The sequence below is a fragment of the Zingiber officinale genome, chromosome 1A (assembly GCF_018446385.1).
Source record: "Zingiber officinale cultivar Zhangliang chromosome 1A, Zo_v1.1, whole genome shotgun sequence".
In the NCBI taxonomy this organism is placed as follows: Eukaryota; Viridiplantae; Streptophyta; class Magnoliopsida; order Zingiberales; family Zingiberaceae; genus Zingiber; species Zingiber officinale.
Genome location: NC_055987.1, coordinates 129,757,856 through 129,824,031, shown reverse-complemented (window position 1 = coordinate 129,824,031; position 66,176 = coordinate 129,757,856). Strand labels below are relative to the sequence as shown.

At 38.2% G+C, this 66,176-nt stretch overlaps 6 protein-coding genes and 1 long non-coding RNA gene across 8 annotated transcripts; 2 read left to right on the top strand and 5 right to left on the bottom strand.

Moving 5' to 3' along the window:
- Positions 1-7,571: 7,571 nt before the first annotated feature.
- Positions 7,572-9,173, top strand: LOC122033143. Its single transcript, XR_006126398.1, has 3 exons — positions 7,572-8,256; positions 8,382-8,477; positions 8,751-9,173. It is a non-coding gene; the product is annotated as an uncharacterized LOC122033143 (long non-coding RNA).
- A 13,728-nt stretch (positions 9,174-22,901) lies between these two features.
- LOC122033127 (uncharacterized vacuolar membrane protein YML018C-like) lies at positions 22,902-28,311 on the bottom strand. Its single transcript, XM_042592298.1, has 8 exons — positions 27,900-28,311; positions 26,052-26,432; positions 25,080-25,297; positions 24,847-24,917; positions 24,653-24,754; positions 23,882-23,999; positions 23,676-23,811; positions 22,902-23,371 (listed from the first exon to the last, which is right to left on the bottom strand). Exons 1-8 carry the CDS (start codon positions 27,981-27,983, stop codon positions 23,309-23,311), a joined length of 1,173 nt encoding a protein of 390 aa, XP_042448232.1. The 5' UTR covers positions 27,984-28,311; the 3' UTR covers positions 22,902-23,308.
- Positions 28,312-29,167: 856 nt separating this feature from the next.
- LOC122033111 (F-box protein At5g67140-like) lies at positions 29,168-32,931 on the bottom strand. Its single transcript, XM_042592297.1, has 5 exons — positions 32,730-32,931; positions 32,497-32,643; positions 31,917-32,052; positions 31,532-31,630; positions 29,168-29,499 (listed from the first exon to the last, which is right to left on the bottom strand). The coding sequence occupies exons 1-5, from the start codon at positions 32,828-32,830 to the stop codon at positions 29,302-29,304; spliced, it is 681 nt and encodes a 226-aa protein (XP_042448231.1). The 5' UTR covers positions 32,831-32,931; the 3' UTR covers positions 29,168-29,301.
- A 288-nt stretch (positions 32,932-33,219) lies between these two features.
- On the top strand, positions 33,220-35,618 carry LOC122009873 (ras-related protein RHN1-like). Its single transcript, XM_042566185.1, has 7 exons — positions 33,220-33,389; positions 33,788-33,865; positions 33,955-34,122; positions 34,725-34,773; positions 34,894-34,967; positions 35,216-35,309; positions 35,416-35,618. Exons 1-7 carry the CDS (start codon positions 33,348-33,350, stop codon positions 35,514-35,516), a joined length of 606 nt encoding a protein of 201 aa, XP_042422119.1. The 5' UTR covers positions 33,220-33,347; the 3' UTR covers positions 35,517-35,618.
- A 2,221-nt stretch (positions 35,619-37,839) lies between these two features.
- LOC122033095 (NADP-dependent D-sorbitol-6-phosphate dehydrogenase-like) lies at positions 37,840-39,828 on the bottom strand. Its single transcript, XM_042592296.1, has 6 exons — positions 39,323-39,828; positions 39,072-39,166; positions 38,859-38,976; positions 38,651-38,783; positions 38,332-38,551; positions 37,840-38,148 (listed from the first exon to the last, which is right to left on the bottom strand). Exons 1-6 carry the CDS (start codon positions 39,459-39,461, stop codon positions 37,918-37,920), a joined length of 936 nt encoding a protein of 311 aa, XP_042448230.1. The 5' UTR covers positions 39,462-39,828; the 3' UTR covers positions 37,840-37,917.
- Positions 39,829-40,109: 281 nt separating this feature from the next.
- On the bottom strand, positions 40,110-46,169 carry LOC122033068 (putative clathrin assembly protein At5g35200). 2 transcript variants are annotated; one of them, XM_042592294.1, is made up of 16 exons: positions 45,889-46,169; positions 45,306-45,427; positions 45,133-45,202; positions 44,569-44,666; positions 43,942-44,083; positions 43,757-43,857; positions 42,763-42,846; positions 42,633-42,683; positions 42,481-42,546; positions 42,339-42,404; positions 42,121-42,201; positions 41,932-42,009; positions 41,360-41,521; positions 41,209-41,284; positions 40,986-41,113; positions 40,110-40,673 (listed from the first exon to the last, which is right to left on the bottom strand). In XM_042592294.1, exons 2-16 carry the CDS (start codon positions 45,399-45,401, stop codon positions 40,311-40,313), a joined length of 1,662 nt encoding a protein of 553 aa, XP_042448228.1. In that variant the 5' UTR covers positions 45,402-45,427; positions 45,889-46,169; the 3' UTR covers positions 40,110-40,310. The 2 variants fall into 2 exon arrangements, with proteins under 2 accessions (XP_042448228.1, XP_042448229.1); XM_042592295.1 differs by having other exon boundaries at positions 45,306-45,423.
- A 2,610-nt stretch (positions 46,170-48,779) lies between these two features.
- On the bottom strand, positions 48,780-52,190 carry LOC122009863 (glycosyltransferase BC10-like). The gene is made up of 2 exons (XM_042566175.1): positions 50,873-52,190; positions 48,780-48,988 (listed from the first exon to the last, which is right to left on the bottom strand). Exon 1 carries the CDS (start codon positions 51,988-51,990, stop codon positions 50,938-50,940), a length of 1,053 nt encoding a protein of 350 aa, XP_042422109.1. The 5' UTR covers positions 51,991-52,190; the 3' UTR covers positions 48,780-48,988; positions 50,873-50,937.
- Positions 52,191-66,176: the final 13,986 nt, after the last annotated feature.

The following is a 66,176-nucleotide window of genomic DNA, read 5'->3' as shown; positions in this document are numbered from 1 at the left end:
GAAGCTATCTCATACCTGACTACTGTATTGTAATCCAAATCAGCCCCATTTTGATTTTGTCCCATTTGTAGTAATGTTGATTTTGTCCCATTTAGAAGCTATCTCATACCACATCAGTAAGTTTTTGTTTTTAAAAAATTATTGTTTCTTTGATCTGTTAGTGAGGACTCAAATTTTGGAGTGCATTTCCATTCACTTTTTATCTAAAGCCTATATAAGGATGCTGTCTCATTACTGCATTTCCACCTTGTTAACTTGAGCAGATTAATGTGAGCATAGTGGAATTTACCATAGTTGTCATGGAAGTTGTGAGTGGGAGCAGGGCCATCTTTAGTGCACAGTGCATTTACTTGAATATATAAGACATGTGAATGATATGTGTGACAATCTAATCTCTACGTTGTTTTCCACCAAATCACCATTCATATACTGCAAGCATGGTTTATAGTTTGCATATTTGTCCGGGTGTATTAGCAAATAAACTTGAACAATATAAAACTACCAACTCAGCAAGCTTACAGCCCTACACAATTTTATCTTGAATTGTTATCCTTACTATGAATTTTTTCTTAGATTGTTACTGCTCATGGTTGTATTTTTCCTTGTTGCTTATCTTTTAATTCTCAGGAGAAGAGCGCCAAATTTAGAGAAATGAGGGTAAAACAAGATCATAATCATACAATGAGCCGGAGAGGTTATGCCCGTTTGGCCAACATGATGGTAAATATTATTATCTATACAACTTTATGGATAGTTTGTTTTAAAGTTTTCTTATTTAAGCAATGATACATCTTTTCAATTTCTTTTCTAATGAGTTTTTATATATTCTATATGTTCCATACTTAAGGAAAAAAAAGTCCTGCAGATATACCAATTACAAGATCAAAAGTTTGGATTGAGGCTCACAAGAAAAAAAATGGGCAACCTAGTAGTGAAGCTGTTGGAGAGAAAATGGTAATAAAACTATCTCTTTGAATTTTGTAAAACGTTAGAAAAAATTGTTATTTACTAAAAAATTATCTGTTTGTTCTATTTGATAGAGAAAAATAGAAGAATGTCCACCTGAATCTTTAAATACAACTAGCATTGCCGATGACGCAATTAGCATTGTATTTGGCAAGGAAGCTCGAGGTAGAGTGCGTGGGTTGGGCTTTGGAATTACACCATCAAAAACTGGAGCTTGCATTCAACAAAATGAAACTATTAAGCAACTTCAAAGTATGATGAATAACTTTCAACAAGAAATGCAAGAAATGAGGTCCATGTTTCTCCAAAGTATGAGGCAACGAAATGATGAAGAACAGGTTAGTAAATTAACCATCATTAGATAAAATAAGTTAAGTATGTATAGTTAAATTATTGGATTTAATTACATGATGACATTATTTGACATAATTTGTGTGTCAAATTAGGTTGCTAGTGGTGGCATTAGTAGCGGTATTGGGAATGATATTGATATCAATGGTACAAAACAATTTCAGGTAATTATATTCAAATTGTATGCCTTATAATCCAAAAGTTCATTGTTTAAGCATCATGTCATATTAATAATTTTATATTGTTTAAATATATGCAGGCAAAGCTGAAGAATGTGAATAGTGAAGTTGTCCATGATAATCATAAATGTAAGTTACTTCATTGGTGTGGTGAGGGAGTTGTTGCAGAAGGTCGAGTTGCATCCACAGATCCAAAAGCAAAAGTGCATCACATTCCTCTTGGAGGATCTTGTTGGAAGGTTTGGGTTGATAAAATTCTGGTGGAGAAGGTAGACTTGATACGACCAAATGATGAAATGTTTTATCTCGACGATGCATTAGGAAGCACAGTAGCATGGCTATCTAAACTTGTAGTTTTGTGTGAGTGAGATAGATTCTACTTATTTGAAAGTCATACATTTTTGTTGGATCTAAATCATGTTACTAAGTGAACTCTTGCTATGTTATGTTAAGTGTGGTGCATTTTATGTTTCTGCAAGTTGTGTTTGTTTTTGCATTTTGTGTGTCGACATTTTATGTTTTTTGCACATTATGTTTCTGCGTTTTGTGTATATTATTGCATGTTGTTGATAACTCTAACGGCAGCATGCATTGCATGCCGTGAATACTATCTATTGCGGCGTGCATTGCATGTCGTTGATAATCCTAACAACAGCTTGCATTGCATGCCGTGAATACTTCAATTGCAAATTGATAACACTAATGACAGCATGAATTGCACGTCGCGAATAATTAAATTGCAGCGTTTATTGCACGCCATTGATTACCCTAACAACAGCATGCATTGTCCGCCGCGAATTCTTCAATTGCAGCGTTTATTGTACGCCATTGATGACACTAACAACGACATACATTGCACGCCGCGATTACGTCAATTGCAGCGTGTATTGCACGTCGTGGATATCTTTAGACTTTCAACAGCTTATCATTGTACAGGACGCAATGCACGCCGTGGATAGCATATTTGCGCGCCGCAAAAAGCTATATTTGTTGTAGTGATATATATATATAAAATTGCGTGGTTGTGTATATTCCAACCGTGTGGACTGATATATTTTGTTGTTGATGTATATATGCTTCAGATTGTTACCGATACAAGAGAGATGATTTCGGATTTTCCTCTGGCATTGACTCCTTTGGGGTATAACAATTTATTGGTATCAGAGCCACAGGTTTACGATGCCTATTTTCTTGTATTTTGGATTTCATGTTTTGGTTTTCTTGATGTGACTTTTTGGATTTTGGGATCAGGCAGCACCAGGACATCTCCAAACTATAGGAGGTATGTTTATTATTGTTATCATGTACTTCTTTTAGTACATATATAGTTGTCTATGATAGTTAGTTATGACATGTGTTAGTACTCTTTTAGTACCTATCTAATTGGTTGTAGCATATATTACATGTGATGGGTCAACCACTGATCACAGTCGACCCTACTGAAAATTAAGGATAACAGTCTTAGGGGATTCATCATATCATACTACCAGTAATAATCATGTTAACTCAGTCTGAAGATGATTAATTTATATTCTCTTTGGTTCTGTCTATAGAGGACTGATTTACCTTAGTTGCTTTTGTCGATGATTGATGTACTCTTATTGGATCAGTTAGTAGATGACTGATCTATTTTTGTTTGTTTGATTAGTAGGGGACCGACTTACTCTATTTTTATAGAGATTTTGAATTTTTGGGTTACTCGTGCTTGGTTAGAGATTTTTATGCACATTTGGGTACATGACTTGTATCAATGTAGAGAGGACTGAATTAGTCATATACCATTGTCGGCTTGGTCAATCTGTAGAGGATTGACGTATCCTATTCCATGTGGACTTTGACCTTGGACCGTTTGTACATGGTAGGATGACTTATAAGGTACATTCGGATAGGATACCCCCCACTGATGTGGAAAGGTGTAAAACTACTTGCTTAATACTTAGGAGGTACAACCATTTCATGGGCATATGAATTGGTGAGTACATTCGGATATATAATTTGTACTGGCGTAAGAAAAGTTGAAGTTAGCTGCTTATCTTTACATGACAAGGCATCACGTGAAGGAAGAAGCAGATGATGATTTTTTTTAGATCAAGGCATCATTTGGTGATTACGTTGAGATGGTTTGAGAGCAAGTACTTTACTACCTCTTTCGGTAACATGATGAATTATAAGGTGATGGGCAGTTGACTCGCCTAACGCTATTCCATAGGGGGTCCTGACTCATGTACCGATCACGGATATCCTTGATGGTATCTAGGGATTTATGACCCGCAGTGATACAAAGGTAGTGTTAGTTGATTAACACCTAGGAGGTTTCACCTTCACTGAATGAAAATATTTTATGATGATTTACGAGGAGCAGAGCGTCGATCGACAGTTATGTTGGTTAGCTATTTGTTGATAGTACTTCTCTACCCTTGAGGGCATTGCTTGTCACTAGAGGTTACTGAAACTTAGGTGGGGTAATCGTAGTAGGATGTGTTACAAGACAACGGTTACTAGCATTGTCTCCATCGAGTAGCTCGAGACCTTGACCACATGATCATTTTACTAAGGTCTCGAAGTTTATAATTCAGATTGGAGTATTCGATCATTTATCGATATTTGTTGGGGGCTCGACATTTTGACGACAGTTGCTGGAGGACATTTTACGGGTATGATTATGAAATTTGTGGTGATATTCTTTGATGGGTAGACTCTTAGTCAGAAGGTTGAGTGACCTTTTGAAATTTGGATTGTGATTCTTTTATTGTAGGTATCTGAGTATCTAAAGGATGAGATTGATATACTCATTAGACATTTTGGATAGGATTAGTAGAATTTTTATACTCATCTTTTGGATTGATTGTATCTCTACTACTTAGAGAGTTGTTGATTATCGATCCGGAAGTTAAGGAATATCCCTTAGATTTTAGTAGTCATACATCTTAGGTGGAATGGTGATATAATTATATATCTTGATAGTACACCAAGATGAGAATTTGTTACTGGAAAGTTATTAGGTTTAATTATTGTTGAGGATGGTTTGAGGTTGAGGGATATTGTGAGATTAGATATTGTGATATGTTGATTTCTAATAATTTATTGGATTAAATGTCTGAGTTATGTGATTCTCTGATGATCTATTAGTGGATAATTGTTTGATGATCTATTTGTGGATATTTGCTTTGGTGATCTATTATTTGGGTTTATCGTTAATGGTGATATAGTGAGTGTCATGTATAATATTTATGAATTTGGTGATATGTAGTTGGTGATCGGATTACAGATTCGTTGCTAGCAATCTTATGGTTGAGTATGCCTTATATACAGATATTATGAGTTTTTGATAATATCATTTGGGTTTACCAATGCTCCAGCGGTATTTATGAATTTGATGAACTGTAACTTCCTGGAATATCTAGATCGGTTTGTTATCGTCTTCATTGACGACATTTTGATCTACTCGCATTCCGAGGAGGAATATGCACATCTTCGCATAGTCTCGAAGACTCTCCAACGACATTGTCTATATGCGAAGTTCAGTAAGTGTACTTTTTGGCTATCCTCAGTAGGTTTTCTGGGACACGTGGTTTCTAGGCGAGGTATTTCGGTAGACCCTCAGAAGATTGAGGTTATCACCAGTTGGGAGCAGCCGAAATCAGTTCAAGAAATCCGCAGTTTCTTGCATTTGGCTAGATATTATAGATGGTTCGTTGAGGGAATTTCTCGCATTGCTATGCCGCTGACACGCCTGACTAGGAAAGACGTGAAGTTCACGTGGTCAGAAGCTTGCGAGACCAGCTTCCAGGAGCTGAAGAGGAGATTAGTGTCGACACCAGTTCTAGTTTTGCCTTCTAAAGAGGACGAATTCGTGCTTTACACCGACGTTTCTCTACAGGATTTGGGCGCTGTTTTGATGCAACATGACAGAGTAGTCTCCTATGCTTCTCGTCAGTTGAAGGAGCATGAGAAGAACTACCCAGTACATGATTTAGAGCTAGCCACTATTATCTTTACTTTGAAGATTTGACGGCATCATTTATATAGTATTACATTTGAGATTCTCACTGATCCTAAGAGTCTCAAATATCTTTTCACTCAGAAAAAACTCAATCTCCGACAGAGGAGATGGATGGAGTTCCTGGAGGATTATGACTGTATCATTAGCTACCACCCAGGAAAAGATAATGTGGTTCACTATGCACTTAGCTAGAAGTCCAGAGGGATTTTAGCGTGCCACCGAGTTTTGGTCATGGACTTGATTAAGGGATTCTCCGAGTTGGGCCTTGAGGAGCAGGGACAGACAGAGCAGGGTATTCTAGTTACCTTGGTTGCTCAGTTGTCGATCAGGATGAGGATCCGAGAGACCCAGGTCGGTGATCAGCATTTACAGTCCATTGGCAGCCAGATAGCTTCCGGGCAGCAGACCGAATTCACCCGAGATGACGAGGGCATTATTTATTCCTAGGCAGATTATGCCTACCTCAATTTCACTCGGTCTTGGAGGAGCTACTTCAGGAGGCACATCACTCTCGATTTGCGATCCATCTAGGAGGAACACGTATGTATCGAGATTTAAGGTGTTCCTAATGATGGAACGTGGAACGGCGTGAAGAAAGACATCGCGGAATTTGTAGCTAGATATCTAGTCTGTCAGCAGGTGAAGGATGAGCACCTGAGACCTGCCGGATTACTTCAGAGGATTCCTATTTCAGAGTAGAAATGGGAGCGCATCACTATGGATTTTGTGGTGGGATTGTCTAGGATATGTCGAGGCCATGACACGATTTGGGTAATCGTTGGCCGATTAACCAAATCTGCACATTTCCTAATGACTCGGGAAACCGATTCTCTGGATCGATGGGTAGAGTTGTATTGTCGGGAGATCATCAGATCGATGGTGCTCGTTTGAGCGTGATGTTCTTTTGAGTATTATATCGGATAGAGAACCACGGTTCACGTTCCGGTTCTGACAGAGTCTGCAGCAGGCCTTGGGCACACAGTTTCATTTTAGTACAGCATTCAATCCGCAGACATATGGACAGTCAGAGCGGACCATCTAGACATTAGAGGATTTGTTGAGGTCTTGCGTTATGAATTTTAAAGGCAGCTGGGAGGATCACTTGCCATTGGTAGAGTTCGCCACAACAACAGTAATCATTCTGATATCCAGATGACACCGTTTGAAGTATTGTATGGTAGGCCTTGTCGGACACCCACCCTTTGGAAGGAGGTTGGGGAGGCCAAACTGCTAGGACTGCAGGGAGCTCAGCAGGAGGCAGAGTTGGTCTCCACTATTAGACGGAGGATGTCCGAGGCGCAGGACCATTAGAAGAGTTATGCTGATCGGAGACGGAGACCCTGGAGTTCTTTATGTCTCACCCACGGAAGGGGTGAAGAGATTTGACCTTCGAGGTAAACTAGCTCCACGTTACATAGGGCCTTTCTAGATCTTGGGGAGGATTAGAGCGGTAGTTTACCGTCTGGCGCTACCACCATCTCTGGCAGGCATTCACGATGTATTCCATGTGTCCATGTTGAGGAGATACGTATCCGACCCAGCACATGTTCTGTCAGATATATCAATTCTCATTCGGCCTGACGCTACCTACGAGGAGGTTCCGGTACGGATTTTGGATCATAGAGAGCGTCAACTGCGGAACAAGACTATCCGGCTAGTTAAAGTTGGACGACAATATCATTCTGACGAGAAGGCTACCTGGGAACTGAAGGATATGATCTGAGCTCGATGCCCCCATTTATGTTGTCTATCTATGGTTAGTACTTGCTGATGGTGAATAACAAAATTTGGGGACCAAATTTTTATTAGTGGAGGAGAATGTAAAATAAGGTACCCAAATAATAATTAAATAATAAGGTCTATTAGACAAATAATCTTATTAGATTTTTTAGAAATTTTTAGAAATTTTTTTAAAAAATTTCGGAGCTCGTATGACGAGTTTAAGGGGATGAATTTATAGGCTAAGTGGAAGCCTCTTTGGATATCCCAATTAAGTGGGAGTTGATTGGTTAATTAACATAAAGTTTAATATATAAACCTAAGTATATATACATAAACCTAAGAATTACCCCTCTTCCTCACCACGCCGATTTCCCTTCCTCTTCCCCGAACCCGATCCCCTTCTCTTCTTCCTCACTCCGCCCGATCTCCCTCCTGACTCTTGTCTTCATCACCTGAGGCCACCGCCGATGTCGCACCACCTGTTGTCATCACTGATGAAGTCTTGATGTCACAGCTACCTGGTGGGCGCCTTCCTCTTCTCTGACTTGTTGCCGACGCCAAATGTCGGTTGGCGACGTGCCTTAATACCGACATGGATTCTTCATCTTCGACCTCGAGTGATGTCCTAACACTGATTGCCGAGCGCTGAGCATCCTTTTTCCTCCATCGGTTGCCGAGTTCATCCAGCCACACTCGATCTCCCCACTCCTGGTCGCGGACACGCTGGCAGCGAGCTTTCTTCCGTGCCCTAGATTGTTGGATCGCAGATCCACCATCGACCGAGCGACCTCCTTCTTCTCCAATCGTCAAGTCCCGAGGTCACCACCCCTTGGCTGTGTTCTAGCTCTTGATCCACCGACGCTAGGCTGAGCACCTCCTGATACAGCCTCTGTTCGATTGCCTCAATGTTTTTTTCTTCTCCGATTACCCTCTGGTCAGTGCCCTAGTGCCGATGTCGTACTATCCTCTGCCCCAGCTCACTACTATCGCAGCATCTCAATGCCCTCCGAGAGAGATCTCAGATCTAGTTCAAGGGTAAATCTTACTCAGTGTTGGATTAATATGGTTTTGGATTCATATTTAGTTTGGGATTTTTGTTTTGATTGTAATTGATATGGATTAGTTTGGAATGTGTGTAATTGTTGGATCAACCCTTGTAGCTCCACCCTTGGTTCTAATAACAGCTCCACCAGGTCATCCTTTCTGGCAACAAGGTCCACTGGCAATGAATCAATCAGCAATCATCTAAGATTCAGGTGAGTTGGGATTGATGCAAATTAGCTTAACCTAATGTGAATTTGGAATACTTTATCTAGTGTGGTTGTGATTCTTTATGGATGGTTGATTGATTGGATGATTATCGAATTAGGATGTATTGTGATGATGCTGGATAGAATTGGATTATTGATTAAGGGGATTAATCAAAGTTTTATGGATGATTTGATTAGGATTTTCCCTAATTAGTTTGGGTTGAGATTTAGCTAGTTGTTGCGTATGTAATTAGCTAAATTGTACGTTATGATTTGCAGGACTTTGATTCGAGACGAGCGTTTTGACGTGGGATCTATCTGATACGATCTTCATTTTGAGGCGGGTACCTTTGACTTATCTCTTTAGACATTGTCATTCTGATATGCTTAGTAGGTTATAACTAGTAGTAATAATTATGTTTATATATGCTTAGTATGCCACTACTTGATACTTGTAGTTTGCCCTTATTATTATCTATTGTGCATTCATGCTTATGTTCTCTTATTTCTTGCCATGTGTACTTATGTAGTGACATTCAATGTATTACCAGATATAGGTCTAGTTACTAGTTTATTTCCTGGCATGTGTACCTAGGTTTATTTCCTTGCATGTGTACCTAGGTTTATTTTCTAGCATATGTACCTAGATCATTGTTATAGACTTGGTTTTCTTTTGGTACACATTATGGGAAGGTTGATATTTTCAGGGTTTACATGCTTAGTGTCATGCACCATTTTTCATGATTGCATGCTGAGCGTGTAACGACCCGACCCTCTTGGCCCATTTGGCGACCTCTCATGTCGTCGACCGTCGGCCCTTATGTCGTCGGCCCATTTGGCGACCTCTCATGTCGTCGACTGACGACCCTTGGCCGTGCCGTGACTCACTAGGACTTTCCACCCCTGGTCAGTGGATTTTTGCCTCCCCCAGGATTCGAACTCTAAACCTCCAGGCTTAAGTATTAGAGTTTATGAATCCTGGTAACCAAGTGAGATTCTCACTTGGTTGCGATCGTAAACTCTAGGCAATCCACCCAGTGAAAGTCGACGTCGCCAAACGGGCCGACGGCCGACGACGATGAGAGGTCGCCAAACGGGCCTACGACATAAGGGTCGGGTCGTTACAATAAAAAGCGCCTTTTATTGTAACGACCCGGCCTCTTGGGTGGCCCTTATGACGACCCACCGGCCCTTATGTCGTCGGCCCGTTTGGCGACCTCTCATGTCGCCGACCGACGACCTTTCGTGCCGCTACTCACTAGGACTTTCCACCCGCGGATTGCCTCCCCGATTCGAACTCTAAACCTCCGCTTAAGTATTAGAGTTTATGAATCATGGTAACTAATGTCATCGACCGACGACCCTTTGGCCTCTTGGGTGGTCCTTGCCCAACTGGCGGCCTTATGTCGTCGGCCCATTTGGCGACCTCTCGTGTCGTCGACCACCTGGCTGCACTCACCAGGACTTTCCACCTGGATTTTCGCCTCCAGATTGAACTCTAGACCTCCAGCCTTAAGTACTAGAGTTTATGACCTGGCAACCAAGTGAGATCATCTCACTGGTTACCGTGATTCATAAACTCTAGTAAGCCCCGAGGTCTGAGTTCAAAAATCCAGTGGACGACGACGCCAAACAGGCGCCTTTTATTGAACGACCCCCTCTTGGCCCATTCGCGGCCCCTCGTCGCCGACCGGCCCTTATGTCGTCGGCCCATTTGGCGACCTCAATGTCGTCGACCGATGACCCTCGGGCGTGTCGTTACTCACTAGGACTTTCCACCCCGGCAGTGGATTTTCCCCCATGATTCGAACTCTAAACCTCCAAGTTTAAGTATTAAGATTCCTGGTAACCAAGTGAGATTCATCTCACTCGGTTACCGTGAATCATAAACTCTAGTACTTAAGCCTTTACGTCCGGCCCGTTTGGCGACCCTCGGGTCGTCGGCCGTCGACCTATCGTCGGCCGTTTGGCGACCTCGTGTCGTCGACGACCTTTGGCGTGTCGTTACTCACAGACTTTCCACGGCGTTTTTCGCCTCCCAGTTCGAACTCTAAACCTCCGTACTAGAGTTTATGATTCTCGCAACCAAGTGAGATTCATCTCACTTGGTTACCATAAACTCAGTACTTAAGCCTGGAGGTTTAGAGTTCGAATCCTGGGGAATGAAGCCAGGTGGAAAGTCCTAGTGAGTAACGACACGCCCAAGGGTCACATGAGAGGTCGCCAAACGGGCCGACGGTCGACGACCCGAGGGTCGCCAAATGGGCCGCAAAATGGGCCAAGAGGGCCGGGTCGTTACAGAGCGATTGTCGGCTCCATTATTGTTGAGCACATCGCTAGTTACATGGATCTGCACACAACCACTCATGAGTTAGTGGTATATCAAGCAGGGTGTGTGACGGTTTGTTCTGTCATTGCTCCGCTGGTCCACTCATGGGTAGCGTGACGCAACGTGGTAGCATGACAGGGATCTCTCCTCTGGACTTTCTCAAGGAGATGAGAGCATTGAGCTCCCCCACTTATGATTTGGGGTAGGAGGATAGGTGTACTCCGACAACATCCTGTCCACTCGATCACTCAGGAGTAGTGATGACAGAGTGCACAGTTGTCATAGCTATACCCACTTGATCTCACCATCGCGCATGAGATGGCTGACTGGCGTCAGGGGCGACCATGTCATTTTTGCATCATATGCATGTATTACATTTGTTGTTTGTGCTTGCTGTATTATATATGTTGCATTTTGACGGTTGCATATAATTGACATGCATACTGGATACATGATGTATTTGGTTTGATAATCCTACATCTATTGGTGTGGTTCACACCCTTATGTCATGATAGGAGACCCTAGTGAGTACAGTTCTTCTTTCCTTGTTTCAGTTTTGCATTACCTATTATTGTTCAGGAGACTGTACTTTATGATTATTACTGGTAGCTATTTCTTACCATGCATGTTAGATTGATACCCGCTAAGTTGTTGAACTCACCCCGTTGTATTATTCCTATTACAAGTAGATGATTATGCAATTGCTTGGAGGTATCCTGTCTGCCGGTCCCTCGTCACATCAGAAGACGGTTTTACTTCGCTTTTGATTTCTTTTATATATATTCTTTAATGTTTTAATATTGTATTGGTTTTAGCCATGTGACTATTTTCTTTGATTTTAGTCTTGTATTTGTGCTTAAGTCCTGCCGGCACGCATTGTGTTATTTTGGTTGTATGAGTTTTTCGTTGTGTTTTTAGTACAATCGAGTGAGTTGTTTTATATATAAATGTGTGGTTGTATTTGTAGTACAGCCGTGTGAGCTGTTTAATATATATATATAACTGTATGATTGTGCATATTCCAACCGTGTGGGCTGATGTATTTTGTTGTTGATATATATATGCTTCAGATTGTCACCGGTACAGGGGAGATGATTTCGGATTTTCCTTTGGCAGGGATTCCTTTGGGGCGTGACAATATCAATTAAAAAGGTTTTGCTTGTTGAACATTTTCATTATAACTTGCTTAGTATAAATCAAATATACGATTCTGGATTTAAAGTCAAATTTTTATCTTCTGAATGTCTTATAAGTTACACTGAATCAACCAATATATTGCTAAAAGGATTTAGAGATAAAAATATTTACTCGATTAATCTACCAAAAACATTACCCAAGTGTCTTTTAACAAATCATGAAGAAACATGGTTATGACATAGGAGACTAGCTCACACCCATATTAGGAATTTACTAAAATTAAACAAAAATTGATTAGTTAAAGGTTTACCAAAATTAGGAAATCTTGAAAATAAAATATGTAACCCTTGTCAACAAGGAAACAAATTAAATCAACTCGTAAATTAACTAATTAAAATAGAACTAATAAAATACTTGAATTATTACATTTATTCGACTCTCATGGAATAAAATCACTAAATGGGAGTCTTTACTGCTTGGTAATAATAGATGACTACTCTAAATACACTTGGGTTCAATTCTTAACTCATAAATATGAAACTTTTGAAATATTTAGTAATTTCTGCTAACAAATAGAAAACAAAAAAATTTAAAAAAATTAGAAGTGATAATGGAGGAGAATTCAAGAATCAAAATTTTACAAACTTTTGTTTAGAAAATTATTATCATCATGAATTTTCATGCCCAAAAACTCCACAACAAAATGATCTATTTGAACATAAAAATAAAATTTTACAGGAAGCTACAAGAACAATGTTAAATAAATATAATTTATCTAAATATTTTTGGGCTAAAGTTATTAATACTACTTTTATGTCTAAAATAGAATTATAATTAACAAATTTCTGAATAAAACCTCTTATGAAATTTATTTTAATAAAATTCTAAACATAAAATATTTTAAATTATTTAGATGTAATGTTCATATTTTAAACCTCAAAGATTACTTAGAAAAATTCATCTCGAAAACTCAACAAGGAATTTTTATTGGTTATTCATCTACAAGTAGAGCCTAGAGAGTTAGTTTATAATAAATCTACCTTAAAAATTGAAGAAACCACTAATATAACTTTTGATGAAAATATTAATAATATCTTTACTAATAATCAACATAGTTCCATAAATCAAGAAGAAGAAGAACAATTAACACAAATCAAACAGCCTAAAAAATCTAACTCACGAATAATAAAATCAAACCATAATCATCCAATTGAACAAATCATAGATAATCCTGAATTAAGGGTTCAAACCAAATCAGCCTTTAGGAACTTAAGTCAAGTAGCACTAATATCTAAAATTGAACCTAAAACCATAAATGATGCATTGTCCGAGCCCGACTGAGTAATTGCAATGCAAGAAGAGTTAGGTCAATTTGAAAGAAATTAAGTTTAAGATCTAGTACGCCCATCAATAGGAAAGACAGTTATTGACACGAAATGGGTCCTTAGGAATAAATTAGATGATTAAGGAGAAATCATAAGGAATAAAGTTTGACTAGTTGCCAAAGGATTTAGTCAAGTCGAAGGTCTAGATTATGACGAGACTTATGCCCCGGTAGCTAGATTTGAATCAATTAGGATGTTGCTAGCCTATGCAGCATACAAAAGATTCAAATTAAAGAAGAAGTCTATGTAAGTCAACCACCAGGTTTTGAAGATCTAGAATACCTAAACCATGTCTTTAAGCTAAAAAAGACACCATACGAATTAAAACAAACACCCAGGGTTTGGTATAAAAGATTGTCTAGCTTTTTTAAATTCAAAAGGGTTTAAAGAGGGTCAAATTGACCCTACACTTTTCATAAAAAATCCTTAATTATGATATTTTCATAGCCCAGGTGCATGTCAATGACATAGTGTTTGGGTCAAGCAATTCAAAATTCTTAAAAGAATTTATAACTTTAATAGAAACCGAATTTGAAATGAGTTTAGTTAGAGAATTAAATTATTTCCTAGGACTTTAAATTAAACAAACTAAAGAAGACAACTATGTACATTAAACTAAATACACAAAAGAACTACTTAGAAAATTTGGTTTGAAAAACTCAAAAGAACTAAAAACACCTATGACTAGTGATATTAATCTAGATAGTGACGCAAATGGTAAATCAGTTGACTTAAGACATTATAGAAGCATGATAGGTAGCTTACTATACTTAACTATAAGCAGACCTAACATATTATTTGCAGTGAGTATGTGTACTCGCTATCAAACATGTGCAAAAGAGTCTCAGATATCTTATGTTAAAAAAATAATTAAATATCTAAAAGGAACCATTAATGTAGAAATGTGGTATCCTAGAACATCACATTTTGAATTAGTTGGCTATTCTGATTCAGATTATGCCGGTTGTAAGCTAGATAGAAAAAATACAAGTGGAGGATGCCAATTAATAGGATCTTCTTTAATTAGCTGGTTTAGTAGAAAGTAACATTATATTGTCATATCTACTACTAAGGCTGAATACATAGCAATGGTCGAGTGTGTATCTCAATTGTTATGGATATCCCATACCTTAAAAGATTTTAATCTAGATTATAAAAATGTAAAAATCTATATTGATAATATAAGTTCTATAAATCTAACTAAAAATTCAGTACATCACTCTAGAACTAAACATCATTTCGTTAGGGATCATGTTTCTAAAGAAAATATTGAACAACTATATTGAATCAAAATCTAACCTAGCAGACATATTTACCAAACCTTTACCTAAAGCTGAATTTAGTAACTTAAGAAGAAAATTAGGGATGTGTTTTATAGAATAGGTTTCTTAACACATTTTTGAAATTATTACTTAGTAGTTTTTCAAAATTATTTTTGTAAAATTCCCCTTTCAAAAATTATTTCAAAATATTTTATCTTTTTGGAGTAGTTTAAGTCTTACCGTAGAATTACATGATCCTATAGATTTAGCAGCCAACATCTCACAAGCAAAGTAGGATACCTTACTTGTATATTGTGAAACTTAGAACGACATGAGATGCTTAGGACTTAGTTTAAGATTTCAGATATTTATGTCAGTGCATCGCTATAAATCTGAGTTTTAAACAACACATACTGATCAATTTGAGTTACCTAGCTAGTAACAACTAGTTGCACTCAAACGCTCAAATTGACCAACCTGAGTCAGTAGCTGCTATCTTGTGGTAGTTAGCTTTGTACATAGGTTAGACATTTCATCATAAGGATAATTTTTAAGTTTTCAAACTATGCTTGGACTTTTAAGTACTCATCAATTTTAGGGGGAGCTTCAAACTTACTTGTTTTTCACAATTTTCAAAAATATTTATTTTTAAAATTTTTTCAATATTTTGCCTTTGGAAAATTCTTCAAAATTTGACTTTTACTAAATTATTCAAAATTACTTTACAAAATGTTTACTTTACAAATTTTTAAAATTTTCCTTACAATTTTTTCAAAATTATATCTTTCTAAAATATTTTTTCAAAAATATTTACAATTTTTTTAAAAAATATTTGCAAATTTTTATTCCTTAGAAATTTTTCAAAATTTTACTTTTCCTAAAAATTTTCAAAATTATTTAGCTTTACAAAATTTTCAAAATTTTACCTTTAAAATTTTTTCAAACTTTACCTTTACAAATTTTTTTTCTTAAACTTTCAAAATTTTATCTTTACAAACTCTTCAAGAATTTGTCTTTCCTTAAACTTTCAAAATTTTTCTTCAAATTCAGGATTTTCATATTCAAAATTTCCTAAGATTTGATTGTTTCCCCTATTTTTGATGTGTGTCAAAAGGGGAGAGATAATAAATTCAGGAGAAGATATTTAACTAGGGGGAGAGTTAAATTAAAAATGTATGTTTTAAACTTAACTTTGAACCTTAGTTATCAAACATAAAAAAAAGGAGATTGTTAGTGCAAGTTGCACCAGAATCAAATATAAATTTTGATGTTGTCAAAGGTTCAAGTTAAGTCTTGTTGTGATCTAACAAGTTAACCAAGTGTGCAAAGTGTTTACTCAACAGGGAAAGTCCTAGTTGGAGGTTAGGCAGGAAAGACTTAGTAGATCATGGAAGCCAGGCGGAAAGACCAAGTGGGTCGAGAGGATTCGACACTTGGCGGAGAAACTCGATAGGTTTAGAGGGTCGTAGATCGAGGGAAAGTCCTGGGTGGCCGATCCAATGCTAAGTGGTAAAGTCATAACATGTCTGGAGGATCATGTTTGGCAAGTGGTAGGTTGAGGCAAGCAACTGGAGGAGCGACAGTGAGGTCGTGTTCCTGAAAGGAACAACCTAAGGTCGCTGATCCAACTGAAGAAACCGGAAAGGTTTCCAAGTTGAGATCAAAATAGTATTACTGTCTATTACTACTCATGCATCGCATTATATTACTGTGCTAACCTTTATTTTGCAGGAGTATACTTTGTCTAACTTTGTTTTGTAGGAATCGACTTGATCGGTCGACTGAACACAGGGATCGGTCGACCGAACTAGGGTAACTCAGATCTCAGATCAGATCAGATGAAGGCAGAATCCAATCAAGCATGATCGGTTGACCGAACCCTGATGATGTAACACCTATCAGATCGATCAGAAGCACATATGGAAGACTGGTTGATCGATCGATCAACCAGGGAATCGATCGACCAACGATGGGGATCGATCGACCAACGATCATCGCATTAAAGACGCATTGATGAAGAATCTTGACGAATGAGGAAAGCTCACCATTCAATGGACCGAACAATAGGATCGGTCAACCGAACCATTAAACATCATTAATGCCCGAGGATCGGACCTCAACAAAGAAGGCAGGGAAAGGGTTCGGTCGACCAAATCCAAGGATCGATCGACTAAATGTTGATCATTCTTATAAAAATGAAGCTCAAGGTATGAGGCTGAACAACGAATCTGTTTCAAGTTCTTCACTGTGAAAAGGCTATGTCCATGCTAAGGCTCCTTCAAGCAAGCTACTGCTACGACACGACGCCAACAAACTTCATCGATATTTCTTGTTCGATATAATTATTTACTAGCTTGCAATTGTACTTAAATTAAAATAAGATAGTAGGTTGTTGCTATCTTATACTTTGCATCTGTACGAATTGCTTCTCTGCGAAGGATTTTGGAAAGAAGAGTTTTAGTGGATTTCCCAACGGTGCGATCAAGGATTGCGGGTCTTGGAGTAAGAGTCGACGTAGGATTTGAACCAAGTAATCGACTTGAGTCTTTTGCATTGTTTTCCACTGCTTTGATATGCGTGTTACAAATCTATACGAGAAAAGAAAGAGTTTTTAAAAGTGATATTCACCCCCCCCCTTTATCGCTAGTTTTTGATCTTACAAGAAAATTTTCTATGAATTAGTTATCCAAATACAAAACTTTTAAAAATATGTTTAAAATTCAACTTTTTGAAAAAAAAATTCCAATTTTTTCCTTAGACTTTAAGTTTAGATCTTCCAAAGTCATTTTAAAAGTATCATATTTAATGTGATCAAAGGGGAAGAAAGAAATATTAAGTCTATGGGGAAGGTAAATTAATTTTTTTTACACATTATTGAGTTGCAAATTTATTACCTTGTTATTAATTCTTTATGTTTGTTTACCATAACTTAACTTGAATTATTCACATCAAGAAGAGGGAGATTGTTAGTGCCCTAAGGTAACCAAGTCAGGTTAGGTCTTGTTGATTTTTAACCCCTATGTCTAAGTGTGCAGGAACTTAGGAGCACAAGAAGTCGAGTAAAAGACGTAGCTAGTGAGAAGGACGACACGGGAGAGAGCCGACGAGCTCGGTGTTTCCGAGGGACGAGGTGCTGCGGAAAAGTATGCGGGTGGATGAGAAGGAGGCGCGCGACATATCCGAGGGACAAGAAGTCGGAGCGGAAGGCTGCTCGAAGGCTAAAAAATGGGTTCGGGTGAGTCCTATTCCGGATGGCCAAAATCACCCAAGCAAGCAGAGCCGGAGCAGAAGATTCTGACCCAAGCGAGCGGAGCTGGAGCAAGAACCCGGACCAAACAAGTTAACATAAGGTTAACTTTGGTCCGGGCGCCCGTGTCAAACGCGATATGTTGCGATGAGGATAAAATTTTATCCCCTTCAGGTAGACCTGACCACGGTTCGGAACCGACGGTTCGACGGTTCGACGGTTCGGAACCGCCGGTTCGACGGTTCCAGGCAGGTCGACCCTTAACCTTAACCGCCCAAAACGGTTACGGTTCACGGTTCGTCACGGTTCAAGATTAATATGTTAAAAAAAATTAAAAATTAAAAATTAAACATTAAACATTAAAAATTAGAAATTAAAATTTATTAAAAAAAGGGCTTGCACTTATTTAAGTTGCCTACGTATCCCTTTAGGGGAATCAAAGCCCACGTAGTTCTTTTACATTTTTATCCTTTTACATTTTCATTCATTTCCATTTCCTGTTCCTGTCGTATTTGTTCCTTCAGTATTAAAATCTTCAACTTCGTCATCTGAAAGTTGCATTCCTTGGATTCTTTTCTCCGCTCTAGTCCAATTGTCCAGTAATGCTTGGGCTTCCAATGAGTCGGGAGACAAAGTTGATCGTCGTTCATCTAATATGTTGCCGCCGACACTGAACGTCTGCTCCACAGCAACAGTTGACACTGGACAAGCTAAAATTTCTTTTGCGATCACGGAGAGAACGGGAAAGCTTTGAGCCTTCTGTGACCACCACTTTAAGATATCGAAGTTTTCACTATCTGTTTCATTAAAATCAAAAGAAGTCGTAAAATAATTCTCAAGTTCCTGTGTGGAACTTGAGGATCCCCGTGGACGTTTTGTCCGTTCTTTTAATAAGAGTTGTGCTTTTGTAAGTTTTAAATTACTATTAGTAGTTTGTTGAATTTCAGAAATATTAAGTTGTGTTCCATATTTTGCATAATATTGATTATAAATATCATATAAATAAATTCTAACATTATATATAATATTAGCTGGATCTGGGGAAGAAGAATCTTTAATTGGAATTAAAGCATCATAATATAAAGTTAACATTTCTTGTAAAACTTCTAATTTAAATCTAAGATCTAAAGCAAATGCAATTAAATAAATTTCAGGAATTAAATAAAAATATTTTTCCCATTTAGTTTTCATAGCTAAGATGATTCATTATTAATATGTTCATTTAAAACTAATACTATATTAGAAAAAATTTCTAAAACTAATTGAGCAGTGGGATAATAAACACCGGAAAGTTGTTCAGTTGCATCATTAAATACTTTTAAAATTTCACAAATACTACTACAAATATTCCATTGTTGTGAAAATAAATATATATTAGTATTAGTGTTTTGTGCAAAAAATGAACATAATAATTCTTTATATTGAAATGAATCTTGTAATAATTGGTATGTTGAATTCCAACGTGTTGGTACATCACGTGGAAATTTTTTAGGTCTCATTCCATTAATTTTACAAAACCTACCCCATTGTTTCATTATAGATAGATGAGACCATAAATAAGAAATTACAATTCTAATTGGTTTAATATAACTTTCTAAAATTTTTAAACCATCTTGAACACATAAATTTAAAACATGACATACACAACGAATATGAAAAAATAAACCTCCAATAATAGGTTGACAAACAAATTTTAGATCATCTATACAAGCGGTATTAGAACTAGCATTATCTAATGATATTGAAAATATTTTATGAGTTAAACCATATTCTTCTAAAATTAAACATAATAATTGTGCGATATTATGAGCATTATGTGATTCATCAAAAATTCTATAAGTTAATAATCTTTTTTGGGGGTTCCAAGAGTTATCGATCCAATGACAAGTCACACCCATATACGAATGTGTTTGCCAATGATCACTCCAAATATCGGAACATAAAGAAACTTTATTATATAATTTACTAAATTCATCAATTAAATTCTTTTTTCCTTGTTTTACTAATTTTTTAATTGTACGAGTAAGTGTAGTCCTAGGAACACGTTTAGCACATGGATTAAGAGATTCTTTACAAAAATCTTCAAATGTGCATTTAGATCCAAAACTAAAAGAAAGATGTTCTACGGAAACAAATTTAGCTAATGATTCTCTTAATTTATTATCCGAATATAAAAATAAATCGGAATCGGTACTACCGCTAGTTGAAGAAAATCTTGATAATTGTGTTTGAGAACGGTCGAGTCCATATTCCGTCGGGTGCTTCGTTTCTACATGTCGTTTCAACGACCCATAGCCGGCGGCGGCTTGGAATTTGTAGGAAGCATTGCATTGCTAACATTTTGCACGCATTTCTCCCGACGGAAGAGTGACCTTCTCAAAATGTTTAGTAAAAATAGAAGACTTTAGAGGAGGAAGTTCCCGAACCTTAGAAGTAATTGTATCGGTACTTCCTTGTGTTTCGGGTGTCGGATTCGGAAGATGCTCGGTCTCATCATTGGTGGATTGAATGTTGGGGTTGGGGTCCTCCTCCCGCGGATTCATTATTTGCTTTCCCTTCCGAGCTCGAGATGATGCACCTCCGCGGCCTCCTTCCATTGTAATTGAAAATTGAAAACGAAAGCGTGTAGAGATTAGAGAATATGAAAATGAGATTAAGAGTAGAGAAGATATGTGTGAAAAATGATGAAATGAGCTCTCTATTTATAGAGTTTTGATAGTAACGGACACTAAATCATAGCCATTGATCAAATCGCCGGTTTTTACACCCAATGAACCGGAACCGGCCCGGCAACTTGCCGGGCCGGTTCCGGTTCGACCCGGCGAACCGGGTCAACGGGCAACCGGCCCGTTGACCCGGTTATGGGCCCGGGTCGGGTCCGGGCCAGACCCGGCCCGGGGTCGGGTCTACCTTCAGGTGCCTGGAACCCTTCCAGGCGCTCCAATCAGGGTTATAAGTACAATCTTAGTCCCAGAAACTTAGACAGAACACTTGCAAAGAATTTTCTTTGTCTAACTTTACATTTTAAGTGCTTTAACTGTTGTAAGAGACTTCTTCGTCTAAAAGAAACTTTGATAGTGAGCTTGAACTTCCTTGAATTAACAACCTCCCCAATTGCAACCAAGTAAACCTCATTGTGCCTCTTCTTTTTAGTTTTTTATTTAATTTATGCAAGTGTTAGTTTAATTAAGTTATAACGTTCGAGAAAAGTTCGTGTTATTTTTACAAGATTATTCATCCCTCTCTAATCGACCACCAAGAGTCTTATAATCTGTTGTTTATAGAATTTTGTTGACTGTTCTAATCACAATTGTAAGGTAGAAAGAATTTTTTTTCAAGTTAAAATTGCTCAAAACTTATTTTCGATCAATAATGTCATAAGAAAAATTAGGGGTGGCAATTTTTAACCCGACACGAAAACATGACCCGAACCGAACACGAAAAAATCAGGTTAGGGTAGGGGTGAGCAGTCAATCCGCCAAACCGATCAACCCGCTTATACCGACCCAAACCGAACCGAAAAAAATAATTCGCTGGATATAGAGTCGGATGTAGGGTCCTAATATTGCATTATCTGATCTAGTATGGTCGGATAATTTTTTATCCCAATAACCGAACCAACCCGATCCGATCACCCTACTTGTAGCAACTAATGTTGATAAGCTGTTACACGTTGTAGTAACTACTGCCGATAAGCTACTACATGTTGTAATAGTTATTTCCGATTAGCTGCTATAACGTGTAATGAGTAATGTCTATTATCATTTTAAAAAATTTTATTTTTTTGTTATATTTATATTTATATTTTATATTTCATTGGATATAGGGCCGGATATCCAAATAACTGACAACCCGCCGGATATCTGAAACATAAGAACCGCCGGATATAGGGCCGGATGTAGGTCCCGATTTTGCATTATCTGATATAGTAGGGTCGGATAGTTTTTTACCCCAATAACCGAACCAACCCGATCCGTGATCACCCCTAGGTTAGGGTTGGGTAGTTTCGGGTTCGGGTCGAAATCGGGTCGACCCAATTGACCCAATTAATAAACAGGTTGGGTTCGGGTCAACCTGAAATGACCCAATTATAACCCGTGAATCCGTTTATAATTATAAATTTAAACTAAAATTAAAAATAAAAAAAAGTTAAAAACCCTAAACATAGAGATGTGCTATTGTTTGCAATGTTGCTATGGTTTATCATTTATGATATGGATTTTCAATTTATGTAGATAAATGTTATTTTTAATTTTTAATTTAATATACAAATTTTTTTTATTGAATTCAGATCATGTTCGGGTCAAACGGGTTAAACGGGTCAACGGGTCAAACGGGTCGAGTTCGGGTCAAATATAAATAAACAGATCAAGTTTAGGTTGAACAGTTTGACCCGAATTCATAATCAGGTTGGGTTTAGGGTGCCATTTTTTAACCCGCCAACCTGCCAATCCGAACCCGTCAATCCGAACCCGAACCGAATTGCCACCCTTAAGAAAAATTGAATGTATTAACTATGTTATCAATTGAGAAAAATAATTGTTAAATATGCTTGATTGGTATTTTTACATCCAAAACAGTAAGACACATAATGTTTATGTTATTTAAGTGATTGTTGATAATCTTTTACTTATGATTTAATTACATCACTTATACTTTGAATATTATATGTCATTTAACTTAAATGTTTTACTTTATATTTTGTAGATTTAATTAAAAAAATTTATTGTTCATTTTAAGAGGTCCAGTTTTAAAATTCGATTCAGGCCAAGAAAATCTCATATACGGCAGTGTCCCAATAGATTGCTACTTGGGGATATAGATGCGTGATTAGATCATTTTAAAACTTAGCTTTATGTAGTTGAGAAACTTACCAATGCAATTTGGTAATTTACCGAAATAATTAAAATTCAAGTAGTACAATGGAAAATTATGACGTATTAAAATACAAATATGTTAAATATATTTCAAAGTTATTATTCCAAAAAATAAAAATACAAAAATAAGTTTCATTTATTCCAAACGAGACAAGACACGGCGTAAAAATCACAATTCTTGACTTCGACTATATTCAATATAAATCCCAAAAGTTATCTTATTCTAGAAACACGTTAAAGATTTTCCAAGTTATTTCAAACTTGCACAAATGAATCATAATTCAAAACAGAAAAAATTATTCGAACTTACATAAATTTCCTATATGGAATCTATATACAACTTTTTAAAAATATATAATTAATTCTACAGAATCAGTAATTAAGAACAGCAGTAAGAAACCTCTTGATAAACTTTTGTTTAGTTCTTCCCATGTGTTGACATCAGTCCAAAACGAAAGCGTTTACGCAATTCGTTTAAGAGAGCAAAACCAAATGTGAGATTCAATCTCGAGTCAGTTCAACTTCCGACTTCTCGAAAAGAATACCAATAATTCCTTGGTAAAGAATCGCCCTATCACGAGCGGTGTTTTAGTAAAAATGCTAGAAACCTATGAACCTTGATAGCCGGTCCGACAGATTGGCTACGACAAACCCAGCAAAAACCTGTGAATGGAATGTGCATATGTTTGAATCTAGTCGGTCATTAGGACAAACCATGGAGACTTGATAATCGTATAAGTTGAATCAACTAAACCAGTAGTTCGGAGGGAAGAGAAAGAGTAAAGAAAGATTAGAAGAGATCTAAATGAGATCAATATTCTAAACAATATTGTATTCCGCTAAAACTCACAGGGCAAGTCACTGTAAGTTTATCTCAAAAACTTTTGGTAGCTTTTATGTTTATCGATCAAGAACAGGATATTTATTATACATGAAAAGACAACCTCAATGCAGTTGGATTGATTACCTGAGTTGAGCCAAGGATGTAGACTGCTGAATAGTGTCGACCATGAATCATCATATCAGCTAACATAGCAAGTGGTATTGTAAGTGACATGCCCAATGTTGCCACCAAAGGTGTCGTCCATACGACACACAATGCCCTGATGCAACAACATTCTGAGTCAGATACTACATGAAGTATGGAAAGGCACAACATGTCTGGAAGTGTACCAGAAGTAATCTGAAAGAACACTTCCGATAAAGCCATTAGCAAGCACAATTTCATCCATTTTAGCAGAATGTGGTATCCTGAACTTAGGCTCAATCCCTAGAGCAGTCAATGGCCACACTGAAAAGAAAGAAAACAGCAATATATTTTTCGATAATTTGTATTGTGTTATCAAGTAGAGGAATTGTGCAAAACATTTTGTTAAAAATAAGCTAGTGCACAAACAAAACAATATAATCACTAAGAAAAATAGTATAGTTTGAAGAACTAATACATGGCATGGTGAGAACGATAAAGCAGTCAGTTGAGAGAGTAGAGAACTGACATATTGCAGCCAAAAACACGGGCATGGTGGCTATGAAAGACATCCTAGGTTGCAAGCCAATGAACTATCCAAGAGATGGTTGTGCAAAATTGATATTATAGTTTTCAGAAAAGCAAGTAGGATAGAATATTTAATACAAACCCCTCTTAAATATTTTGATATGAAATTATTATAGTACCCTTGTGTTTTAAAAATTGTTGCATATTAATTATAATTAATAAAAATATCCTCCAAAGACCCCTCCATTAATCTGCAGCCGAATGCCTGAATCAAAAAGAATTATTTTTCTTTAAAGATGCTCTTTGTCGGTAGATTGACCTGCTTCTGTAGCAACTGATAACTTTCACAAGAAGTGCTACATTTACCATAGTTTGGGGAACAAAATCTTGAATTCAAAACAAATGCTGATAATAGTCCCATAATCTTCGGAAAAGAGCAGGAAATTTACCAAGCCACCACAAAGCTACTAGTGTAAATAGTCCAACATATCCAAATAGCTTCTGAACATCAACTCCTTCTCCTTCCTCTCCTGCAAACTTTTTTAGGAGCACTGCAACATTCAAATTGGATACTTGAGGTTAGACTAGTACTAAATTGTCGCTTAATGCTATGAAGCGAAGAAGGATGTGAGATCCTACAGACCAGTAAATAGACCATAAGTCATTGCTGAAAGAAGACCGAAAATATCCCCTACAAGCGATCGTTTTCCATTACTGCAAAAAGTAAGCAACACTCTAGACAAGATAAAGGAAGTGAAGACAAAAATGACAAACATTCTCTCTGCAAATATGGTTTCTAAATATTTTCTTCTTTTAGAATGGGAAAAAAAGTATGCATCCACAATCAACCAAAAAAAGAACACACATAGACGATACCTAGCAGCACTGAGCTCTGATTCATCTGTAGCCCAAGTCTTGCCAAATGTAGTCATCACAACGCCAGCCATGCAAACAAATACAGCAATCACTTTTGACATATTCAAGGAGTCTTGTCGTAGAAGCACGCCAATAAAAAGAGTAAAGAGACATGATGTTGATGATAACACAGTAGTACTTGCTACGCTGGTTCTTGCAAGTGCTGCATTTGATAAGTACTGCATCCATAAAATTTAAATATTAAGTATGCTCAACAATGATGACTATGTTGTTTCGTCTTTTTAGTCAGCAGAAGAAGAACACAAGAAAAACCTATGAAGCTAATTTAGAAAATGAGAGTTATTGAAGGAACTATTTATGCTCAGGAAAGGTTTGAGCAGTCTTCCTTTCACAATGCTAAAAGGATATTCATATTGGTTACTTGACAATGCTTATTTTTCTTTTACCAGTTAACAGGTCCAAAAATATATTTTTCAAAGTAAAGCATCCAAGTATAAGTATATCTGCATGTCAAAAAAGTGCAATCCGTGAATCCCCCTCAAAATTCATGAAGACATGCATAACCAACACGTGACTAGACAACATGTTCCAGAGGAAGATATTTAATGGATTTTATTCATGACTCAATAGAATATCTTCTTTTTCCCAATTAAGGATATCAGGAACAATAAAAACAAAAGCAGCGTGACTAGAACAGCATGCAACTTCTATAACTGGGGATTATGGACTTGAAACTTGAAGGCCCTTTAAAAAGATAAATATGCCAGAGCAACTTATAACTGGGGATCATAAACTTGAAACTTGAAAGCCCTTTAAAAGGATTAATATGCCAGAGGAACTTACACACTTAGTGTATTTTTAGATGATCAAATACAACGAATATTGACTTTTTATTATCGTGCCTTTTCAGTATATGCATGAACAATAGCAAAGTAAATACATTAAAGTCCAACATAAGATGACAAATCTCACCTCTGTCACAAACCAAATAGGGGCAAGATAGATTGAGTATGTTATCATCTCCTTAGTAGTGACTGCTTTTCTTTCCTTCAGCATTTCAATATCCACATCATCTTTAATTTGAGATATTAGTGATTGTTCCTCTTTTCGTGCTGAAAGGTCAATTCCAATTTCTTTTTTCACTAAAAGAGATTGCGCTTCCATTTCAATCAACCTTTGGCTATGCTTTGGAGAAGAGTTAATTCCAGATGATAACTTGTCGCTTCTGGAAGGATGTTTTCTCAGTAAACTGTACACCCAATCTCTGAGGAAAGATACTGGTAGGTAAACAACCATAAGAGAGGCTCCCAAGTAAGTGATAGCAAATGGTTGTTGATAATCAATAAATATACCCTGGTTTATGGTGATTAAAGTTAATAAGATGCATTAATTTAAAGCATGTTGCATTATTATACAATTAATAGAATTAGTACAAAAAGAAAAATGGCTTTCATTCAATGAAACAAAGTATTAGTTCAATTAAATAAAATTATTTGGCTTCCTGAAACAAAATTTCTCATCAACCTTAATAAAGTCATTCCCCAAAAATAATTACTTTACTGCAGAAATATCAGTATTGGATGCGGCACCATAGTTTAGTCCTAGATGTAGTATCATGGGATAATAAAAGGGTTTATAGGCTTAGATGAAACTTCAGAATGATTGCCACTTTTGACTTCTAGATCACGACAAAAAAAACACTCCTAGATTCAAATTGGCTGATCTTATTTCCCAACAAGAGCATACTGATGTTGATCTAGGGCATCCATTCTGCAACTTAATCTTTTGTATCAAGATGAATGATATATTCCTATCACCAGTTGACATAGGCTATTTAGATTTAATATTTTATTTAATATGGTAAAGATAGAATAATCTATCAGCTAAGTCAATACTTTAATATTATCCTTCCTCTCTTTTCTCTCTTATTACAAATCACAGATTGAGTTACATGACGTTGTGTTGTGTCACCAATCTAATATTAGCAGGTTGAAAAGTTATATTCTGCAGTATTCCTCCAATAGACACAAAAACTTGTAAGTGAATTTTTTATGATATTCATGCATGGTACCTCCTCCCTTAGATGCCACATCAAAAGTTCAAGCTTTTACTATTTACCTCCTCCCTTAGATGCCACATCAAAAGTTCAAGCTTTTATTATAACTCTTATGAACAAAGTCGAATTTCAGTCAATTGAGAATAATGACAGAATTATCTCAGTATTTCCTTGTAGAAGCTTCATCTACAAATTTAATTGTGCTTCATCAGCACATTAACGGAGATTGTAAACATCTGCTGTGTCTTATGCATTCCTTCACCATTCGAACATCTTCTTTATTGTTAATTAGTGTAACATCTATCCCAGACACTTCAGCAAACAATAGAGCATCAGAGTTAAACAACTGAAGTATGAACACTCAAATCAAAGGCAATCAGATTAAACTGTTCGTTACATTGTGCTCTCTTGATTTTTGGAATAATGTCACTTGGCTGTTCATCAGTCAAGCTTTCAATGAACTCGGACTGAAGCTTGGATGCTATGAAAGAAAAGAGTGCAGATTCGACTAAGGCATTTATAGTTCAACAAAGGTTCCTGAATACAAGTCCTTGGATCTAGCTCTTAAATTTCAAAAGTTCATCTTATAAACCATAAGTGAAATCTACACATGATTCCTCCTCATGAGTAGAAAAGTCCTACATTTTTAGGATTAATGCTACCTAAAGCAAAACTAAAAGCATAGCAAGATATGATAGATTAACACACAGGAATTTTTCCACATTGAAAAAACAAAGAACTTATGAAACGGATTCAGCATAAACCTGTGTGACTTCGGCTGAGGCGACCCAAATGACGACCACCCCAACTATGAGAAACAACCCGGCCCGATACCTCCAGCTCGACATCGCCACCCACCTCTTACACCGAATAATCACACGCCCAGAACGAAATAGGAGATGAAATCAAGAAATAAACAAGTAAAAAAAGGTCCGGCAAAGATCGGATCCTGGATCAAAATCTCGCCAGGTCCCGCGGCTGCTTCCACCACCGCTCGCAACCCGGACGACGATGCCGAGATCCCGAACAACTCGAACCCATGAGCCGGAGAAGAAGAAGATCCTTTCGCTCCTATTTCTTCTTCTTCCGCTGCTTCTTCTTTTCCGCTCTTCCTCGAATTGGCGAAACGAGGGAGGCGTCGAGAAGCGAAGCGGAGAATCCACTAAAAATAGAGCTATGATCGAAGCTGCGAACGCATAATTTTTTATATATTTTTTTGACAAAGCAAATTACTAATCCAAAAAATATATTTTAATTTTTTTTAAACATATTTATCACAAAATTTTATTTTTTTAAAAAACACATAACAAATATTTAAATATTTTTTTTTAAAAAAATAAATTTCTCAAACTTTAACTACTTTAAAGATTTTAGTAACCTTGAATTTATTTTTCTAAATATATTTTTTTGATTTTTTTAGTTTTATTAATATATTTAATCTACCTTAAATATATCTCTAAGGCATAGCCGAACAAATTATGATGTGGTAGAATTTTCATAATAAGCAAGAGTCAAATCCTAATAAAATCCGTCTGATCATACCACTCTCCCACATGAGCATCCGTTTCAATTTTCTAATTTACCTCTATACAAATTAATTGTGGGACCACTCATGTGAGGTGCCTGAGCTTTGCCACCATTAACCTACCTTAAATATATATTTGCTACCATTTCGCAATATATCCAAAACAAAATAAGAAAAAAAAAGGTGGAGGATTGGGCACAAGATTGATGATAGAACTAACTCGAAGGAGGCTTTAAGTGAATGGTCAGAGTAGTTGAAAAGAACTTCATGTGTTATTAGCGTGAATACTTCATTATTTTAGTTTTCTTATGAGATTGATAAGGGGAACAAATGAATGCCTATATGATATCAAATTATTTCAATTTAGTTTTTTTAGTCAACAGTAAAATGACACAAATTGAGTTGACTACCGAAGATCCTTCTATGGAGCCGAGCTTGTTTATTCAGAACCTTATCGGGTTCCAGCTAAACTTCACCTTGTTAAACTCTCTACATCACAATTCAGGATTTAGGATTTACAAGAACAATATCATTATATTTCTTTGTCTATACACAATTAAGGCAATTTATTTATGAACAGAAAAATCATTACTTATGCACACTTGCGAAGAGAACAAATAGTGCAACGTCAATCAAGTTGCTTATGCCACTGGCCAAACACCAAGTTGCTGGGTGATAGGTTTTATCTTCAAAGCAGGGCTGATGGCAAGCAAGCTCACAAAGCAATCTACAGACAGCCTCATGCCCCAAACATTGATCGATTCGAGCTTCCGACACTTCTTGACGAGCATGGTGAGGCCCTGCTCCGTGACATGGCGGCAGCTCCATAGAACGATAGTCTGAAAAATATAAGTTCCAGAGATTATCATGTACCACGCGAATCATCAAAGAAAATCATTGTCTATCATCATCATTATTCCCTTATACAGTTAGCTTCTCTGTGGGTGACACACCAGATGAATAAATACAAGGTTTCCATGTTGCTGAAATACTCGGGAGCGAATTGAAATTTTGTACAAGAACCACCAGTTCATGATATTAGTTGTGCAAAGTGATCGCTGTACTGAAATTTTGTATTTCAAGTAATGATGGTCATGCGAGGAGGGCATTGTCAAAATGAACTACTTTTACATCTACATCTAGTTATGTAGAACTCACCAAACAATTGAACTCTCAAAACAAAGCAAATCAGTTAGAATAAAACTATATAATCCATCCATAGTGAGTGAAGATACCTCAAATTCAGTGAGACGTGAGATACAACGAACAAAAATTAAACTAAAGCGGAAAAAACAAACAAACTACAATCACAGTTGATACAGCCATACAGGATGTTACGAGCAGACAAGGTATGACGTGATAGTAAAAGTGAGGTGGCAGTCAAAGTCAAGGGGAGGTGGCAGCCGATCACTCTCAATAGGATTATTGCTCCTCGCCCAACGCTAAGACCTTCAGTATGAGGATAACCGGCCAAAGAGCCGATTGGATCCAAGGGACCTAGTGCTCCATTCATGTGATAAGACAGCTTTTATATATCCAATCAACCAATAGTCAATTGGATTTAAGGGATGGCCCTGCCTACCACAAATCCAATTAGTCATAAGTCAGGCCAGATTTAGAAGACCCAACTTCCCATTCTCATAGTACACGGTCAACCCTAAAATCAGTCAAATCTAAGGGGCTCAATACCAATACGTACACATAACCCGATTGGCCCTATGGCCAGACGAGCGTACAAGACAACCCTCCTTCATATAGTCGGTCGGTAACAACACCAATTATGTTTATATAGCTCAGCACACTCATTTCTCATGTGTACAGAAGATAAATGTATAAGACAATTCTCATTATAGACTCGGCCGAACTTCCATATCTCAGATTATCACTTTAAAAGCAAACCTACTATCATACGGACGATCGGCTTAAAGTATCGATCGTATCTCTCGGGATTCAGTTCCCCATCCTTTAGAGGCAAGTATCCCAGCATATGGTCGGTCGATCATATAGTTGGCCGAGCCTATGAGACTTGGCACCCTATTGTTTCAATATTAGGGGGTGGACGACCTTACGAGACTCGGTACCCTGCTGTTTATGTATTGATATGCCAATATAATATACAACAAAAGATCCGATCGAACTTGCCGATCGAACTTCCTTAGAAGACCGTATTGTCAAAGAATCACAACAACATGTCCGAATAACAATTATTCGTTAGCGAATATTCTGATATTTGACATATACATGCAACACAACCTTCTTAGGAGGGTGTGCTTAGCTTCTATCATTATTGCGGAGATTACAAAAGACTGTTCGTATGCATGTAACGGAAGATTCCTCGAAGGAAGACTGTACGCCTTCCATCAACCGACAGCTTCTGACACTGAATATTCCTTGTCGCCTCATTATTGCGAAGGTTATGAGAGGTGATATAAAAGGGAGTTTTCTTCGCTAGCTAGATACGCAATACATTCTAAGCCAACTTTACAGCACCCACTCGGATTTTACTCTTAATCTTCTCCACTTTTCACTCGGTCATCTATTGACTTGAGCGTCGGAGGGCCTACGTTAGGACCCCTTAGTTTTTGCCCTAATGTTTTGTTGGCACTCTCGAGTGTGCGCAGAAAGGAGCCGTAAAGGAGCGCCATGCATCGTCATTTCTCCCTAGCAAAGTCTTCTCCAAGTCAACATCAGAGCCACCTTTCCCAGCTCGCCATTTTCACAGCTTTTAGACCGGATCAACAGTAGCGAGTAAAACTATCAGTGGTAGAACTCTAACACAATCAGTTGTAAAGTGATATACAAGTTTGCAACTGTATTTTAAAGAAATGTGGAAATCGGATCGAGTAGCAAATTATGCATTTAAGATAATACCTTGACATGTGGACAACTATTGGCAACTGCATACAAAGATTCATTTGTAATAAATGTACCCCCAACATTCAGGTGCTGTAAGGAATTAGCTCTCGTCACCTGAATACAATCAAATATAAGTGAAGAGCAGCAAGGTCCAAAAAAATAAAAAGAACAAGTATGAAAAAGACCATGGCAGATAGTAATTGACCAGCTAGAAGGATAAGGAAATATACAATTCAGAATTGCTTAAAATCGATCTACTTGCCCAACTCAAACATTTTCCCTATTGTAGCATAAGAAAGAACTAGTGGTCACTTACAATATTTCAATCAACCAATTCAGCATATTTAAACTGAAACTAGTCCACAGCTTATTGGAATAAGTATAAGGGAGAAGTACAGACCAATTGAATTACTCCTTTATCGGTGATTCCAGTCATGCCCCACATTGATATGGATAATAGATTACCAACGCATTTTGTTTGTGAAATCTTATGCAGCCCTTCGTCAGTTATCTGGCAACCCCAACAACTCCTGGAACTGCAACAACAAAAAAAGAAGAAATTTTTATCAAATTAAAAAGATAACAAATTAAAAAGGACAAAAAAATTCAAATTTCCCAGAAGAAGAGCTATTCTTCATATTACAATAAAAATTAACTATTTGATCTCTTCAACCTCGTCACTAACGAATTTGCAACCAAAATCAGCGTTTTTAAGCATAATACAAGGGGGAAAAATCCAAACAAAGAAACAAAGGGAAAGAAGGAGATGCTTATCCAGCTCTGAGATCGAATAAAAAAGATAACATCGAATGCACGAAACTTTGCATTAAAAGAAAATTAACTAACTGATCTCTTCCACCTCCTCATAACTAATCAATTTGCGACCGAAACCAGCGTTTTTAAGTAGAATAATAGAAGGAAAGGAATCGAAATCGAGTGAGAAAAAGGGAAGAAGAAGGAGGAGGAGGAGAAGAAGGTACATATCCAGCTCCTTTATATTGTAGGAAGCCTGCACGACCCTGGAGGCGGACTCGTCATCCACCTTCCACCCAGCGAAGCTGAGCCGCTCCTTCCTCGCAAGCGACTCCGCCACCCCACGCCGCCACTTCCGACAAACTCCGCTCGCCCTTGCAAATCCAAACGCATTTAATGAAACCCAGCGACTCGATTCAACCACGAAAAAGGAAAAATAGGGCTAAATTGAGACGCTTACCGAGCCAAATCCCTAAAGGAGAGGGCGAGCGAGAAGATGTAGGCGAGGAGGTCCACGGGCAACCACTCTATCTCGGACCCCGTCTCCATCTCCGCCTCCATCCCCACCGCCTCGGGGTTAAAAGAGCGGCGGGGAGGAGAGGATGCGGCGGAGGTGTTCGACGCTACGCGCCCATCAGCCTGTCATCTTAACAAACGGCGTGACGTCGAGGGATCCTAATTAGTTAATCAAATGGTCAAAGATACTTTCCATTAAAACCCTTCAGACTTAGTAAAATACAATTTACCTCTTTAATTTCTCAACTTGTCGTACGAACCCTCATTTTTGATAAAAGCATATGATTTCCAAAATTCTCCATTAAGATCAACTTGATATTTACAAAACTTTGAGGCGCATATTGTAACAAGAGAAACTTGGAATGTAAGAATGTAAAAGGTTCGAAGCAACAAGGGATCCATCCATATCAAACGAACGTTCAAATTTCGAAAGCGAAGTCGTACCTACCATTCCTGGACCTTCCCTCCCTCCTCTCCATATTGCTTGTTACTTGTAATCTCTTCGTCTCCCTTTTGACGATCGCTAAAAGCTTCGTCTTGCGTTCTGCGTCGGAGTTCTGCCATGGCCAGGACAGGGAGCAATAACAACATCCAAGCCAAGCTGGTGGGTATGTCTTCCCTTTGCGCTTATTCTTGGCCCAAAAAAACTTGTCTGCTTTACTTGATCTTGTGGTTCGTATGTTCAATCGACAAGAGGATCCATTTGTTGCATGGCATCTCAGTAGATTTAGTAGCTAAATTATGTATTTGAATCATGATCGGGGTAAAATATTAGCAAAACAGGGTAATACTTTTTCTTCCAGGAGTGTGCGTAAGGGGAAAAAACCCCTGAGATCTGAATAATCTGTTAGGATATGATGGGGGAAGAGAAGAGAACTCCTAATGTATAAAAATACTAACTTTTTGACAATTATTTTCACTTTCTAAGATCTAGACAAAGGATCAAAATTGCCATTGTCTAAATTTTTCACACACTAAAATTGCTCATGGACTCTCTCACAGGTTCTTCTTGGAGATGTGGGAACAGGAAAGACAAGTATAGTGCTAAGGTTCATCAAAGGCCAATATTTCGACTGCCAGGTCTACCACTTTTCACTATTATTTTTTTTTGTTTGTTTGCTCGGGTAATTTTCGAATTGTGCATGACAAATTGAGTGTTCTTTTTGCAGGAGTCGACAATTGGAGCGGCATTCTTCTCTCAAGTTATCTCACTGAATGAAGCAACTGTGAAATTTGATATATGGGACACGGCTGGACAGGAAAGATATCATAGCTTAGCTCCAATGTATTATCGCGGTGCAGCTGCAGCTATCGTAGTCTATGATATCTCAAACATGGTAACAACTGACCAATTCATCTAAATAGAACCTCTGAGCGATCTCTTGAACCATGTTTAGGAGAAAAGGATTTGTAAGATAGTCTTATTATTGTCATTTGTCTATCCATTATACATCTGAGGAAAGTTGGAATTCTCATAATAAAATATTTTATGCTTAAGAATTCACCCAAAAGCTTCAGATATGAGAAAAGACTCAGGTTTATACTGATTTTGGTCAAGTTGGAGTAAGTTTGAAAGAAGGATTACAAGAAAGCAGAAACTTGCAGATAACCTGTGTTCCACTTCCATATTAAAGTCTTTATTCGATAACTCCACAAAAAAGAAAAGAAAAAAACTTATGCTACTAGGAAGATATCAAGGTGCATTTATGGTTGACAAACCAATATTTGTTACTGTAATCTTGTTCATGCTCATATAGGGTTGTGTTTCAATTGTCAGTTTGCAGGTTTCTATATATCTTCGGTTTGCTGCATTGTTTGATGGACCATCCTTTGCCTCTAGTCTTTGTGGTTTTTAGATTGTATCTGGTTATTGTAGAAGAAAACTTGCATGATCGAGTACTAAATATTATCTAACTTTTATTTGTTTTACCTTCATCAGGAATCCTTCATTAGGGGACAAAAGTGGGTTCAAGAACTTCAAAGACAAGGTGATTTAAGATTATCTAAGACATGACTTTACCTATCAATTTGAGTGGTGTGCAATAATACATATTTATATCTACTAATTTATAGGATTTCAATTACTCAATAAATCTGTTTCATTCCAGGAAATCCATATCTGACAATGGCTCTGGTGGCGAACAAGGTGGACTTGGAGGCAAAAAGGAAGGTGAAAAGTGAGGTAAATCGACGACTCGGGTTGTTTCATGTTTAATTATCTGAAACCTACTTTTGTTTCTCCCTTTCTCCTCTCAGTGGACCATTTTTATCATTGTTCGAGTTGATACATCTTTGGAATTTCACACTTTGTATTCTTTATTTCACGCTTTGAACTCAATTCAAATTTTAGTGAAATCAAACATAAGAATGGAGATTTCATTCCTAACCTGAAAAAAGCACTTGCACTTTGATACTTGGGCAATGCTTCAGGAAGGGTTGCAGTACGCTCAAGAACACGGATTGTTCTTCATTGAAACTTCAGCAAAAACCGCAGAGAACATCAATGAGCTCTTCTATGAAGTAGGTAGGCAAATGCATCACCATTAGTTCCCTCTATTTCGCTGTTTCGATGCATTTGGAACCAGTGTATGATAGATATATTTGACAACTTTAACTTTTTCTCTTCGCAGCTAAGAGACTTGCGAGAATACATCCTTCGCGATCATCTGGGATGAACTTGACTAATGAAACAAGAGGCACGCCAAGGAGATTCTTTTGCTGCTCTGGATGAGTTTCAAATGTTTAGCTGTATCTTAGCAAGCTATAACACTACCATGCCAAATTTACCACTTTCAGTATTGATATGCATAATTACTAATAAACATTTATAAAATTATTTGAATAATTAAACCACTCAAACCCTTACATTCTTTTACACCCATAGTGGATAGGGTGAAAATTAAAAAAACATCCCTATTTTTTTAAAATCATCCTATCATATGAGCAAACTTTTGAAACACCGTTCGATATTATTATTTTCTACCATAGGTATTAAATCCTGAATCTATCAGGTATATTAGAGTAGTGATGAAATATGATTTTGTAGTTGTTATAGTTTGATAATTACTATAATATGAATGTTGTTGAATATAATAAGTCTAAATTATAGTAATTACTATTTCGTAGTTATTACAATGTGAATATTAGATGTTGTAACAGTTACGATCGTAATGGTTAGAATATGAATATTTTTAAATAGATTATGTATTGTAGTAAATATAAAATCGTATATACTATAACACTCTTAATCAATTTAGGATTTATAGGTATGATAAGAGATAATAATGATGAACAGTAGAACTTAAGCATTTTATAACTATTAGGGTGAAGTGTTATTTTAATAAAAAATAAAAAGGGGCATCCTTGGATGATTCAATTATCCAATAATAAAGGACACTTTTGATTATTGCCTAATTGATATTTATTTATTGTTTTGAAAAAAAACTTTTCCGCAAAACAAATTTTCTGAATAGGGAAATTAATTAATCAAACATGCACTTCAAATTTACTTTCTACAGCTTATTAATTTCCATTGTTATGGAAGAGGCCATTTTGGTGGTAGGGTTGTCCCCTAGATGTCCCCACCACCACCACTACCTAAAAAACCGGCGGGTTGTCTGGAGATCTAGTTTCTAGTTTCTTTGTTGGTGTAAGTTTCACATATTTTATTACAAAATTAAAATTAAAATTTTTAATTTTTTTCTCATTGATCACTAAAGCTACAAAGTGAATTATTATATATCAATATTCATTCATTTATGCAACACGTCATACTAAAATCTCTAAATTTAATTTACAATATATTTATTAAAAAAAGCATGCCCGACAGGATGAGGCTGGATTAAACATGCTTTGTTGTAACTTTTGTCACCTTTATGAATTAAACGACAATTTACATAAATTAATTATGAAGCCATCACTTGGCCACTACCTCAGCCAACCCTAAACTAACCATTTTCTCCAACCCTTTAATTTGTGGCAGCTAAAAGATAGACAAGGCAGACTCTAAATTATTCTCACTAAGTATTAGTTAAATCATCTTAAAGAAGATAATATTATTTTTCAACCCCATAAATTAACTTTATATTCTTCTCGGGATTGGCCCCTTATTCATTTATTTATTTATTTATACTTTTTTCCCCTCGATAATTCTATAAATAGCTGCCTCCTTAATCTCCAACCCCCACCACTTCCTCTTCTTCTTCTTCTTCTTCTTCCTCCTGGTTCTTTCTTGAGAGATGTATGTAGTGTTCCTCTTTGTGGTCTTCCACAGCTTTCTTGAACTGCAAATATACAATCTATTCAAGTTGCAGTTCAATAAAGCTGTGGGAAATTACAGAGAGAGATCAAACTGAGAAGCTTCTTCATCATAATTTTGCAGTTCTTGTTCTTCTTGTAATATTGCTTTCTTTAGTTAATTGCCAGGTTTTTATATAATAGAGAGATCAAATTCAAGCTTCTTTGTCATCATCATCAATTTTCTTTTTCTTTACTTTGGTTTCTCTCTTCATTTTTTTTTCATTACTCATGATTTTTCAAAAAAAAAAGTTATCATAATTCATCCTTTTTAGATAATTCATACTTTGAAGTGATAGAATTGTACATATGCAATTATGTAGATTGGTGTGTCAAGGCAATATATTCCTACTGTTTTAATTTTTTACCATTTCTTGTTCATTTAAATGATTTTTCAGCTGGAATGAACTTAACATGCTTATCGGCATCATCAATAGTGAAGATATCTTATCTGTTAACACTTCATGCTTAGTGTCTAAACGAGATTCGATTTCACAAAGGGCATAAATTCATGCTCAATATAGATAAGCATTGTATTTATGATTACTTGTACAAACTCATAGACCAATATCAAGAAGCCAAGTTGGGGGCCTTCATGACAAGAGAGATACGAAGTCAGATCAAGTGCCATGCAAAAATAGATCATCATCACAAACAGCAACCCAATTTCAAGAAGAATCATAAGTTATTGTATCACTTAGTCAAGTCGTTTGCTCACTCATATACTCGTATCATTTGTTTTCGAAAAAAAAAAACCAAAACAACAACAAGCAGCATCATAGATAAGGAAAAACTAACTATTCTATTAGTGTAGTGAGAACTCTTGATAGATGAGTTCAAGCATAGAGATCAATCCCCCAAAATTTGGCTGGCTGATTAGTTCTGTACTTCCGATCAATATCTTTCATCTTTTTCATGTCTTCATCATGTATTGTGAAATCAAACACTTTGAAATTCTCATGCAGCCTTTCGATCTTCGAAGTCTTTGGTATAACAACAGTGTTCCTCTGGATCCCCCACTTGAGAATAAGCTGAGAAGCTGTCTTGTTGTATTTCTCAGCCAAGGACTGATACATCCAAAGACAGAATTATAAGGCTATCTATTCCTGAGAACGATTCATAGTTGTCAGAATGCTAAAGCTGAAAACAAATAAATATTCAACTGCACACTGATTTCCACATAGGACAGGTGCTTCACCATTGTTACAATTCTTGCTTTCAGTCATCATGCCTCTCGACTACGTACGTACCTTTATGACCGGATCGTCAAGGCAGGACATGGTGCCAAAACGTTGGGTGTTAGCAGTACCACCACTGAGAGGTGTATGAGCAGTTACACAGATTCCATGCTTCTGGCAAAAGTCGATGAGAGATTCCCGTTGAAAATATGGGTGAATCTCTATTTGGATCACTGAAGGCTTGATTTTAGAGTATGCCAAGCAGTCTCTGGTGAGAAATATGTCGTAGTTGCTGAACAAGTTGGCTATCAGTTGATCAGTATACACAAGTAAACCACAGGAGCTGAGATTCAAAAGAATGGATTTCAGATCAAATCCTATGTGAGTTCACCTGATCCCAATGCTCCTGACAAGCCCTAAGTTAACAAGCTCTTCCATCGCATGCCAAGTGGTCTCAAGGGAGATGGTTGTATCTATGTCTAGAACACCATCATCTCCAAGAGCACTAGCTGATGTTCCAATCCCTACATCCATGAATTGATGCCCAAAATGGTGTCAGTGAGCTTCAAGCATGCCAGAGCAAAGAAAGTATTGTGTACCAGTATGCCTTGTAGCTACTGGAAAGTGAACAAGGTAAAGATCAAGATATTGTAGATTGAGTTTCTTCAAGCTGTCCTTGCAGGCATCAAGCACATGCCCGTGATCTGAATTCCATAGCTGTTGCAACGTACATGGAGATTAGTGGAGGAAAGAACAAAAGGAATTATGTGATTGGGCATGAAGATTCACATCCATAGTTCGTTAATGAAGACCTTGGTGGTGATGAAAACTTCTTCTCTTTTGACGAGTCCTGTGAGAAAAGCCTCTGCGAGTGCTTCGCCAACCTCAGCTTCAATGTGGTAATTAGCTGCATTTTGAGGGTGAAAATCATGCCAAGATCAGGACTTTCGTTCTTAGAATGTGGAATTAGGGTTATATTCATCCATTTTCGACGAAGATGGGGAAGGTGGGTGGACGACTGAAATCAAAATTCACCCTTTATTCAAAAAGCTAGTAGTAGTACCGGCGCAATCGAAATGGCGATAGCCAATGTTGAGCGCGGAGAGGATGAGGTCTCGGATGGACTGGGGCTCCAACCACGACACGCCGATGCCGATGACGGGCATGCTGTGGCCGTTTCTGAGGGTGACCACCTCCGCCATGGCTCCCTGTTGCTGATGCTGCTGATAGGTGGATGACTGAATCCAGAATTCGCTCTTTTACACAATGTCGTGACGTCGGCGCAATCGAAGTCGAGATAGCCGACGGCGAGGGCGGAGAGGATGAGACATCAGGTGGACAATCGAGACCGATAATAGGCATCCTCCTGTGGTCGCTGACGACCTCCGCCATGGCTCCTTCCTCCTGAAATTGCTGCGTGCGGCCTCCCGTGCCAAGCGGCAGACGCTTCAAATCCTGACAAATAGGAAAAAAACAATTAATAACTATTTTTAATGTCTCTTTTTTTTCTTTTTTTTTTCCTCTCCGCGCAAGTTTGTTGACTTGTTTCTACTACACAATAATATTTATAAAATGAATATTACACCATAGAAACTCTTGACAATTTTAAGTTGGGCCGTACTTGGATGGGCCATTCCCGGCCCGGCATTGGTATCCGGCCGGCCGAGCATGGAGGCCAGAGCCGGTTCGTTTTGATCGGGTTTAGCCTTTGCAATTTGGACCACGTCGTGTCCGGTCTGAGCCGGAGCATTGCTATCAGTTGTGGCCCCGACGAACCGGCTTCGCATCTTTTACTATCCACAAACTCAAATCAGTTTTTGTAACGACACACAAAAAAAAAGAAAAAAAGATAAATACAAAAATAATTCTTTATTATTACATACAACACAGATCTCCACTCCATATTCCTAAAAATAAATCAAGATAATCACCCGAAACATCACTTGAATATTGCATTCAAGCACTATCGACAGTGAATCTTATGATCATCAAATTACAAAAGATATCTCAAAAAAGAAAAGGGAAAAAAAAAAATTCTCATCTCATCTCATCTAGATGAGGCCGTTGTAACCCCTGGAAGGTTGATGAACAGGCACACTCGGAACGTCTCCATATGGATTGGCAAAAGGGTTGATGGTTGGATGGAGAGGCAGCTGCTGCTGCTGCTGCCCTCCCATCATCATCGTCATCATTTGCTGCTGCTGCACCAAGAAAGCTTGCTGTTGCTGTGCCATAGCTGCCATCTGCACCAAGTGTGGCGCAGCAATTGCGTTCGACGCGTAGAATGGGTCATGAGCTACCGGTTGTTGCATCATGGGACCCATCTCCCATGGGTTGTAGCTGACGTTCTGGCTCGCTCTTCTCTCTGCGTCATCATATAAGCTGTCTAGTATGAGCTTGTCTAGCCCTCCGGCCTGCAGGCGAGCATAGAATTGAATCAGCAAAACAGCATTCTGAGCAGATGTTTGCAGCGTTAGAACATTGTTCTAGTTTGTGAGATTCTAAATATGCAAATTGTTGTTGGGTACTTAGTAGTCGAATTGAATCTTAAAATGATATCAATGATATAGGAGCAAGATCATGAGTTCCAATTCCCCATTCTGTGTCTTTTCTATTGATTGTTATGCTATATATATATTGTGCTGATGCGGGGTATTACGATATAGCTAGCTATTAGTGAGATCATGAAACACTACTTTAAGGAGTGCAGATCATGAAACTCTTACCAATTTGCTTGAAGCCACAGCAGTCTCATTTGAGCTGGGAGCCGTAACGAGTGCCAATTCCCAGCCAGTAACTCCATTATCTGGATTCAGGCCCCTAGTGGTAGCAGAGCTAGAAACATTATCTGCGACTGCGATAATTCACACCCGTAAGTGACGAAAGTCAAGAGAACATAACTGCTGCATGCACTTGAAATAATCAAAATATTAGTAATGGAAACATTACCAACTGGAACAATAGCAAGTGCCATGGCGTTCTTATTATCCAGGTCGAATGCTTCCGGAGCAGGATCTCTTAATCCCTGAGAAGAATGAATTAGAGTCAGAGCAGTAATTATCAAAGGGACCAATTGCAGTTTGGATATGTTTATTATTACCAGTAAATCTGTTTCTTTCGGTTTCTCCGGGGCAGGGACTTCAATTTTAACTGGTTCTGTTGGTGGAGGGGGAGGGGGAGGGGAAGGTGCTGCTTCTTCCTGTTCAAGGTCCTTCTTGTACTCAATTGCTAATATTACTTGGGTTGTGCCATTATCTCTCGCCTGAGGTTAACTCACACAATTTAGTAATTCCAGAAAATACTGAAGCAAGAAACAGAAAGGAGAACACGAAATAGAAAGATTACAATAAGGATAGATGGATGCCAAGGGGATAAATGAAACTAAATTCGAGTATTAACTGAAAAACAGTATTAACTTTAATATTGACAATTATAAATGAATCCAAGTTGGACAAGATCAATCTGCGCAGCAAGTTGTTCAAGTTCTATTTTGAATTTAAACATTGGATATACACAACGACAAACATTTTGCTTAGTTCCACAAAGAGATATCAGTTGACATTCAGTTTATGTTCTGATTTGAATTTTAAGTAGGTTCAGATTATAACTTCTTATGTAAAAATATAATAAACAATTTAATAATGATGGAAAAGCATAGTAATAGAGTTCAACCTGATCCTTTCGAACTGTTGAAGGTCGTGGAGCATCTCTGATATATTCCTCCATTGTTGTTAGAAATGATGCAGGGGGCTGCATTATTGTTATAATAAATTCAGTGGTTCTGGAGGCTATTAATAAGAAATCTTCCTCACAATAACAAGCAGGAGGATGAGGACTGAGGAGCGATCATGAAACTAGTACCTGTTCAATTTTTAAAAATTTCTCTCCTCGTCTGACATCCATGCTTTTGCATACTTCATAAAATTCTGATAGTCGTTCACCCTGCAAATCATGACTGATTTTAGAAAGGAACGGCAAAATTATACCGAGATTGTAGACTTAATCTAAAAGTGAAATATCCCTTGGTATAATAACCTTCAAACAAACTTAACAACTACTTTTTGGTTAATATATAATACCTGCTGACCTGCTCTTCTGTATATATCAAGTGCCCTAACTGCATCATGTCTCTGCATCTCAAAGAACTGAAAAGAAACTGTTTAGCATGAAATTTAGACCAAAATGGGCTCAATAAACTAATAGCTCATGGAATTCCAAAACCTTGTCGACCATATTTATTATTCCATCACTAATTGAAACGTAGATCTTAATACTCTCTGAAGCAACCTAGCCATGAAAAGTTGAAAAAGAAAAGAATCATGAAAATTATTTAGAAATGCCATTACACTATAGACAGCTTAAATTTTGCTTACCATAGTAAGTGCAAGATGGATTATGATATTATGACGAGATGCTCCAAGTGGCTGCAAAAGGCGATTGCAATATTACTCATTCTTGAAACGAGTTATGAACATCATCAGTAAATACACCTTGCCAACCTACCTCACAGCCAAGTAGGCGATGTAACAGTTGTTGCAATGATGGCAATTGCTCAAGCAACTCTGCAGTTCCCAGATCCTTAGTTCTCTGTAGTTTGCAATCATTTTTTTTATCAAAACTAATTAATTGATACCAGTTACAAGATTAAATAAATAATTTGTATGTTGAAACTTAAGTCTTAGAGCTGGAACCATACACTAAATCCTCAGGGAATAACCTAGAAGAAATTCATGCATGTATTTAATCACCATTACTGTTTATAAGGATTGGATTCAATTTCTAACTCAGAACTATGTAGTTTTTGTTATTACTCCAAATGTAATTCTATCAAGATCAAGATAACACAAAATGATCTCGGAGGGGAACTTACAAAATATTAAATGAAGTTGAAGATTCACGAGCTAGAAATTAATCTTCCAAGAATGCATGCTTTAAGATCATCATGATGACCAAGTTGTGCTTGTGCCACGTGGATTTTATCCCTCTATTAAATTCAAATCAGTTGAATTATTTTTTATTAATTCAACTAAGGTTTTCATAATCTTCCTCTACTGCTTTTTGATGGATTGAAAATTTCTACCTATAGAATTTATTGGTCGTCTTTTAACATGTCCACACCATTCAACCTTTTCCCTCTTTTTACCGTATTGGAGCTTCACCTAATTACTCATGGTTATTAGTTTTTGTATACATATTTGAATTCTTTCTAATGACCTCACGCATTTTTTGCATTATGATGCTCTAACAGTCTAAGTAACTGATGTCTATGCATGAAACTTAAATTGGACCATCTATACTATAGTGTTTCAACTACCAATTTATTGAATGAGTCAACAAATTGCATAGCTTTTTCAAGAAAATTAATCAGAATATTTCCCAAAGAAGTACCATTTGTAAGGATGCATTATCTTTTGTAGACAAATGAATGTTCTAAAGCTCTAATATAAAGTAAACAGAATCAGAAGAGCAGGGGAAAGAGGTAGGAATATATGCATACCGGAGGATCTGACTCAACATCATACTTGAGAATCCGGAAACACTCAAGCCTCTCTTCTAAATATAGAGCATAAGTACGCACCCATGCAGAATAATCCCAAGCTGAAACCCAATCAAACAAGAAAATACATGTAAATGGTCATTTCTTCATATAAGTGATTAGCAACAAGTTAAGAGAGCAAATACCATATGCACTGGAATCATCTTTAAAGTGGGACATATTCAACATCTGATTTCTGCTTCTCCCATAATTGATGAGTTCTTCACGAAATGTGGGATCAACTTCCCTCAATGCACGATGTATGACAAGCAAAGTTTTCAATGCAACCTGAAAATAACCAATATCTTTTCTCAATGATTACAAACACAAATAACTGTGCTTCCCTAGCATTAAAGTAGTTTTGCACAAAGTTACCAATCATTTTCACATTTCAAGATAGTATCTTTGTTTCTCAAAAAAGAAAGAGCAATTGCACGAATGAAAAAGTGTTCAAAATGTATAAAGGTAAAGGGAAAGAAAAATCACGACCAGTTGTTTGATCATGTTCTATTTTATACATTTTATATTTATAGCAAAGCCATAACATCCAGGAACTCATGCAATAATGAAAACAAGAGTTCAGCAAGTGAGTGTATCTTCTGTAACTACTAATCAAAATCAGAACATTCTTGAGCTCATCTCTCAAGATGCAGTTGTCAAAGAGTTAAATAGCAAGGGATGCCTAAGTTTCAAAATATTAACACGAATGCAAAATTTCTTTTGACTAAATGTGATGTAAACCAGATCATTGCATAACATGCTGAAGTATATACCGCCCAATTTTGTGTTTTGGTAAGACGTCTTGCAAGAGCATGAATGCAATAGGCCACATCTGCCCGAGGTCTGGCAGCTGAAATAGCACTGAAGATAACTGCAAGAAAAATAAATAAGGAATTAAACAAGCACAAGACTAGGGAAAAATATACAAAGGCATCTCCGAAAACATAAATTACATAAAAGTTATTATTAATGAAAAAAATATCATGCAACAAGAACTCTAATCTGAGTTAATTGCATACATATAATACATAACATGAGTGGAAGAAAACAAGCTAGCATTAAACCACTCATCACAAAGTACTGAAAGACATTTAAGTTAGAAGACGAGGAGCTTTCTGATCATAAAGAACAAGCATAAAGAAATTCTAATGCATTATTTCTAGTAGATTGGAAATGACTAATGAACAAAGAATATCATTAACATTGAGATAAGTGGTGCTTGGAATGCTCATCTTCTTTACTTCACAATAAACAATAAATTCAGCACCCCATGTCATGGCTTGTCTTCAACTCTGCATTGAACAAACAACAAATAAATAAGATTATGCCACACACACCTCGTATGTGCTTCTCCTTGGAAGGACGCTCTACATGGTTTGTAGCCCTCACAATGGCAATATCCAATTCCTGATTCAAGGGATAATCCAGCTAAATGGATCAGCGGAAAAACAAACCTAAAAACAGAAGAAGGATAAGTCATGGCAATAACAAACACTTCTTAAGTTCTAACCTTGTAGTCACTGTTCACTTTAGCCAAGCTGACCGTGGTGGTGTCTTTAATGGCTCCCAAGTACTTCCTCAAGCTAGGCTGCGTTCCTCCAGACATTTTCCCTTCCTAACCCAAGATCCTATCTGAATGCAATTGGTCACAGAAAGCAAAATATTTATACAAAAAAGAAATCAAACAATCAGAGCATAACTCGATTTGCCTTTTTGTTTACTAAAATCAAAGCGCCAATATAGAAAGAACGATTTGTCCAAAAAATCGAATCCGATCAAATATTTGGCTAGTATTAAAACGTCGAAACGATCAACAACTCGACAAAACTGAACGTCTGAACCAGAATCTCAAATTTGGTCATACTCGCCGAAATCCACCAAAGATCCAACTACAGATTCAGAGAAAACCAACAAAGCAAGCATTAAGCTTAACCACCGCAACAACTCAGCTGAAGAAGCAGCATCGAATCAAAAAACAAAGAAAGCTTCTCTTGCAACCCCAAAAGAACTCCTTTTCCTCACAAAAGACGTCAAATTTTCCAGCAAGCGGCTCAAAAACGGCGACAGATCAACTAATTTTTCCAAGAACTCACCGTGGTTGGATGGAAGTTGAAGGATGAGAACGAAGAGGTTCCCGATGGAGGATTGGCTCGATCGTTGAAGAGTAGTGGTTGGCGTGCCAAGGCGTCGACTTTTCAAAGCTGGGAGAAGGGAATCGACACTCGGGTGCGGTGCACCTTCGGAGCCACTTTCGGTTGCGGAGATCTTCTTCAGCCCACCAACGACGACCACAGCGTGCACAAAAACCATGAGTCAAGAAAAGGACTTGACAAATAGTGGAGAGGAGGGCGCTCGTCGGCGACGCTGGAGTAGGCTAAGACAGCGGCGCAAGGGATCGCGATGCTCTTCGTTTCGTTTGATTCCTCCACAGTTTATTTACAAAGTGAAAGTTTCATTTTGCCCCTCCAAAACTTTAATTTTCTTAATAATTAATTTTAACTGTGAGAATACCCACAGAAAAGAAAATTATTAAAAAGTATTTAAAATTTAATATTTAATTTTTTACCGAAACTAATAGATATATTTCTAAAATACCCGGATCATATATTATAATTTCAAGATTTCAAAATTACTAAATCATGTATCCACTTTTTATTTTATCCTCGTCTCCATATCAATTTAATTGAAAAATAAATTAATTGAATAAAAAATTTCAGTCGAATCAATTTCGTTCTCTTTGAAAAATTGATCGACTGATTTCGACTAAAATCGATTTATAGATATAGAAATCTTGGAATGATATGAAATCAGTTCCTATATATTCGTCTAGTTCTTCTGATTATAAAAATACTATCAAATATCAATTTAACCAAATATATTGAAAGCAGTGATCTTTTAAATCTAAATTAATTTTTCGGACATATTTGTATTTAAAAAATCATTACTCTCAATATATTAGGTCAAATTGGTATTTGATAGCATTTTAATAATCAGGAGAACTAGACAAACACATAAAAATTAGTTTCATATCATTCCGAGGTCTCTGTAGGCCATCAACCGGTTTCTTGAAATGACATGGAATCAATTTCTATGTGTTCGTCTAGTTCTACTAATTGTTAAAAATACTATCAAATATCAATTTCATGTAATATATTAAGAGCATTTCTTAACCTATGACCGAATAAATCTAAATAAAATTAATATAAGTTCATTCGGTTAAACTCGGTTGATGAACCTAGAAAACTTGGAATTAAGTGAAAGTATATCCAATAAGTTCTTCAAGTTCTTTTGATTATATCCATGTATTCAAAAATCAATTTGACCTGATATAATATATTGAGAGCGGTGATTTTTTGAACATGATTAATTTTTTTGATATATTCATATTTAAAAAATTACTGCTCTCAATATATTCGGTCAAATTAATATTTGATAGTATTTTTACAATCAGAAAAACTAGACAAATACATAGAAACTAGTTTTATATCATTTCGAGATCTCTAGGTCCATTAGTCAATTTCGGTCGAAGTCGACTGATGGACCTAGAGACCTCGAAATAATATAAAATCAGTTCCTATGTGTTCGTGTAGTTCTCCTAATTATAAAAATACTATCAAATATCAATTTAACAGAATATATATATCATTTCGAGATCTCTAGGTCCATCGGCCGATTTTGATCAAAATTAACTAATGAATTTTTTTAATCACACAAAAAAAATCAATTCGACTAGAAAAAAATATCAGTCGATCATTTTTTTTTTCAGTCGAATTCATTTAAGGATGAGGGTAAATGGGGAGTGAATATAATAATTTTTAAATTATGACATATGATTTGAATATTTTGGAAACATATAGTAGTTTTGGTAAAAAGCGATTTAATCTTTATTACTTTCACGGCAAAATAATACTAATTTTTTAAACCAACACATATAAACCTTAACAGTCATTTAATAATAAAAAATTATTATAATTATTTTCCTTCTTGCAAATTTCTTATTATTAGTATTGTTATTATCTGCTAATAATTCAAGCATTATTAGTTTCCATCTTGACAAAGAAACAAATTTATTTATCCAAACTTGTTATGGTTCGGATAGATTAGTAAAATACTAATTTATATTTCCAAGCATCCAATGTTTAATTCTTACACGGGACATTTATTGTGATTAAATTACTTGTGATGCTATGTTTCTTGGATTTATTGGATAGGTAAAATATAGAGTCGATTGTCTATTCGTAAAATAGGGATATCTAATGTATATATAAAAGATTAGATGAGTGAAGTTGCAATTTGAATGGTTTTTAGGTGATTAATGTTTGGGATATTTGTATAATTTTTTTTTGAAAAAGGAAGAAAATTGGGAAAACATTAAAAAATATATAGTTTTTCTATATAATATTTTTATCAAAAGAATGTCACATCCGGTCAATAATCCTTTGTAAAATGATATAATTCTTCTTAAATACATTAACTGATATTATTATATAATTATTACAATTTTATAACTGCTAGAATATGAATTTGTTTTATTCAATATATTCATATTACAGCAACTATAAAATTATAATTATTATAACTAAAAATCAATTATAAAATCATAGTTGTTATAGTGGATTTATCGTGAATTAATAGGACAGGTCCCTTAAAAAAAATAAAATGAAAGAGAGCAATGATTAAAAAATAATACTTTTTGATTTTTCTCAAAAAAATTAAAAATAAAATATTTTAATACATCAACAACCAAACTTCTGGTGGGATCTAAAATATTTTAGTACCAACAAGAAAAAAAAAAATCATTCTCCTTCTAGATAGAAAAGGGCCCATAGTCAATTGCTTATAATAAAACAAAAATAAGAAAAATATAATGGAAGGGACCAATGGAAATTTTAAAAATATAAATAGAATAGACTTCACAAACTCAACAACTTTAAAGAAAAAAAAGTACAGGAAAAAATAAAAAAAATCCCTTTATCTTCTACAATTATCGAATTGGTAAGAAAAAAAAAATCCCTTTATCTTCGACAATTTTCACAAACTCACAATCTTTTTTAAGTCACTAATCTTAAATTGCTTACAATGACTCATTGTTTTCTTCTTCAAAGAGAAAAAGTGCAGTGTACATTGGAACCTTTGTTTCTTCTCTTTTTCCATTTGCCTTAAGTAGATTAAGGCAGTTGCCATCAATTGTTCCTGCAAAACAAGTGGTGTTTGCGAGTCATGAAACCGAAAAAAACTATAAGTTTTCGTCAATCCTTGGCTACTTTCCGAAAAACAAAACACAAAAAAAAGAAGCTTAAGACAATCTAGAAAAGACTATATGTTAATGTTTGTAGGTTTCCCAAGAGCATGTTTTTGGATTATGCCTAGGTAGTCAGTTTGGTTCATGGTTTCTAAGCTTTTTCTGTAAACCGTTCCGTGCTGTCTAAGTTTGCCTTGATATTCTTCATTCATCCAAGAGGCAACTTTGGTTTTGATAATGCTAATTGATGCATGTGGTTTTCCGATATGTTTGCAACGCTATACTTATCATTGCATTGAAACACAACCATTACAAATATCACATACATCAATAAACACACAAAAGTAACACAAAGCGAAAAAGAGTTGTAACGAAAGGCACACTGGCGAAATGTAAGATTTCTACATCATTGCTTATATAGTGTTGACATGAATAGAAGAAGTAGATATACCGAGACTAACGGCTATCCGTAGTGAATATATGCCAACTAAGAAGACATTTGATGTCAAGTCAATTGCTCTAAGTTCACGCAAAGAAATATGAAGCGAGTGGAGAATTCCTTAAAGCCAAACAAGTTTACCATCCTTGCATTTAGAAAAGGCAATTCAAACAGGGATTGGTTTAAGAACATATATACAGTGAGAGATTTAACCAGTTCAGGAAAAGCATGAGTTAAAGAGGTGAACTCTGACAAAATAAGTGTGATCGAGCATACAATAGTATATTTGTCAAACTAGAATTTTTGAAACTATACATGGACAAAAAAGATGCAATCCCTGTGTCTAGAATGGAGCAAGCAGCAAGATATGGTCCAAACAAAACAAAGGAAAAGATGGTCTTAGAAGAAGGACCAAGATTTCTTTATATTCATCCTTCTTTGACCTCAACATGATCCAACAAACCATCCTTCCAAATGGGATAGAAGATTTCATAGGAACAACCACTACTACTTCAATTGAAACAAGTTGAAGAATCAAAACTTTTAATTTTAAACAAGAACTGGTAAATAGTTGAATGTTGGTGATGGAAGAACTACTAGTATTCAGAACAATTATATAAACAAAGAAAATAAAATCATTTTTCAATCAAGAAATTGCCAAATATTTTAATATTGATTATGGTCAAACTAACATGCCTTAAATGCATTTGGAATAAAATATCTAGAAAGACATGGTTGACTCTTGCAAAAACTACTACTGATATTAATATATGCAATACTCCCCATCATTTTAGGAGTTTTAACAAAGTCCCCAAAGCTGAAATGATGTCAAGTAGACCTTCAAGGTCCAAGCAAATAACTACAAAGAATCAAAGATGTAGTCACGGACAAACGAATTGCACATTGCATTTAGAATAAAGTTTGGATTGAAGAGGAAACAAATGAGATACTCCATGGTTTCTCTAGTTTGGGCATACTCGAAAGAAAGAAAGAAAGAAAGAAAGAATTGAAGTGGTAGAACTTCAGTGAAAATAACCGTTTGGTTGTTCTGACTAATACTATATTTTCAACTGCCAACTTGTCAATTAGATGATGTTGTTCATGGACAACTGCTATGTGACAACATCCTTGCATCTAAAACAAAGTAGATAGGAAGTTATGTTCCAGATATGAACTGTTCGTTGTCCTAGACTTCAGTAAAAACACAACGAGCAGAATCATGGAAGCTTCCTATACAAGAGGAATCATTATGATATCGATTGAATTATTCTTTTATTGTATCGATAAGAATCTTCTTTCTCACCTCAACAAATTACAGGGACTCACACGGTCAAACCATACATTTGTTTGTATGCAGTGAAAAAATTTGTCATTGAAGGGAAATGAGAAGGAATACCTCAAACGTTCAACTTGAAACAAAAGTCTTCCTCACCAACTCTTCGATCAAGAACGGGGTCCCTACTAATCACGAAAGATCACTCCATCCGCAAGCTCGAGCAAGATGTCGAGGGAATCTGGTGAGAACTTCCGCCCAAAGAGGTGGGAGTAAGTTGAGTTGGACTTTCTTAGCTCCTTGATGAGAGTGGCGGAAATCTCCGGCGGCCTGTACGTGTGCGGGTGGCCGTCTACGCTGTCGGTCCAGTTTACGCTAGTTAAGGTGTAGCGAGAGCAACCTGCGGGATCGAGCATGTCGAGGAGAGTAGGGAAGTAGTGTTCCTCCGGGTAGCAGGAATGGTTCCTCGACCTTAAGCACGGAAGCTTGAACTTTTTCCAGAGCCGACGGTCGCGCACCGTAAGCATGGCGTGCCGCCTAGTGAGGACGAAGAACTGCGACCCGTAGCGGAAGCGGACGAACGGCACCTCGGGCATCATCACGTCGTCGCCGCGGGCCACGTACCGCTTCCACAGGCCAGGCTCGTCGGAGACCACCTGAATGTAGCTCCGTTGGCGGGGGAGGTGGAGGTACCCTCCAAGGGTGCGGTAGGTGAATCTGAAGGAATGGAGGGGAACGCAGCGCTCGGAGAGGAGGGCGAAGAAGGCGTTGGCAGGGTCGTCAATGAGGGCGGTGGCGAGGAGACGTCGCGAGGCGGAGATGAGCATCGGGGAGGCGCGCTGGGTTGACTTGGCATTTATGAAGCGCCCCCGGAAAGAAGGAGTCGGCGGGAGGATAAAGCGGGTGGCAGGGTCGGCGTGGACGTACACGTTGAACAGCCGCTCGTGCCCGCGGAAGAACCGCTCCCACAGCGGTGCGAAAGCGAGGTCGGTATTGGTTAGAAATAAAAACGCGATCTTGGGCTCCGACGTCGGGCGGCGCAGAAACCGAGCTCCGCCGCTGCCGGCGAAGTAGGGCACAGCAGCGCGGCGGAAGAGCGCGAGGTCCTCGGCCTCGTCCAAATCAGGAATGCTCGGCATCGTCTTTGGCGGCAACACCCATGGAGCCAAAACCAACACCAACGGAATCGACATCAACAGGAGCAAAGAGATCACGAACGGAGGCGAAGAAATCGTCGACATCGTGCAATCCTGGTCCAGATTTTTCCCTAGAAAACCTTCACCGCGTCGCCCCGCTAGGGTTCTTCACTGCATCCGAACGCAAATCATTCATCAAAATAGCGAATCGATCGGCTCCATGTCGCACGAAGCATTGGTTGCTCGCATCAAAATCAAATTTTGCAGGTAAGAACGGATCGAATTGGGAGGATTTGGAGGGAGAGTCGCGCGGAGGCAGCCTTTTTGTCCCTTTCTGCATTATCCTTTGAAATATATTATTTCTTAAATCGATCTAACCGTCTCATTGCGGGAGTGAACTGGCGGTGACCTTCGCGTTACGGACCGTCGATCTTGTGATCGACGTCCATAAATGATCAACATTCAACAAACTACGGATCATCAAATCTGGCGCTGAATCAGCGTGAGAAGGATTCGATACGGAAACGAGTTTATATAAATGTCTTAAAAGTCCAATAAACTATTTCATATTCATATTTATGGTATTTTTCCCCAGATGAAATTATTTTATCACGATAATTACAATATCAAAAACGACTAAATAAAACAAATAATTAGGAAAAATTACAGGATGATTGAAGTAAAATTCAAGTCAGAGAGTAATATTATATTCAAAATTATGTAAAATCACATATTATGATGGTATTTAAGTAATAAAGTTAAATCTCTTCAATAATTTTTATTAATTAATATTAGATTAAAGTGTACGAGTAAGTCTGTTTTTTTTTTTAAAAAAAATGAGTAAGTCTATTTTGATTATTTCTTTATTATTTTATTAGTAGAAAAATAATATTGCGCTCCATCATGAATATGTAATTTAGTTATTTTATGGTTACTTAAATTCTTAAACTAGGAAGAGGGAGAGGAAAGAAAAATAAAATGCCAATGAGTTGTAGCCTCGTCATTACGATGGGCGACCATTAGGTGTCAAGTGCAATTTCCGATGCATGTAGGTAGGTTTCTGTCATCTGTTCATTAGCCAACGATTACGATGTCGCGACGCCCATCAAATCGTGTTATGGGAGTTCCCTCGGATTACTTGACTTTCATGCTTGGCTAGTATCGATCGGAGATGAACAATTATTACTTCGTGAAATCATCTCAACGACAACTCGATGTGGATACAAGTAGAGACAAATTTTATTGGTTTTGCTAGTTAATGCTCTTTCCACTTCGCATCATTTGTCATGTATACATAGAGTAATTTACTTTCCGTAAAATTTTATATCTTTATATATGAGTCATAATTGGTCATAAATTATTTTTTAGAATTTTTTTGCTATTTTATTACGAATTTCTATTTTTGGAAAACTTCTTAATTGGTTAGGAGATTCCAATTTTTGAAAGTTTAGAATAATTTAGGAAATTTTATTTTATAAATATTATAAAATTAATTTCTAGATTTTTTCTTATTTTATTATGAATTTTTAATTTTAGAAAGTTTCTCAATTTGTTAGGAAATTTTAATTTTGGAAAGTTCTAAAATAATTTGAAAAATTTTAAATTTGAAATATTTGGTAAATAATTTAGAAAATTATATTTTGGAAAGTTTAATTCTAATTTTAGGAAGTTTTTTTATTTTGTTAGGAAGTTCTAATTTTAAAAAATTTCTAAAATAATTTAGAATAATTCTAGATATAAGAGTTTCTGAATTAATTAAGAAATCTAATAATAAATTTTCTAATTTGTTAGTTAATTAAAATTAGAAATGGTTTCCTAATTAATTAGATTTTCATAATTGAGAATAATTTTTTATATAAAATATATAATTAAAATTTAGAAAAATTGTTTCCTAATTAAATTAGAGAAATCTTATTTATGAAAATAAGATTTTTAATCTTATTTTATATAAATAAAAATTATGTCATATATGTAAGTCAGGTAGATGCATTAGATGTATATGTGAGTGATGTGTTATATTATTAATTACGTCATGTGTATATTGTGATATGTCATCATTTATATCATGCATGCGATTTCATATAGAAAGTATATTTGAATGATGACGATGAGACCTAAATCCTTATATCAATATTAAAGTATATACCTTTCGTTAATCTGGTAAGAACCAGAGCCTGATTTCTTATTTAGGTTGTTGGACTCACTCCAAGTTTGACCTGAAATTAGATATGTACAAACTATTAAGATACAATCTCATGATTAACGGACTGACTTTAACTTAAAGTATTAGTTTGTTGAACTCACTCAAAGGTTAATGTGAATAGATATGAAGTTGAGTAATATACATATGATGTATACTTGTTAATAAGTTAACAATCCGATGTTTATGTGAGTATTCAAATAATTTGATATGGTGATAAGGATGGGTCCCCTAAAAAGTGGGTCAAAGTAGCAAGGACCGGTTGGTGTTGAGGTTAAAGTTGTAGAGTCATATGGACCTAGAGACGACAGACCAGGCAGGGTTGGCCGAGCGAGCTCGCAGCGCTGGTCAGACGTGAAGAGCTAAACATACCATCCGAACGACCATCCTCCGCAATTTACAGAAGAGGTTAGGAGCCAACTACTAAGCTACCTGACCCATCGTCCTTGCGTATCGAACCTAAGGGTCGATCAGACATAGTGCGCCTCTCCAACAGAATGAAAGCCGAGTAAAGAACAAGTTGGCAGCTGCATGACCGAGCGGGTGATGTCCAGCTGAGCGGATCCTGGTCGACCTACGGTGGGACCCAACTACTTGTCAAATCGTACATTTTTGAAAGTTTATACCGGAAAGGACAAAGAATATCCGTCGGTAAATCGTCCTTTAGAAGCTTCCAACTTGTCAAGTCATAGAGATTGACGAGCTCATTTAAATAAAGGTATCAGAGACACTTTATAGCTTGTCCTTTTTTGGGAAAGTTTTGAGAAATATGCTAATACTTTGAGATATGTGCATAACACAACAGGGACACTATAAAAGGGAGTCTTCATTTACAGGCGGAGGTATGCAATGTCTCTTATTTGCATGTACTATGATGTAGTAATGATGAAGGGCCCCACCCAACGGTGGAGGTCAAAAGAGGTCAAAGTCAAGACAGTCAACAGGTAGATAGTATCAGTCTATCGGGCGAATCACACTCTGACTGGGGATTAAGCTCCGATCCACCGTCTTCGACATGAGCATTCAAACACCCGACGCTCAAAGGACGATGTGCAGAAACTAAGCCGCGTGCTACCCCGCTCGACCAGACAGCGAGACCTGGCACCGACAGAGTTCAATTTCGGCCGAGCGGCTCTTCCACTCGGCCTAGCAGTAGACTTGACGTCAACCGAGCATGCAGACAGTGGGCTCCTGGCCGAGTGACTATCCCGCTCAGCCTGGCAACAGACAATACTTGTACAGTGGACTTTCGGCCGAGCGGCTATCCCGGTCGGCCCAACAACAGACAACCCGTGGATAGTAGAATTTCGGCCGAGCGGCTATTCCGCTCAGCCAAGCAACAGACACAGCAGGATATCTTTTGACATCCTTTTGGGAGCTAATACCACTGACAAGCGGCATGATCAGACAGAGGATCGTACGGTGGAAGCTTCCACTGTCACTTCAGAGATATGCTCGACCCGTTAAGGTATTGTGTCAGGGACACTTTATTGGCACGTCTTTTAGAGAAAACTTTAAGATGTGTGTCCATCTCAGGAAGTGTGTACATGTGCTACAGGAGCTCTATATAAAGGGGGTCCAAGCATCGACGGAGGTATGCGTTACATGCGATATCTTATTGTTGCGCTACAGTTCATGTTGCTTCGCTTACTGCTTCTTCTTTTTCGCCGGAGACTGACTTGAGCGTTGTGTTGGAACCCCAAGGTGTTTTGATGTGATCAAACAAGTTAAGTTAGGTCCTGTTTTGTCTAACCCTCGTGTCTAAGTGTACAGGAGCTTAGGAACACAGGAAGTCGAGCGGAAGACGCGTCTAGCGAGAAGGACGACACGGGAGAGAGCCGACGGGCTCGGTGCGTCCGAGGGATGAGGTGACCGCGGAAGAGTACACCGGTGGACGAGAAGAATGTACATGATGTTCGAGGGACGAGAAACCGGGAAGGAAGGCTGCTTCAGGAGAAGGTCGGAACTTGGGTTCGGGTGAGCCCTATTCCGGATAGCCGAGATCACCCAAGCTAGCGAAGCCAGAACAAAAGACTCGGACCGAGACGAGATGAACCGGAGCAGTGGAACCGGACCACAAAAAGTCAACTGGGTTGACTTAAGTGGTACGGACGCCCGGATCCATTCCGGGTGCTCGGAACTGTTGGAACCCCAAGGTTGTTTTGGTGTGATCAACAAGTTAAGTTAGGTCCTGTGTATTTAACCTTGTGTCTAAGTGTGCAGGAGCTTAGAAACACAGGTACTCGAGTGGAAGACGCAGCTAGCGAGAAGGACGGCACGCTGTGCGTCCGAGGGACGAGGCGCTGCGGAAGAGTACACCGGCGGACGAGAAGGAAGCGCGCGGTGGTTCCGAGGGACGAAAGCCGGAGCGGAAGATTGCTCGGGGAGCAAGAGACGCAGCTAGCGAGAAGGTCGACGACCGAGGGACGAAGACTGTACGCCTACGGACGAGAAGGAAACACGCTGCAATTCCGAGGGACGAGAAGGGAAGCACGCCGAGAAGACCGGAAGTTGGGTTCGGTGAGCCCTTTTCCGGAGGCGAGATCACCCAAACGAGCGGATCCGAGCGGAAGAACCGGACCGAGGCGAACCAGAGAAGCGGTCCCGGATGAAAAAGTCAATCGTGTTGACTTTCGGTCCGGGCGCCAGACCGACCGGGCGCCGGACCCATCCGGCGCCGGAACCCTTCCGGCGCCGATTGTTGACCAGATCGAGAATTATCTCGATCAACGCTGGGGATAAAATTTATCCCTGCCGGAACCTTTCAGGCGCCCACCAAGGCTATAACACCTTGGTCCAAGCTTTAACATCGGTTCAGAAATTGTAAACAACACTTGTGTGCTTCCATTTCTTTGATTATCTTCTTTATTTTTGTGCCTACACTGCTGTAAACGAGGCTTCTCCGCCTGAAGGAGTTTTTAGTGCAACAATCTTCCTTGGATTAACAACCTCCCCGGTTGTAACCAAGTCAAAACCGGTGCCTCGTTTTTATGCTTTACTTTCTGATTAATCTATTTTTTTTTAAGTGTTAGCTTAATTGTCCGAGAAAGGGTTGTGTTTTACTCAGGGCTATCCCCCTTCTAGCCAGCCGCATCGGTCTTACAAGTGGTATCAGAGCCGAGGCGCTCAGGAGGACTAACCAAAGCAACAAGATGGCCGGATCCAATATCCACGCACCAAAATTCGAAGGGGACTTCGCTAGCTGGAAAAAGCGAATGGAGGTATTTCTTGAAACAGATTATGATTTATTACTAACAATGGAATTTGACTATGAAGCACCAGAGGGCAAAGCAAGAAATCAATGGTCAAAGAAGGAGCAGGCTGACCACGTGGCAAACAAGAAAGCAGAATTCCATCTGCTAAGTGTACTTCCAACACAAGAAGTCAATCGAGTCGGTACCTACAACTCGGCAAAGGAGCTTTGGGAGAAATTCCTTGAGTTACACGAAGGAACATCCGAAGCCAAACTTGCAAGACGGGATTTACTTCGTAACCAGCTTACAAACCTCCGATTTGAAGAAGGTGAAACAATTGCACATCTACACTCGAGGATTCAGGAACTCATCACTAGACTTACGAATCTCGGAGAAGAGGTAAGTAACCGAGATTCGCTAAGGTATGCCCTAAATTCCTTTCCTAGAAACTCAAAATGGGCATCACTAGTAGATGCCTTTTACATTTCAAAAAATCTAGAAAAAATTTCATTAGACGAATTCTTTTCAACTTTTGAAGTGCATGAGTCAAGATGTGCAGGTCCGAAGGAGCCCAAGAATAATGTCGCTCTTAAAGCTTCGAGAGACGAACCTAAGTCAGAATCTTCTCTCGACGACGAGGAAATGGTAATGATGGTAAGACGATTTAAAAATATTTGTAAATCTAGGAAATCTAACCATCCGCAGGGAAGAAAGAAAAGAACCATCCGCTGCTACCATTGCGATGAAGAAGGGCACGTCAAGGACAATTGCCCTAAACTGAAGAACAACGGGAAGGACAAGGGTAAGAAGCCTATCCAAAATCGCAAGGCCCTAAAAGCGACGTGGGACGATACGTCGTCGGAATCAGAAGTCAAGGAGTTCTCCGGGCTCGCGTTAATGGCGAGTCATCAAGACGACAACTGCGAATCAAGCTCTTCCGAAATGAGCATCGAAAGCATCAATGAAGGGGGAGCCACGTCCGAAGAGAGCAGCAGTTCAGGGGGAGAAACCGACAACGAGATCGACAAGGTAAGTGAGGTACGATCTCTTCCTCCAAATAAAATGTTTAAATTCATTAAAATTTTAACAAAAGATTGCTGCAAATTAGAAAATGAAAATAAAGATTTAAAAGCAATATTAGCTACATCTTGTCCGTTAGAAATGCTAGATAAATCAAATTTAGAAAATGAAAAATTAAAATTAGAAATTCAAAATTTAATTCTTCAAGTAGAAAATTTGAAAAACTCTGCTTGCTCATCTAAAACCAATTTTAGAAGGTTCAATAATTTGAATTGGTATTATAGATATCACCAGGGACAAATTAAAAATATCTCTAGAAAATATGTCCCTAAAAACTTTTTAGTTAATCCAGTAGGTTGGAACCTATATTGGGTTCCTAAATCATGCTTAAATTAATTTTAAAAGTAAAATTATCACTTTAAGTGAGAAAATTAAATAAAGAATTTCTTTATGAGGCTTTGTCTAAGGAAATGGTTGTTGCTCCAATAACCAAGAAGGCCTAGTGCCTCGCCACGACCTGGAAGCCAAAATATTGAAATAAATGTTTAATTAACTTACTAATGAAGCATTAATACAAGAATTAATTAGTGCTTGAAAAAGGTTATTCAAAATATTTTATTTCAATTTACCTACTTAGAATTTTTTTTGAAATATTCTCAAAAAATTATTTTTTCCTAAGTTAAGAATTTTTTTTGAAACTAGAAATCTCAGCTTTAATTACTTAGAAAAATTTTCTAAATTTCTTAAAAACTTAGATTTTTTTTTTGAAATATTTTTTCTAAGTCTTTAACCCTTAGATTATTTTTCTTGGAACCCCATTTTTTTGTGATCAAAGGGGGAGAAGGGAAAGTATAAGTCTAGGGGGAGGTAGATAGAATTTAATTTTTTTTCTATCTTTTTGCACTTAAATTGCAATTTAAGTTAATTTACTTAATTCAATTTTATGTCTATTTTAACCCTAACTTAACTTGGGTTGATCACACCAAAAAGGGGGAGATTGTTGGAACCCCAAGGTTGTTTTGGTGTGATCAACAAGTTAAGTTAGGTCCTGTGTATTTAACCTTGTGTCTAAGTGTGCAGGAGCTTAGAAACACAGGTACTCGAGTGGAAGACGCAGCTAGCGAGAAGGACGGCACGCTGTGCGTCCGAGGGACGAGGCGCTGCGGAAGAGTACACCGGCGGACGAGAAGGAAGCGCGCGGTGGTTCCGAGGGACGAAAGCCGGAGCGGAAGATTGCTCGGGGAGCAAGAGACGCAGCTAGCGAGAAGGTCGACAACTGAGGGACGAAGACTGTGGATGAGTACGCTGGTGGACGAGAAGGAAACACGCGACAATTCCGAGGGACGAGAAGCGGGAGGGAAGCCCGCTCGAGAAGACCGAAAGTTGGGTTCGGGTGAGCCCTTTTCTGGATAGCAGAAATCACCCAAGCAAGCGGATCCGGAGTAAAAGACCCGGACCGAGCCGAACCAAACCGGAGCAGTGGTCCCCGGATGAAAAAGTCAACGTTGGTTGACTTTGGGCTCCGGGGCGCCCGGAACAGTCCAGGGCGCCCGGAACCCTTCCGGGCGCCCGGAACAGTAATGTTGACCAGATCGAGAATTATCTCGATCTGAACGTTGGGGGATAAAATTTATCCCCCCCAGGGCGCCCGGAACCTTTCCAGGCGCCCCGACCAAGGCTATAAATACAGCCTTGGTCCAGAAGCTTTAACATCGGTTCAGAAATTGTAAACAACACTTGTGTGCTTCCATTTCTTTGATTAGCTTCTTTATTTTTGTGCCTACACTGCTGTAAACGAGGCTTCTCCGCCTGAAGGAGTTTTTAGTGCAACAATCTTCCTTGGATTAACAACCTCCCCGGTTGTAACCAAGTCAAAACCGGTGCCTCGTTTTTATGCTTTACTTTCTGATTAATCTATTTTTTTTCAAGTGTTAGCTTAATTGTCCGAGAAAGGGTTGTGTTTTACTCAGGGCTATTCAGTCCCCCCTTCTAGCCGGCCGCATCGGTCTTACAGGAACCATTCCAGGCGCCCGGAAGTAGATTTTGACCAGATCGAGTTTTGACTCGATTTGAATGTTGGGAGATAAAATTTTATCCCCCCCAGGGCGCCCCGATCAGTGCTATAAATATAGCACTAATTTGCACAGATTATTCAATCAACTTGTAATCAGTTTCTTAGTGCTTTACTTTTCTGTCTGTGCTCTCAATGCTGTAATAGGCTACTCCGCCCAGAGGAGATCATCAGATACTGTGTCTTCTTTTCCTTGGATTAGCAATCCCTTGATTGCAAACCAAGTAAACCCTCTGTGTCTAATCTCTTTTAATTAGTCTTGTCTCTTTATTATTACAAGTGTTTGTTAATTAGTCGATATATCCGAGAAAGATTAGATTTAATTTTGTAAAACAATTCACCTCTCCCCTCTTGCCGGCCTCCAAAGGGACCAACAAGTGGTATCAGAGCAAGACGCTTCAGGAGGACTAACCGTCGATCGAAGCAACGAGATGACCAGACCAAGCATCGTTCCACCAAAATTCGAGGGGGACTTCGCACACTAGAAGCGTCGTATGGAGGTATTCCTAAGAACTGATTTCGAAATTCGGTTAATTATAAAGTATGGCTTTGTAGCTCCGACGAATCAGAATGGAGAAGAAAAAGAAGAGAGCTAGTGGACAAAGAAGGAGCAGAGTGATTCCGTAGCGAACAACCGTGCAGAATATCACCTGCTAAGCGTGCTGTCGCCTCAAGAAGTCAACCGCATCAGAAGCTACTTGTCGGCCAAAGAACTCTGGGAGAAGTTCCTAGAACTCCATGAAGGGACATCCGAAGCAAAACTGGCTAGAAGAGACATCCTCCGGAACAAACTGACGAACATCCGTCTGGAAAAAGGTGAGAAGGTAGCCGATCTACACGCGAAGGTAAAGGAATTGATTACTGGTATCGAGAACCTCGGTGAAACGGTAACAAACCGGGACACCATACGCTACGCACTCAATGCGTTTCCTAGAACTCCAGAATAGACATCAATCGTCGACGCCTACTATATTTCAAAAGACCTGGAGGTAAGTACTTTAGAAGAATTGTTCTCTACTCTTGAGTTACATGAAACCAGGTGTGCAGGGACAACAAAGGAATCAAGCCAGATGATCGCACTAAACGCAACCAAGAAGGATGAACCCGAGTCAGATTCAGAAGAGGATCAGGAAGCATATATGGTAAGAAACTTTAAAAAGTTTCTTAGATCTAATAAGTTTAAAGAAATGCAGAATAAAAAGAATCCAAGAAATAGAAGAAGGATGCGTTGCTACCAGTGTCAAAGGGAAGGACACTTAAAAGAAGACTGCCTATAACTAAAGAAGGACAAAGGTAAGATACCCAAGAAGCACAAGAATCTAAAAGCAACTTGGGACGATAGTTCATCATCTGAGTCCGAGATTCAAGAATATGTCGGGATAACAATGATGGTAAGCTATGAAGGGCAAAGTACATAAGAACCCAGCATCGATGAAGGGGGAGAGACCTCAGATGAATGTAGCAAAGCAGGGGGAGAATCAGGCTTCAAGTCTGATATGGTAAGTGAGGTATGCCTCTTACCTCCTGATCAACTTTACTTTGGTATTAAGGCTATGACAAAATCCATGTATAAATTAGAAAATAAAAATAATAAATTAGAAAATGAAATTTTAGAAACCAAAAGAATTTTGGCAAAATCATGTCTAATAGAGGATTTTGATAAATTGAAACTAATTATAGAGGACTAAACTGGTACTATAGGTTTCACCAAAGTCAAATTAGAAAAATATCAAAAGCTTATGTACCTAGGAAATACTTGGTTAACCCTGTAGGTAGGAACCTTTATTGGGTTTCGAAAATATGTTTAACTTGAATTTAAAACTTAGCATCTTCAACGAGAAAGTTAAACAGATAATTTCTTTATGAGACTTTGTCTAAGGAAGAGGTTGTTGCTCCAATAACCAAGAAGGCCTAGTGCCTCGCCACGACCTGGAAGTCAAAATACTGAAATCAAATGTTTATTAACTTTCTGGAAAAAGTATTAAAGTTAGAATTAAATAATACTTAAAAGTTTTTAAACATTTGTTTTGAAAATTTTGTTTAACTTAAAAAATGTTTCTGTTGCAAATAATACTTTAAAAGAGTTATTCAATTTGCTTTAAAAAATATATTCAAAAACTTAGAAATTTTTTTTAGTTAGAAAAGTTTTACGTTGCAAATTAAAATATTGTCTTAAAGTTTTTTTAAAAAAGATATTTTTTGGTATCTATTCCGTCGCACAAAATTTTGTAGAAAATTATTGTTTTACTTAGAAATTTTTGACAAATTAACACATTTTTTCTCTAACTAATTTTTTTTAAAAAAAACACTTAATTTTTTTTTAAGTTAGAATTTACCTTAGACTTATTGAAAGGAACCCCATTTTTTTATGTGATCAAAGGGGAAGAAGAATGTTAAGTCTAGGGGGAGGTATATATTTCTTAAATATTGAAAAATCTTTGGACTTATTTGCAAATTAATAATTTTTATTGTATATGTTTACCCTAACTTAACTTGGGTTGCTCACATCAAAAAGGGAGAGATTGTTGGAACCCCAAGATGTTTTGATGTGATTAAACAAGTTAAGTTAGGTCCTGTTTTGTCTAACCCTCGTGTTTAAGTGTACAGGAGCTTAGGAACACAAGAAGTCGAGCGGAAGACGCGGCTAGCGAGAAGGACGACACGGGAGAGAGTCGACGGGCTCGGTGCGTCCGAGGGATGAGGTGACAGCGGAAGAGTACACCTGCGGATGAGAAGAACGTACGTGACGTTCGAGGGACGAGAAACCGGGAAGGAAGGCTGCTCGAGGAGAAGGCCGGAACTTGGGTTCGGGTGAGCCCTATTCCGGATGACTGAGATCACCCAAGCTAGCGGAGCTAGAACAAAAGACCCAGACCGAGACGAGCTGAACCGAAGCAGTGGAACCAGACCATAAAAAGTCAACTGGGTTGACTTAAGTGGTCTGGGCGCCCGGATCCATTCCAGGCGCCCGGACCGTCCGGGCGCCCGGAACTATTCCGGGCGCCCAGAAGTGGATTTTGACCAGATCGAGTTTTGACTCGATCTGAACATTGGGGGATAAAATTTTATCCCCCCCCCAAGGGTGCCCGGACCCTTCAGGGCGTCCCGATCAGTGCTATAAATATAGCACTGATTTGCATAGATTATTCAATCAACTTATAATCAATTTCTTAGTGCTTTACTTTTCTGTCTATGCTCTCAACGCTGTAAGAGGCTACTCCGCCCAGAGGAGATCATCAGATACTGTGCTTTCTTTTCCTTGGATTAGCAATCCTCTGATTGTAAACCAAGTAAACCCTCTGTGTCTAATTTATTTTAATTAGTCTCGTCTCTTTATTATTACAATTGTTTGTTAATTAGTCGATATATCCGAGAAAGGTTAGATTTATTTTGTAGGGCAATTCACACCTCCCCTCTTGCCGGCCTCCAAAGGGGCCAACACGTTGGAGGGTTATCGCCGGGGACCCCTTCACTGGGTCGGTACTGACGCTTCTTATGTTGCAGGCGGGAGCGAAGTCCACAGGAGGTCAGCGGGAGCGCTACATCCCCAGCATCCATCTCATTAACTTTCGGACAGGATCATATTTAGTGTCATCTGTGGGAACGCCACCTGCATCCGAGTTGAGAGGATGGAAGATGCTGGACGACTCACAACCATGACGCTCACTCAGGAGGAACTTGAGATTCTCGTTCAACCTCGAGCAGTAAAAATGATCGAGCAACAACAACAACAAGTGCCAGCTGATCGACTAGCACCGCAGCCTGCAACATTGGCAGCTGATAGGCGAGCGGGGCAAGAAGACCGAGCGGAGCAACTCTCCGTATGGGGATAGAACCGAAGCCGGTAGACATATAGGGGGAAGCGCCTCCTGCGCCGATCCCCTTCCACCGAGCTTTGTTCCAAACCCCCTCGGAGATAGCCCAAGCGCATCAGGAGCAGGGATCATCTTCAGATGATGTTCCCGTTCGGGATGCACGGAAAGGGAAGGTGCCCCAAGGAACCACATCTCTTGAATAGATCAACATACAGTTCCCAGAGGAGATCTTATAAGACCCTCTGCCCTTACACTACACCCCGTTGGTGATCGGGACGTACAACGGGTCGACCGACCCAGATGATCATATGGATCGGTTTGATAATGAGGCTACGCTGCATCAATACATGGACGAAGTGAAGTGCCATGTCTTCCTCACAACTCTCTTTGGATCGGCGTAGCGCTGGTTCAGAAGACTGCCGGACGGTTCGATACGAAGCTTCAAAGACTTCCGAACCTCTTTCCAGCTCCACTTTGCCAGTAGCCGACGCTACCAGAAGACGAGTGTCAGCTTCTTCGTCCTGAAGCAAGGGCCCAAGGAAGTGCTTCGAGTGTACATAGTGCTTCAATCAAGTGGCCATGGACATCCCCTCGGTCTCGTCCGATACCATGATGAACGCCTTCACCTAGGGACTCGCCGAGGGAGATTTTTTCCGGCCACTTATCAAGAAGCCGCCCAGGGACTTCGACCACATGCTTAAGAAGGTCAATGAGTATATCAATGTGAAAGAAGTCCAAGCGGCCAGAAGAAAGGAGGTGTCGACCGAGTATACGACACCGACCGTCAAGCAGCCATCAGCCACCCAAGGGGTCGAGTGCTGAAGGAGCACGACCGTACCAAGAGACTAGGGCACATGCCTACAACATGTGGCATCCGGTTGGTCTAAGGCGTCGAAGGGTAAGGTATGGATGCCTATGTTTTGTTCATTCCACCAGTCGGTGACTCACAACACATGGTATTGCAACAGACTGACGCTAATCGTTAGCCGACCGACCTCGAGAGGATACCACCGCCGATCACCTTCTCCTGATCGGCGACAGAGACATAGATCTACTTAGCGATGGGAGGATGACAGGAGGGTGTCCGAACACCATCACCATCAGTGGAGGGGGGACACCGAGCTCGCCCGAGTATTAGTAGAGCGAAATAGGTCATCCACTCGGGAAGAAGAGAATAGGAACAATGCTTCCTGAGGAGAGATAGGCATGATCGCTGGAGGACCGATCGACGACAACTCTAACCGAGCCCGTAAGTCATACGCTCGGTGGTTGGAGATCCACGCCGTAGGATGCAGTAAGGAGAAGGCCGAAGGATCCTAAATCATCTTCGACCTGAGAGACTTGGAGGGAGTAGAGATATCTCATGATGATGCTCTGATCATCCGAGTGATAATCGCCAACTACACCATTCATCAGATCTTCGTCAACACGGGGAGTTCGGTGAACATCATCTTCAAGAAGGTGTTCGATCAGCTACATATTGATCGAAGCGAGCTGCTGCCCATGACAACCCCGCTTTACGGATTCACAGGCAACGAAGTTTTGTCGATCCGCCAAGCAAAGTTGGCCATCTCACTGGGAGAAGAGCCGTTGAGGAGGACCCAAACCACCAACTTTATAGTGGTGGACGCACCACCAGCCTACAACATCATCTTGGGTTGACCGACCCTCAACGAGTTCCGGGCGGTGGTGTCAACTTACTGCCAGAAGATAAAGTTTCAAGTGGACGATCAAGTGGGTGAGGTCAAAGGTGACCAACTGGCCTCTCGGCGCTGCTATGTGGAGATGTTCAAGAATGAGGAAAAGGCCGCTCGAAAGGCTCCGTGACTGGAGGTAAATGCGATCATTGAAAAATCCCCTACCTTGGTATACAAAGAAAAGGAGGAGGTCCAGATCCATCCCAGCCGAGCAGAGGCAATAACCTTCATCGTCGCCAACCTGGAGGAGGAGAAGAAGGTAGAGCTGGTTGCCTGCCTTAAACAAAATCACGA

What these genes read in the sequence shown, in the direction of transcription:
- LOC122033095 (XM_042592296.1), bottom strand. Translation starts at nt 39,461, where the DNA reads ATGGCGGAGGTGGTCACCCTCAGAAACGGCCACAGCATGCCCGTCATC. An exon ending in AAGTTTTCATCACCACCAAG is followed by an intron (nt 38,977 to 39,071) that starts GTCTTCATTAAC and finishes ACGTTGCAACAG; the next exon opens with CTATGGAATTCAGATCACGG. An exon ending in TTGACGATCCGGTCATAAAG is followed by an intron (nt 38,149 to 38,331) that starts GTACGTACGTAG and finishes TGGATGTATCAG; the next exon opens with TCCTTGGCTGAGAAATACAA.
- LOC122033111 (XM_042592297.1), bottom strand. Translation starts at nt 32,830, where the DNA reads ATGGAGGCGGAGATGGAGACGGGGTCCGAGATAGAGTGGTTGCCCGTG. An exon ending in TCCTTTAGGGATTTGGCTCG is followed by an intron (nt 32,644 to 32,729) that starts GTAAGCGTCTCA and finishes TGGATTTGCAAG; the next exon opens with GGCGAGCGGAGTTTGTCGGA. An exon ending in AATATAAAGGAGCTGGATAT is followed by an intron (nt 32,053 to 32,496) that starts GTACCTTCTTCT and finishes TTGTTGTTGCAG; the next exon opens with TTCCAGGAGTTGTTGGGGTT.
- LOC122033127 (XM_042592298.1), bottom strand. Translation starts at nt 27,983, where the DNA reads ATGTCGAGCTGGAGGTATCGGGCCGGGTTGTTTCTCATAGTTGGGGTG. An exon ending in AGTAGCTTTGTGGTGGCTTG is followed by an intron (nt 24,000 to 24,652) that starts GTAAATTTCCTG and finishes CTTTCTTTTCAG; the next exon opens with TGTGGCCATTGACTGCTCTA. An exon ending in ACATCCTTGGCTCAACTCAG is followed by an intron (nt 23,372 to 23,675) that starts GTAATCAATCCA and finishes TTCCATTCACAG; the next exon opens with GTTTTTGCTGGGTTTGTCGT.
- LOC122009873 (XM_042566185.1), top strand. Translation starts at nt 33,348, where the DNA reads ATGGCCAGGACAGGGAGCAATAACAACATCCAAGCCAAGCTG. An exon ending in GCCAATATTTCGACTGCCAG is followed by an intron (nt 33,866 to 33,954) that starts GTCTACCACTTT and finishes TTCTTTTTGCAG; the next exon opens with GAGTCGACAATTGGAGCGGC. An exon ending in AAAGGAAGGTGAAAAGTGAG is followed by an intron (nt 34,968 to 35,215) that starts GTAAATCGACGA and finishes GCAATGCTTCAG; the next exon opens with GAAGGGTTGCAGTACGCTCA.
- LOC122009863 (XM_042566175.1), bottom strand. Translation starts at nt 51,990, where the DNA reads ATGTCGACGATTTCTTCGCCTCCGTTCGTGATCTCTTTGCTCCTGTTG.
- LOC122033068 (XM_042592294.1), bottom strand. Translation starts at nt 45,401, where the DNA reads ATGTCTGGAGGAACGCAGCCTAGCTTGAGGAAGTACTTGGGAGCCATT. An exon ending in CAAGGAGAAGCACATACGAG is followed by an intron (nt 44,667 to 45,132) that starts GTGTGTGTGGCA and finishes TTTTTCTTGCAG; the next exon opens with TTATCTTCAGTGCTATTTCA. An exon ending in CTGTGGCTTCAAGCAAATTG is followed by an intron (nt 40,674 to 40,985) that starts GTAAGAGTTTCA and finishes GCTCGCCTGCAG; the next exon opens with GCCGGAGGGCTAGACAAGCT.